Source organism: Lycium barbarum, chromosome 2 (assembly GCF_019175385.1).
Source record: "Lycium barbarum isolate Lr01 chromosome 2, ASM1917538v2, whole genome shotgun sequence".
In the NCBI taxonomy this organism is placed as follows: Eukaryota; Viridiplantae; Streptophyta; class Magnoliopsida; order Solanales; family Solanaceae; genus Lycium; species Lycium barbarum.
The window spans coordinates 1,920,870-1,992,958 of NC_083338.1; the positions used below are offsets into that span (position 1 = coordinate 1,920,870).

A 72,089-nucleotide genomic window follows, 5' to 3' on the forward strand; every position below is an offset into this window, starting at 1 on the left:
TTTTGGTACCGTGAACAGCCCTACTTTCAGTAGACCTATTCTTATCCAACAATGGGAATGTAATTTCAAAAGTACACTATTTTAGTTGTTTTTTCAATAAAATCACACTATTTTAGTAGTATTTTCAATGAAAGTAGTTGAAAGATGCAACGCATTATGTAATTTTAGAGTTGAAATGCAATAAAATGTGCTTTTTGAATTAAAATTGTGCTCACTACAATAAAAATAGTTGAGGTGTCAAGAGATTTAATGTTTCGAGTTTTATTTTTTCTTATAGGTTAATTATAATTTTGTTGTTTGAAAATTTTGAGTAATCTCCATTTTCTAATTTTTAGAGATGCGGGTATTAATTAAAGTGTGTCCATCTCGATTTCTTTTCCATGGGGGAAGTACACATGGAAGTCTTTTTAATAAGAGTGCGGTGAGACTTAAACTTAAGAAAAGCTTAAGATATAAGACATAACGCACTTTGATTTACTTAAGTATGATTGCACAACTGCAAGATCGGTGTTCTGATTCGATCCGTCATTACAAATATTTTTTTTAGTTATACAAACCCTTTCACAAACTAAGTGTTACTCTAGGAATTCAAGACAAAAAATAATAATTGTTTCCAGTTACACCTTTAGGTAAAAGAACTACTCCCCCTGCCGGATAAAAAAGAGCGTCCAGTTAGCCATTTGCACGCCCTTTAAAAAAATTCTAACTCCTAGAAAAAAAAAAGTAATTGGACTAAACTGCCTCTAATTAAATAAGTATTGGGATTTGATAGCATTGCACTTAATAGAGAGCGAATCTGAAAAGATAATATTAATTTACTTCTTGATTTGGTAAGTGAACACTCTTTTTGACTCAGGGAAAAAAGGTTAAGTGGACACTCTTTTTGATCTGGAGGGAGATAAATAGGGGCAAATTAATAAAATATACCTTATTTTTATATTTTTTCTTAATGGGTAAGAAATGAGCTAAAGCGACAATTATTTTAGGACGGAGAGAGTAACTGATCATAAGAGATGAATTTCTCAATTTACCACTAGTTGTATGACAACAAATTTCAAGAAGTGAACTAAAGCGAAAGTCATCCTTGTATCTTGGAGCACGAAATGTAATTTTATAACTGATGAGTGATGAGGTGTGACTCACATGATTTGTTACTTGCATTAATTATTCATAAATAATATTATTATTTGAAGAACTTATTAGATTCTTTTTTTTTTTTACTTTTTTCTGTATAAACATAACGAATTAATCTACAAAAACAAAACTACATACTGTTTCTACAAAGTATAAACTCTTTAATCCTTGTCTATTCCATTTGCTTTGTACTCCTTTAATTTTCTACTTATATTTAAATTTTCTTGTTTTATAAAGAATCACTATATTCATCACAAGTAGTGGCATATATTATTTCTTCAAGAAAGAAAACACAAATCCTCAACTATGTCTGCAGCTATTCATTTATATATAAAGGCACAATTAAAATATGAAGTTTATGAGTTTGAGACTATAGTCCAAAATTATGGATCTTAAATAAAGAATTTGTACAAATTAAGTCATTTTTCAAAGATAAATACGGACTTTAATTAAAGTTATTGAGTTCTGTCAAATGTGTCATTAATTATACTTCAGCTTTAAATAAAAAATTATTATTGTAGTACTAATCTTTTGTGATTAATGAAGTGATCAGATAGATTACAACTCCAACTACATTAAATTAGTATTTCAGTTTCTCAAATATTCTTTCTTCATTTTTCCTCCTCCTATTCACCTTACATAAAGGAAGTAATTGATTTCTTTTTTTTCAAATTCTCCTCTGAAATAAATTTTTGTTCAAAAAACAAAAAAGAGAAGAAAGAGAAAATAGAAAAGAATATTGCTCAGGCTCCACAAGAACATACCCTAAAAAAAACTCCTGTGTGTTCAGTGACACAAAGTGGAAATGAAAACGGACAAGGACATTACATATAATATGTATTTGGAATATTTATTCTTGACTATTAGCTACAAAAATAATAATAGTAAATATGTTAAAGAAAAAATATTAGTTAGTGTTTATTTGTTTTACAGGGAAAGCCAAAGAAAGGTGACGAAGGAAAAGTTTTGGAAGGAAGTGATTAGAAGGATACGAAATGAGAGAAAGAGAGGCAAGATAGCAGGGTGGTGGACCCTAATCCGACGTCGCATATGGACACGTTACGGGGTGTGGGGTCCAATGACAGCACCATCACCTTCCTCCCCAACCCCATCACCCCCCCCCCACACACACACACAACAAAAAAAAAAAAAAAAAAAAAAACCCCACCTTTCTTTCTTCGACTACTATTTTTTAAATAAAATAATAATAATTTGATGTTCGAATACTTGGTTGAATGATTCAGATTCACAACGCGTAGAGTATGGCAAGGCGTTCGGTATTCAGTTTCGTATTTTTAAAGTTGGGTTTCAATAATTCGATAATCAGTCATTGTAAAGAAATGAATCTTGGGTATAACTCAACCCAAAAGGTAGTTCATAAAGGGATGATTGCTCAAGTTTATATAATTAAAGAGACTACCCATCCCTTAAATGGCCAATGTGGTACTCTTAACAGTAATTGAAAATAGATACCAAATAGGGCAATTTGCACGATTGCCCTTATTTTGGGGTGGTCTTTAATTTTTTTTTTCCCCTCAAATCGCTGGTCTTTAAATTTTGCCCTTCACCACTTAAGTAATAAAAAAGTGGCGGAAAATACCCTTGAGATTTTGGGTTAGAACTCCAACAAAGTATTAAAAAAAATTCACAAGACAACATTTCATAGCAAATTATTATGCCTATTGGGGCGAAAGTTATGCCTTAAAACATAATTTCTATGTAAAGCATGCCTTGTCCGACATAGTTTTGTAGACATAATTTCTATGTCGTTACATAGAAACTATGCCTTATCCGGCATAGTTTTGTAAAAATTAAGTTATACTACAAAACTATGCCGGAAAAGGAACTACATAGAAACTATGCCTTAAGACATAACTTTTGCCCGAATAGGCATAGTTTGCTATGAAATCTTGCCTTGTAATTTTTTTAACCTCTATTGGGGTTCGAACCGGAATCTCTGGTTTCAAAGATCGGCGAATAAGAGTACTTTGACCCATAAATTTTCGTGAAATGAGAAGTAGGGGAAAAAATTAAAGACCACCGATTTGAGGGACAAAATTAAAGCCAGTCCATAGGAAGGGAAATTCGTGCAATTTTGGTACCTAATATAGAACTTTTAAAATTATGTCTGGTATAGTAAATCAAACTTCAGTACGGTAAATTCTAATTCGGCTCGGTAATTTGATTTTCAGTTATCTATGCTCACCCTAATAGAGCCCATTTAGAGTAAAAAACGCTCGACTAAAATTCATTTTTTTTTGCGCGGATTTTCCTTCTTTTGGGGTGGTTTTTAAATTTTTCCCTTCGCTAAAAAAAAAAGGCCGAAAATACCCCGAGGTTCTAGGTTGGAACCTCCGCTCAGTTAAACAAAAAAATCACAAGGCTAGGCTTTGGGAAAAGTCTGCCTTATGCGGCATAGGTTGCCTCAAGGCATAACTTTCCGGCATAAGTTGCCTTAATAAAAGTCTGCCTTATAAGGCAACCTATGCCGGATCCGGCATAACTTTAGTTAGGCCTTAAGACAACCTATGCCGTCTCCGGCAGAGGTTGCCTTGGCATAACTAAAAGTCTGCCTTATAAGGCAACCTCTGCCGGATCCGACAGAACTTTAGTTATGCCTTAAGGCAACCTATGCCGCATAAGACAAACTTTTCCAAAAGCCTTGCCTCGCCTTTTTATTTTTTATTTTTATGCCTGAGCCCAGAGCCTCAGGATATTTTAGGCGAAGGGCAGACCAACAATTTGAGGGGCAAAAATTAAAGACCACCCTGAATAAGGGGCATTCCTGCGAATTGCCTTAACAAATATCCACTTGCAATTGAAAGATAGCGACTATCATGGAGTTTCAAATTTCATAGGCAAAATTCCATCACTCAACCTTTGTAATTGGAGAATAGCTATTCTCACGGAGTTTCAAATTTTTAGTAAAATTTAAAGACACTCCACTTTTGAGCCTCTATAATTTCAAAATAGCCACCATTAAAATTCACATGCAAAATTCTAGGACCAGTGTGTATTTTCATGGACGATGACAAAGAAGTGGCCAGTGGTACTATTTATACGAAAGGTTAATTTCCTGTCGGGAATTTCTCCATTCTGGAGGTTGAACATTAGGAATCCTAATGTTCAACCTCCAGAATGGAGAAATTCCCGACAGGAAATAGGATCTCTGATTAAGATTGAAGAAATCACATATATTTCATTATATCCCTCGATGGTCCTCTCCTTCTTCCACCCTTCCCCCTTTGAGCAAAATTTTTAAAAGAAATTATTGTTTGTGTGAATTTTGTAAAATATTCATTACGGAAAACGTTTAAGTCTCCCTTAATTCGCTCTAAATTTATTAATATTATAGAATCGTAACTAGCTTAAGTTACGGGTAGTTATATATATAATGACTTGTGCAATTTATACATAATACATTAGTAATTTTCACAAATTTCTCCTTTTAGACTTCTTAAAGGGTATATACTTTGAGGGTCGTTTGGTTTGAAGTATACGAAAATTTATTTTTTGTACAAAATGTCGTATTACTTATACTACATTTGACTCCCGGTATAAAATCAATAACTAATATAACTTTCGTATAATTATTATATCATTTGTTTTTTTTTTTGGTATTAATGATTCGAATAAATTGAGTGAATAGTTTAATATTAGAAATTCCAAGTTACTTTGTATTATTAACTTGTTTAACTTATGCAAGAATTTATATATTATTTTATATAAAATAGATTGCGAGATAAGAATATTTGTGATGATAAGATCATTTAATAACGGTAAATTGACATCCGATTAAGGTAATCTCGACATAATAAACTCTGAATCATTATTCGCCACATAATAATTATCCCTGCATTGTTATTCACCACATAATTAAACAGTTTGTACATTATACTCCCCGTATGGTTAGATCGTAAACCAAACGACCCCTAAACTTACTCTTTGAAAGTTTTGTTCCCCTCTTTTGTTAATTAGTTATCTTTTCATTTTCGCAATCTCCACGTAATAATCCCTAAATCGTTATTCTTCACATAATAATTATTTCTTCCCGTATAGTTACATTGTAAACCAAACGACCCCTAAGTTTGCATTTTGAAAAGTTTTGATTCCCTTTTTTTGTATTAGTTTTTCAATTTTGCATTATTTGACTTGGGATAAAAAGTATAAAAGGAGAAAAATGATAAAAATGAGAAGTAAAAATATATAGTGATAGAGAGAGAGAAGAAACCCCTCCCAAAAAAAAAAGGATAAAAATGAAAGGAAAATGCTATAGATATGTGTTTGTGTATATACATGACACCTAGAGCACACATAGAAGAACCTCAGAAAATTTCATTTATAGCAAAAGAGAGCAAAAGAAAAGGGGCATCAAATAGCTCTCTCACCATGGGATGATTCTAGCTAGCTATCTCTTCCTCTCACTCTCACTCACTCACTCTTTTCATTAGCTCAAAAATAACAATCTTGAGTTTTTTTTTTGGGAGGAGGGTGTTTAGATAAGGTTTTCGAGAGAAAAAAGCTTCTTGAATTCAACCCTTTTGTTCATCTTTTTTTTTTCCCTTTGTTTTTAATTTGTGAAAGTGATTTCAAAAAATTTAGATAGAAGAAATTCAACAAAAATGGCAGCAGGACCTTCATCAGCTGTGTTTTTAGCAATGAGAGAAGAAGAACAGATGAAACAACAACATGAACTTCTTCTTCATCAGCAACAACAACAACAACAACATGCCTTACCACCATCATCAACAGCTCAATCTCAACAAGCACCAACAAAAAAGAGAAGAAATCAGCCTGGCACACCAAGCAAGTATCTTCTACCAATAGTTTATCAAAAAAAAAAAAAAAGTTAAAAAGTGTTTGAATTCTCTTGTTTTTCATCAAAATGCAAAGAAAAAAAAGTGATTTGATGTTAATTCAACTTTACAAGGAAGAAAAAGAGACCCTAGTCAATCTTCAAGGGAAATTCATTTTTATGCAAAGGAAAAAAAAAACCACTTTGTTCACCTTTTCATCTAATTCTCTGAATAAAAATCTTTGAAAGTAAAATCTAGCTATGTTGCTCCGACTGTTCAAAAGTATTGTCAATTGTATGTATCGAATCTTTCAAAAGCTATGCATTTTTTAAAAGATTTGATATAGGTGCGGTAACATTTTTGGAGGATTCGAGCAACATAGATTTTCTGAATATGTTGCTCCGACTCTTCAAAAGTACTGTTGAGTGTTTGTACAATCTTCCAAAAACCATGCATTTTTTAAGGATCCGACTGACGTGCGGCAGCATTTTTAGATTTGCGAGAAGCACAGATTAATTTCTATCATGGATATTAATTTTTTTGTTATTTTTTTTTTCAGATCCAGATGCTGAGATAATAGCACTATCTCCCAAGACCCTAATGGCGACAAACAGGTTTGTGTGTGAGGTATGCAACAAAGGTTTCCAAAGAGAACAAAACCTACAGCTACATAGGAGAGGACACAATTTGCCTTGGAAGTTAAAGCAGAAGAGTACAAAAGAGGTTAAGAGAAAGGTTTATTTATGCCCTGAGCCCACTTGTGTTCACCATGAACCTTCAAGAGCACTTGGAGATCTTACTGGTATCAAGAAACATTATTCAAGAAAACATGGTGAGAAGAAATACAAGTGTGAAAAGTGTTCCAAGAAGTATGCTGTCCAATCTGATTGGAAAGCTCATACTAAGACTTGCGGCACGCGCGAATACCGATGCGATTGTGGCACCCTTTTCTCCAGGTATGTGTTAAACCGTCTCGTTTAAAAGTTTAAGTGTTGATTGGATGGATAAAACCGAGTTTTCTTTGTTCTTTTTGGTTCTAACAATTATGTGTTTGTGGCACCCCTTTTTTTCTCAAGGTCTATGTATACGCTGTCTTTTTATCTAAGAGCTTAAATCGCGTTAGACAAAGTTCAACAAATCGTCACTGCTAAAAATATGCGTATTTTATCACGGAATTTCTTACAAAATCGTGGGAAATGTGATGGGAACGTCTGTGAAAAATTGTGAATTTCTACTGGTGAAGGAGGGTTTCTTGATTCTTGTTTTCTCTTTTATATTTGATTTATGGACACCCATTTTGGTACTAACAATCATGGTGGTTATATCTCTTGGTACTTATAATTGTGGTATACTCGATCGTAAATACATATGTGATTGTGGCACCTTTTTATCAAGGTGTGTATAATTATTTGATCTGAAATTTTAAACTGTTAAAGAGAGTTTTATGTACGAAGTTAATTTATTTCGTTCTTTTTTTATTTTTTTATTTTGGATTTATCGACAACACCCAATATGGTACTAACAATCATGACGATTATTAACTCAAGTGAAAATGTGTGGCATCTTCTTTGATTTTAGGGCATTTAGATTCCCCAGGTGTGATGAAAGTCTGAAGAAGCTAGAAATGATGGAAAAAGCTCTCTCCAGCTTTTCCAACAGTTACAGATTCTTTTTAGACTATCAAATTTTTCTTCCTCTACTTTACTTCTTTTATTTTTTAACCTTTTTGTCTGTTTTCTGGTAGGTTTTGTTTTTGTCTTTGGATCTTTTGTTTGCTAGTACTAGTACTATTAATTAGCAGGAAAAAATATGTAGTACCAATTTAATTAGTAGTTCTTAAAAATTTCTTGTCTGAATTGTTCAGTCTTTTTCCTAGGAACCATCGTCCTTTTGCCGTTACTGATATCGTTTCTTCTTATTCACGTGTTACAATGCCATGTAAAAATGTCTATCTTTTTTTGTTTTGTGGTGAGTTGGATAGATGCTTTAGTGTTCAGCTCTGAATTTCTTTTAGCCACCCCTTTTCATGATAATGCTTACAGTTTTAGACCAATTATTATCTAGAATTTTCTCTTTATTCACAGTCACTGCTATTTTTTGAATGAACGTTCACTAGCATATGTGGTATTTAACATCCATATATAGCTAAAAATGGATTCAAAGATTATTAAATCCATGCATGCCGGATCAGCTTTCGTCTCAGTAAAATGATTTATCCCCCAATTTTCCCTTTGTTTCATTCATTCATTTTTTATTTTTTTTAGAGAAGGCAGTATAAAGCCTTTTCATTACTGACTAGTGGAGTAATTACCACCAACTTTGTCAATATTAATATGTGGGGAAATTTCATGGTTTCCTCTTCTCCTGAAATCAACTTTATGTATTCTATGAATTGGGAGATCATAATGAATTTAATTATCGTACATCTCCATTTTTTAATTTGATTCTTAATTGTCATGATCATCAAGGGGATGACGGGACCACTGTGTATACAAAATTCAACTCATTTTCTAGTTCTATATGTTTATTCTTGACGTTTTTGGTAAGTTCAATGGTAATCATTTGTCTCAAAAAAGTTTCTACTACTTGACCAAAACATTCTGTTCACAAGACTCCATTTCTTTAATCTATGTCATTACTATTAGAATGATATTTCGTTGTAATTTTATGTTACAATCTTTTTAAAAGCCCACACGATTCTTTTTTGTTATTTTAACTTAACATTGTATTCTTCATTTTCTTCTTATTCTCCTACATTTATTTTCTTTATATGACCTGAAAGTGTGCAAAATACGGTATACTGATAGTTTATATAATTTAATATGCAGGCGTGATAGTTTCATCACTCACAGAGCATTTTGTGATGCATTGGCACAAGAAAGTGCAAGAAATCCACCAAGTTTGAGCAGCATTGGGAGTCATTTATATGGAAGTAGCAACAACAACATGAGTTTAGGCGGTCTCTCGAAAATAAATTCCCAAATTTCATCAGATCATCAAGATATGCTTCATTTCGGAGGCAACAACAATAACAACATGAAGAATATCGCTAGTGGCGGGGCCCACCACCATCATCACAATCAGTTCGATCACAACAACAACAATCACCTCATTGGCTCATCCACATTTCGCCCTTCCACCTCTTTTTTCCAGCTTCCAATTGATCAAACAAGTCATCAATCTGATTATGTGATGAATAATAAACCAGCAATTCATGGGCTAATGCAGCTTCCTGATCTTCACAACAACGCGAATTCCAGCTCAGCTAATATGTTTAACCTGAATTTCTTCCAGAATAACAACAATGTTGATAATGACAATAGCAATATCTCTGGAGGAGGTCCAGGTGGTTTATTACTTCCTAGTCCTCATCAATTCAGCAACAACAATAGTGGAGATGGTTCAAATAATTCATCCAATGTGTTCTCAGCTGGTACCCTTCTAAGTGATCACCATCATCATCATATGAGTTCATCAATTGCTTCTCTTTATGGCTCATCATCACTTCATCAGAACAATGCTACTAATTCACCGGCCCCGCCAATGTCCGCCACGGCACTACTCCAGAAAGCAGCTCAGATGGGTTCTACTACAAGTTGCAACAGTAGTAGCACTAGTGCCTCATTGCTCAAAGCCTTTGGATCAGTTGGCGGTGGTGGTTCGTCGTCTAGCGCCATGAAATCTGATATTCACCCACCGCCAGGTGTAAACTTTAGTGGCGTTTACGGCCATGACGACTCTATGGGCGGTGGGAATCACCTTCATGACCTAGTCGTCAATGCTTACGGTAATACTGATTATTTCATATAAAAGTTTAAATTTTTATATATAGATTATTTTATTTTTATTAAATATTCTCATCGTTCCATTAATTTTACGCGAAGGTATTACTATTTGAGAAATCAAACTGTCTTTTTTGTTTTTAACTATAATGTTCTCAATTTAAAAAAAAAATGTTTGGAATCATTAGATATGTTGATTTACATATTTGATTAACAAACAAAAGAAGATAGAAAATATATTCCGTCTAGGAATAAGAATGGACCGGTCGATGGAAAATAGAAGGTTATACCACAATTATGAATTATCTATCCCATATAAGGTGGGATAAATAATCTTGGTTACAATCCCACAAATCACAATTATAATTCCAGCATAACTTGATTTTGAACCAAACGACCCCTTAGGGATAGAGCATTACTTAAAAAAAAAAAAAAATATTCTATGATATTTTAAATACGTCCTTCATGGGCTAGCCTAATTCTTTTCTCATGGTCAAACACTTGAAAATTTGCTAATGTGCGACCCTGATTCTTTTTTTTTTAATAACCAAGCATGTAATTTTTCTTTTTTAATAATGGATAGCGATAAGACTCGAAACTAGAACCTATGCGCTCTTGATACAATGTTAATATGTGATCGACCATCTCATCTTAAATTAGCTGTTCAAGAGATATCACGCTTTCATTTATTTAATTATGTCTTCAATATGCAGGTGCACAAGAACAAGATCATCATCAAAACGACTATGGAGTAATAGGAGGGTACAACAACAAGGTGAATAGTTATGAGCAGCCACCACAGAAGAAGCAAATGATTAATAACTTTTCAATGGAAATGGGAAGTGAACAAGCTAATAGGTTGACAAGGGACTTTCTTGGTGTTGGAGAAATAGTAAGGAGCATGAGTGGTGGAGGATTTAGCAGCAGCAGCCAACAGATAAGCTCATTGGACAATAATTCTGAGAGTAGAAAAACTCAAAGCCATCGTCAGCCTTTTGGAGGCGCTACTGGCAATTATCAGTGACATTCAACGAGTAATATACAAAGTTAGGGAAGAAGAAAGGAAAGCAAAAAAAAAGTGAAGGTAAAATTACTACTCCCTGCCCTTTATTTTATGTGTCTTATTTTGACAAGTACTGGTCACAAAACTTTAAATATGAGGAAGATTTCTAAATTTTGTGATTTTAACCAAAAAATGCACATAAGATACAAAGTTTTTGAATGTTATGATTTCAACAAAGCACGCGGTGGGATGGATGGGATCCTTCCGATCTTAATTAGAGGTCTCGAGTTTAATCCTTGAGATTGGAGAAATTCTTAATCAGAAGTCATTCCACCCTTAAATAGGCTCTAATGGGGAGTGGATCTGAATAAGTAGGGTCAGTGAATTTTGAATATCGATGGTTAAACCAAAAAACTATTGTATAGTATTAAAGGTAAAATAAATAAAACCGTATAAAACTTATTAAATATAGAGAAGTGGTATCCTTCTGTAAATATATTAACAAGAAAAGTTATATTCCCTCCATTTCAATTTATGTAACATCGTTTGACAGGAAATGGAGTTTAAAAAAGAAAGGAATTTTTTAAAATTTATGGTCTAAGTTTTAGATGTTAGTGTAACTATAATCATCTTGTCAAGGATACAATAACAACAACAACATACCCAGTATAATCTCACAAGTATGGTCTGCGAAGGATAGGATTTACCCAAAAAAATGAGTCACATAAGTTTTTTTTGGAAACTAAATAGTAGTACTATATATTTAGTTATTTACCAAAGGATAGTACATAAATTAAAATGTATGGATTTTATATATTTTTGTTTTTTTAAAAGGAGTTGTTCTTTCCTTTGATAGTAATCTGCCTGTCTGAATGTTCATCCGTATGTCTGTTACTTTCCTTTTGGCTGCAATCTCTTGTTTTTTAGTTGAATAATTGTCCTTTGTCTTAGGATTCTGCAGATTTTACAGCACACCATATTCAACAATACTTTAACACTATTACTAATAATTAATTGACTGCGGACAAGGGAAATAAACATTTTTGTGACATGTTCACAAAGATGCCCTTTATAAAAAAGAAAAATCAAACATGTGATATTGTCTGTAAAAACAAGTTTGTAATTATGCGAAAGTTTGTTGATTTGTTGTCAACTCATTACTACTTGCATTATTAGCATATTACTAGTAAGACTAAAATATTTCTACACTAATTAAAAGTTAAAAACTCTCTATGTTCAAAAATGCTTCACTAGTTTGACTTTCTTATAGGTCAATATAATTCGCCTTAATGAAATCAATTCTGAAATACAAAAAATTGTAAACTTGTAGGTATTTGGTAAGGAGGAAAATATTTTCAAATTTTTCATATTAATTTTGGTTGGTAAAAATTTTTGAAAAATATTTTAATCGTGAAAACAAGTTCTGTAAATAACATTTTACACTATTTGTCTACCTCATCCTGCAACCACACCCACGCCTCACCCTTATAGCCCCCATCCCTATCACTCCTGCACCTCCATCCTATAATAGTTGCCTAGATTATACAAAAATATTTTTGGGACAACATTATTTACTTACTACCCAACACAAGAAAATTAAATCACTTATTTTCAAGAAAACATTTTCTTTGATCATACCAAACACAAACATTTTTTTTTTTTGAGTTTCTCATCCAGTTTCCAATACCTGCATTGAAGCCCGACTATTGTTATTCATGTCATAATTTATGATTATACTATGCTTCTCTATTGATTCAGTAAACGTTTTTCTGAAAATGCAAATATGACCATATGGGTAGTGGACTGAAGAGTAATAATTTATGCAATTTTTGATTAAGATAAGAAAGCTGCAAGTGAAGACTTCAGAATATCTGTGGGGAGTGAAGCTCACATGTAGATAATAATATTCCTTTGTTGCTTACATGTCTTGTCCCTCTCCAATATTTGCCCCCTCGTGGCTGTCTGTCTTCATGTGAATGCATGTACCTAAGTCACGGGTGCTACCCTATTGGGACTTTGGATACTCATAATACATTTCAAATACATTTGGATTATTCCTACTTTTGAGCTAGCACAATATATGTATATAATTTGCTTTATACATGGTTATTGAATGTGTAAGTTGGATTGAATTTGAACGGATAAAAAAGAGTTGAGTTAATTCACATAAACAACTAGATATTTAGTCCAAGATTTAGACAAGCAAAAGTTGGGAGGATCAAAAGAGCTGAATTGCTAAATAGACAGATCGTTAACCTTACCAAATTTGAACGAGTTGGACATGTCATATTTTCATGTGCTCATTTTGTCACTCTTAGTTGTATGTAAAATATATGAGTGCAATGCTTTCCGTATTTACTATAGCTAGACAAAAAAAAAACTACTATTTGTCTTATAGTTATGCTATTTAATAATGTGTATGCTTATACATGGTTGTTAAATGTGTAAGTTGGAGTGAATTTGAGCGGATAAAAAAGAGTTTGAGTTAATTCACATAAACATATAGATATTTAGTCTAAGATTTAGATAAGCCAAAGTTGAGAGGGTCAAAATGGCTGAATCCAAATAGGCGGATCATCAACCTTACCGAACTCTAAACAAGTTGGACATGACATTTTTTCCTGTGCTCATTTTGTCACTCCTAGCCTTATAATATCAGAGTGTAATGTTTTCAGTACTTACTAGCTAGACAAAACAAATTATTTGTCATATAATTATGCTATTTAATAATGTGCTTTTTCACCTATGCGTTTACCCCTTTGTTCTCTCTGACTGCTAATTTGTTCTTCTTTATGTCTCTTCAATAGACTTAGATTAATTTAACACACTATTATTTTATTTTATTTTGATAAATTTTCATGTATATTCTTGCAGGGATGTAATTGGGTCCAAGAAAAGTTTTTTACAATGGAGCAGATAGCTGTAGAATGAAGAAGTTCTCTTGAAGTTTTTAGCAGGAATTTAGAGTAATACCTTTATTTCTGGAAATAACTTTAGAAAACAAACTTATGAGAATCTTTTTTTTTTTTTGGGTGCAGTTAGGTTCTGCAGTCTTTACTTTCTTAAGTTGTTTATTTTGTTTTTGTTTTTAGTTTTGTGTTGTGTCCAAAAAGATAGGCCAAGATACAGGTATTAACTGCACAAAATTTTAGAACTGCCATTCCTTGAATTGAAAATTCACTGTGCAAGCTTTGGCCATGATGACAAATTTACATATATGGTTCTTTAATTAGGTTTTACCTATTAAAGTTCGTAGAAAATCACCACAAAGAAAGTTGCTCAAACATGTTTCTCTCTAAAACATAATTCAGAGAGAAACAAATTCAATTTTCACGAACTAAATGTCCTATCTATTTGTATGTCCTTTTTGGTGGAGGAGGGGGGAAGGAAGAAGAATTGTTTTTTTTTTTTTTTTGGTCTTGTCTGCAGAAACATTCGCAGTTTCCTGTATGTATTACAAAGGAGAAAACAAATTATAGGAGTATATCCTGCAGTAATTACTTCTGCTTACAACCACCACTAGAAAAAAATATACATATAAAAAGAAATTAGCGATAGACAATTTCTATCGCTAAACAACAAAAATTTACCACTAATTCTATTCAATGATGAATTAGCGACGGATTTTCAAAAAGTCTTGTTAAATACAGGTTATTTAGCGACAAGTTAGCGACAAATTTCTTAACTTATGTTTTTGCAGTGCACTGCAGAAAAGTTACGCTTTTAGGTTTTTCTACTTATGTTTTTTTTTTTTTTTGAATTAAAAAAAAAAAAACGGATCGAGTTAGCCTACATGAGCGATCCAACATCTTACAAATTAGCTAGTTCATCATTCAATACTAACATTGTTTGAAAAAAGAGTCATAAGTTTACAATATAGAATTTTAAAGCTATGTTCGACTGGAATATAAGTTTTGTTGGTTTGCGTCTTCAAGCTTAACATATTATTTTATGCCTTATTTTATCGTGTGTGAACAAACGAGCTTTCATTAATGAACGGGTCAAGACTCAAATTTTACTGCTTATTGAAAATTAAAATTTAAGATAAAACATGACATGCAATAACATTGAAACTTGGTTGAGTAAAATGTAATCAAGATCCCCTTCATACATGATACTATTTAATAATTTAAAGTCTCATTTGATATTGACCCTTTCCCTAAGAGTCACGTACGATAAATAAAGACTATAAACTCTTCCTCTAACATTCATGAATGCAGTAATAAATCTGTAAAATTCATGCACTTTATATTTGCACCCTCTTTAATTAATTGACTGAAGGACTCTCGGAATGAGATCCGAAAGTAACAGTACAGATATATTCAAGATTTTTTTTTTCTGAGATTTAATCTGCTTTATCATTAACAACTAATTGGAAGACCCACAATATTTGGCTGATTACGTCCAACCAAAAATAAGCAGCTGCATGGCTCATCCAAAAGCCATATATGTACATCAAGTGGACCTTACACTTTACACGTTATATATATCTTGATTGAAAATTACAGGAAATCAAATTATAATTGATATATCAAGTGGACCTCCTATTTAATTTGTAGGGCTTCCTAGATAGTGGTGGGATAAATAAAATCTCTCCATCCTGAATCTTCAAGTTCGGGTTCTAGAAATGGAAAATTCTAATAGATAGTCGTTTCCTCTTTAATGGGTCTTATACAATACAAATCCAGATTGATTGAGGTTGAAATTAATGTGTGATCATCTGATCTCAAATCTTACGTTGGTTAATGAGTTTTGGTAATGGGGCGTGGTGGTGAGATGCAATTTCAGGACATCTGCTTGCTTTGTTAACATATTAAAGCGCGTGACTGACTCATCTAAAAACTTAATTAGTTGTTAGAGAGAACATACTTTTTTATTTATTTAATAATTTTCTCAATGACCGAAACCCCAGGTGAAAACTAAAAATAGTAATTGAAAATTGTAATCTATTCACTACAGGAAATAAGGTTTACAGTGACAATTCTCTGTGGGGGCTACTTAAATGTAAGTATTTATGCAGCAGTTGTGAGAAGCGACCTACCTTAAATCAATTTTGTTAACTTTTGTGACGAACATAGTCTCCACAAATGCTAATTCACCTTTGATGAAGTTGTCACTGAAAATATTATTTCTTGCTGTGATTATCCAACTAGCTATGTCGTTATCTTGGAGTGTTTGGACATAATTACACATAACATAGGCAACAAAAATATGCTCGAGATATATATGTTCCACATTATGATTTCCATGGAAATATTTTTTGTAATGTCTAATCTCATTTATAAGATATACAACATTCGGGGGTCACTGATCATCACTATTCACTAGTAAGAAACAATTTGAATCTTGCCTCTCTGGAAGACAGAACAATTTAATTAGCAAATAGTAATGTAGATAGTTTTAATTACGAAGTACAAGTAAATATTAGGAATAATAAACATATAGACAAGCTACCAATATAGATATAGTTCTGCCTTTACATTATGAGGAGTAATAGAAGGAAATCATCACTTTCTACTGCACTCTATAGGGATCAGCAACATCTGATTTGTCTAAAGTTTGGCTCGATATGTCTGTCTCGATTTTAATGATTTATTCGTTTCATTTCACTCATGATACTTCTATTTTATTTCAGTCCTGTGCGTACCTAGTGAAAATACCTCCATTCTATATTATTATACGTACCTCCATTTCACTAATACTAATATCTCTTTCGTTTTACCTCAATTTGGTTTATTTCTTTTCATCAGGAAATTAATTTATTCATTCATTTCATTTCACTCATAATATCTCATTATATGTCAACTCATTCATTGGATATAAAAATGTGAAATTTGAATAAAATATATTACTAGTATTTGGAAAAAAGTTAAAGAAATTGTACTTGAAATTAGAGTTGTGTTTGGACATGAATACAACTTGCAAAAATATTAAATTTTTGTCAGTGATTTGACGTGAAAAATGTGAAACAAGTATTTGGAGTTTTCGAATTGATGTTGAATTTCGAGAAATTGTAAGAATTCTATGTCCAAACTTGATTCCGGAAAAAGTGAAAAATTATCCATGGCCAAACGGGCCCAAATGGTTGTGAAAATAGAGTTAAGGGACAAAATTGTGTTTGGTAATAGTTTAGGGACCTCCCTCGCATTTGTACCTAGATTTTTTACCACCTTCTTTCCCTTTTTTCATTTCATGAGAGTAGTGTGGCAAATTTCTTCCTTCCAATCTCTATCTGCTACTACCATGGACCTTCTCCTTAAGGTTTCAATGAAACTTTCCCCATTTACCAAAAGTTAATATTTTAGTCTCCGCTAAATATTTCACCATTTATGTTCGTTAGATTTACTAAGGCATGAAAATAAAATATATAACTATAAACGCCAAGAAAATCCTATCAAAATTCTATAATATGCCCCCCCCCCCCCCCCTCCCCCAAAAAAAACACTAGATGGTAAAAAGATGTATAAAAAAAATAAAAAATTACATTTCAAAAAACTACATCAGACACTAAAAGTACATAAAAAACAGTAGAAATACAAAAAACTTCATTACACACTAAGTAGGCGATTGGCCATGAAAACCAAATATTTTTCACTTTATTTGGTATTTTGGAGATGGAGTTGTGTTTGGTTATAGTTTTTGCAAAAAATATTTGGTGGTTGAATGTATTAAAAGTGAAACAAAGTGAAAATAATTTTTTTGGTGTTTTTCAAATTCCAAATACAACTTCACGTTGTATTTAATGAAGTTGTATTTGAAATTTTCATGGCCAAACGGGTCCTAAAAAAGTATTAAAAAATCATAAATTACGCCTCAAAAAGCTACACATCAGACTTTAAAAATGAAGTAAAAATATTAGAAACCATAAAGATTATACCTCCAAAATGTGAGTTTCCGCTAATTTTCTTTTTTCATAGCCCTCGTCAAATCTGACTGAGATGGTTTGGGCATGTGAAGAGGAGAGACATAGATGCCCCAGTGCGGAGGTGTGAGAGGTTAGCCATGGATGGTTTCAGAAGAGGTAGGGGTAGGACAAAGAAATATTGGGGAGAAGTGATTAGATAGGACATGACGCAGTTACAGCTTACCGAGGACATGACCTTAGATAGGAAGGTGTGGAGGACCCACATTAGGGTAGAAGGCTAGTATATAAGTCTCGTTATCTTTCCTTATTAGTAGGCGCATTAGCGCATTATAATTTCTTGTGCTTTGATTTATGTTATTATTTGTTACTTTCTGTACTTTGATTACTCTATTTTATCTGTGCCGCTTTCATGATTTGCATTTCCATATCGCTTTGAATTCCTTGATTATCCTATTTTACTGTGTCGCTTGCATTATTTCATTGCAATATCGTTTTAAATCTTTTAACCTTATCTGACCCCCTTTTTATGCTTCTATTGAGCCGAGGGTCTCTCGGAAACAGCCATCCTACCTTGGTAGGAGTAAGGTCTGCGTACATTATACCCTCCCCAGACCCCAAGATGTGGGATTTCACTGGGCTGTTGTTGTTGTTGTTGTTGTATAGCCCTCGTCAAATCTAAGCGACAAATCAGTTAATATTTGACGAGGACTAAAAATATTAACTTTTGACAAACTTAAAGGACCAAAACTAACTATCATCAAACATAAAAGGACTATTTTTGTCATTTTTCTCTAGATTTTTCACCACTACTTTTATAGAGCGACGAATTTCTCCTTCCTCTCTGCAACTGCTATGGATCTTCTCCTTCCAATTCCACTAAAACTCTCCACATTCTCACGCGCCTCCCTATGCGCGTTCAATTCACACTCCTTCTCACACCAACGAATTAGAACTCGTGTGAATTGCACTCCGAAACCCGTGCGAGTGGAATCGAACTCGAATTTCAACAATAAAGATAGTAATAATGATTGTGAAGGGAATGAAAGTTTGAATAATGTATGGGAAGAGAATGAGTTTGTTGAGGTATTTGGAATTGGAAGTAGAAAAGATGCTTTGCTTGAGTTCTGTTTGGCTTCACCAGCTTTGAGAAAATTACAAATTATCCCTTATGTTTGAGGGTAGATTCAAACTAGTCCCTTAATTATGCATTCAACAACTTTAATCCTTTAAATTTGACAAAAGTTAGTACTTTTACTCTCAGTCAAATATTTAACAATTTGTGTTCGTTAGATTTGACAAAAATTAGTATAAAAAAGATTTAACCATAAACACCAAAACAATTCTATGAAGTCCTAAAATATACAATACAAGAAAATATATTACACACTAAAAATATATAAATAATCACAGAAATTACACCTTAAAAATCTGTACCAGACTATATAAATAAATAAAAATAACAGAAACTATAAAAATTATAGCTCTAAATGTGAGTTTCTGCTAATTTTCTTTTTCATTGTTTTTCTTAAAATCTAACAGACATAGTTCGGTAATATTTTACTGAGACTGAAAATGATAACTTTTGACAAATTTAAAGGACCAAAACTGTTAAATGCATACTTAAGGGACTATTTTGTAACTATCCTCAAACATTAAGTGACTATATTTATCATTTTCTTAGATCTTTTACCATTTCATGAGAAAGTGTTGCTATGGACCTTCTCCTTCCCGTTCCATTAAAACTCTTCACATTCTCACGCGCCTCACTGTGCGCGTTCAATTCACACTCCTCCTCACACCAGCGAATTAGAACTCGCGTGAATTGCACTCCGAAACCCGTGCGAGCGGAATCGAACTCGAATTTCAACAATAAAGATAGTAATAATGATTGTGAAGGGAATGGAAGTTTGAATAATGTATGGGAAGAGAATGAGTTTGTTGAGGTATTTGGAATTGGAAGTAGAAAAGATACTTTGCTTGAGTTCTGTTTGGCTTCACCTTCACTTTCATCAGCTTTGAGATTTTGGTATGCTTTGAGAATTGATACGTATTTGACAGTTATTCTTCGATTTTATTATTACCTGTTGTTTCCCTTGCATCGGTTATTGTTTTATTTTTTGTTGTACCTGTTTAATTTATTCTTCGAGTTTATTATTACCTGTTGTTTAATTTACTTTGCTTTTATTATTACTTGTTGTTTCCTTTGCTTCGATTATATTATTACGTGGTGTTCCTTTGCTTCGATTTTATTATTAACTGTTGTTTTGCTTTGCTTCGATTATATTATTATCTGTTGTTTACTTTGCTGCGATTATTGCATTATTTGTTGTTGCTACTGTTCTATTCTCTATTATTATTTTGATTTTTTCATTTGATATGTATTTGACTGTTTATTATTACGTGTTGTTTCCTTTGCTTCGATTTTATTATTACGTGGTGTTTCCTTTGCTTAGATTATTGCATTACTTGTTGTTGCTACTGTTCTATTCTCTATTATTATTATTATTATTATTATTATTATTATTATTTTTTGATTTGATATGTATTTGACTGTGATTCTTCGATTTTATTATTACGTGTTGTTTCCTTTGCTTCGATTATATTATTACCTGGTGTTTCCTTTGCTTAGATTATTGCATTATTTGTTGTTGCTACTGTTCTATTCTCTATTATTATTATTATTATTATTATTTTTTGATTTGATATGTATTTGACTGTGATTCTTCGATTTTATTATTACGTGTTGTTTCCTTTGCTTCGATTATATTATTACCTGGTGTTTCCTTTGCTTAGATTATTGCATTATTTGTTGTTGCTACTGTTCTATTCTCTATTATTATTATTATTATTATTATTTTTTGATTTGATATGTATTTGACTGTGATTCTTCGATTTTATTATTACGTGTTGTTTCCTTTGCTTCGATTATATTATTACCTGGTGTTTCCTTTGCTTAGATTATTGCATTATTTGTTGTTGCTACTGTTCTATTCTCTATTATTATTATTATTATTATTATTTTTTGATTTGATATGTATTTGACTGTGATTCTTCGATTTTATTATTACGTGTTGTTTCCTTTGCTTCGATTATATTATTACCTGGTGTTTCCTTTGCTTAGATTATTGCATTATTTGTTGTTGCTACTGTTCTATTCTCTATTATTATTATTATTATTATTATTATTTTTTGATTTGATATGTATTTGACTGTGATTCTTCGATTTTATTATTACGTGTTGTTTCCTTTGCTTCGATTATATTATTACCTGGTGTTTCCTTTGCTTAGATTATTGCATTATTTGTTGTTGCTACTGTTCTATTCTCTATTATTATTATTATTATTATTTTGATTTGATATGTATTTGACTGTGATTCTTCGATTTTATTATTATGTGTTGTTTCCTTTGCTTTGATTATATTATTACCTGGTGTTTCCTTTGCTTAGATTATTGCATTACTTGTTGTTGCTACTGTTCTATTCTCTATTATTATTATTATTATTATTTTGATTTTTTGATTTGATATGTATTTGACTGTGATTCTTCGATTTTATTATTACGTGTTGTTTCCTTTGCTTTGATTATATTATTACCTGGTGTTTCCTTTGCTTAGATTATTGCATTACTTGTTGTTGCTACTGTTCTATTCTCTATTATTATTATTATTATTATTATTTTGATTTGATATGTATTTGACTGTGATTCTTCGATTTTATTATTACGTGTTGTTTCCTTTGCTTCGATTATATTATTACCTGGTGTTTCCTTTGCTTAGATTATTGCATTATTTGTTGTTGCTACTGTTCTATTCTCTATTATTGTTTCCTAGAATGTAATGCTTTGTCAAAGCTACTTGTGTGAAACGTAATCATGCTTCTTTAATTTCTGAAAATGTTGCCTATGTTCTTGTGATGGTATGTGCAGGAATATTCTCGTGAAAGACTCAGAGAAGGTGCTATTACAAGAGAAATTGCCTACAGAAGGTGAAATGTTTTATTTTGACGTTTTCCCTTTTTGTTCTCCCTCTTTCATCTTCTTGCTCAAAATAGTATGTATCTTCAATCTTCTTAGGAAGGAAGTTGGCTGGGGATTAGGAAAAGTGTAAGTTGCTACCGGTTTCTTCCTTCATAATTATATAGTTGTCCCACATGGGTTATGTAAGAGTTCTCAAAGAAGTTCATAAACATCTTGAGCAATTCCACCAAATGCCTTAAGGTGTTGGGTTGGATGCTTAGATTCTTCCCGACAAGAGATCCTTATGCAGCTTTAAACTTCTGGATACCTTTTAAGATGAGGCAAGCTCTTAGATTGTCCAACTTCCGGTCTGTCAATCTTATTCGTTGCTGCCTCTTCCCATTCCATCTGTTATGAACTTAAACTTTTCTCATAATGTCTTCTTTCACAGGTGTTTCTTCAAGAATTGTGGAAGTTCCATCAGCAATAAATTCATGTTCCAAAGCAGTTATACTTGTTTGTACATTCCTCAACTCTTATGCCTAAGATCTCCTTATATTACCAGTGATGATTGTCTAAAGATACTAGCTCATGTGAATCTAACGAAAACATTAGTCATGGTTTTCCGCTAAGGCTTCATTTAGTAATAATTAGAGTCGACTGAAATATTCGTCTGAAGTCTTTAACTTTTAATTGGGGCCTATAACTTTCTTGCGAGCCTGTGTTAGTATAAAAGGAAATGAAAATTTGGAAAGACCTTTTATCATATGCCACTTTGTTTTCTTTTTTCTTGCTTTCCCTGAAATATGTGATATTGCTTCTAAATCATAACATGAAGAAAATTCTATTGCTGGACCGTAACTTTTTTCATTACAGCTACTATGCATCAATCTCAATTGGTGTTTGCTATATGAATTCTCGCTGACCTTGTTTCTCCATTTAAGCTCAACGAATGTCATCATCATACCAAAGAAATATAGAAGTGAAAAATAAGTTAAATATATGTAAGTTATCGTAATAATAACAATAGTTATACTAAAAGGTCTGTATATTCTTACTGGCATATAAATCTATCTATAATATAATAAATACAAAATACTCCTAGAAATTTTTTAGGTTCGCATTCAACGTACTAACAAGACAAAACTATTCCCAACTAGTAGATATCACCTATATGGATCTTTTTCTTCCATTGTGCCCTATCTTTAGCTAAGTCCACATAATTCCAAGAAATTGTAGGAATTTCGAGACAACTTTCTTTTATGTGATTTTAGGTCTATTCCGTCTTCTTTTTAACACCTTCACTCACCATAGTTGATAGTACCACACCTACGGACCGGCACGTCTGTAGGGCGACATAGGACATGACTAAACCATCTCAAACGACCTTCTCTCGTTTTATCCTTAATGCATGCTACTTGCACGGCAAATGTGGTCATTGTTAATTCTCTCTTGTATTATATGACCCCACATCCATCTTAGTGTCTGCATCTCTGTGACACTCATCTTGTGGATGTGTTGGACTTTAGCGGCCCAACATTCGCTACCATATAACATCGTCGGTCTTATAACCGTTCTGTAGAACTTACCTTTTATTAGGCACCCTTCTACCACAAAGCACCCCGGCAGTACTTCTCCATCAACCATTCTGTTTTAATTCTAGTCTCAACCCTCACCACAATCCCGTATGTTTTTCATTAATTTGTAATATTTTGATAAAGGTGCAAAAAGTACTTATAAAAGAAGCCTCGGACTCAGGGGTTGGCCTGGTGGCAATTGGCTTGAGCCTTGGGGTGCTCCCTTTCAAGGTCTCAAGTTCGAAACCCACTGGGTGCAAACAATTTCTGAGGGCCATCGGACTGGGTAAAACCCTGAATTACCCGTGGTGCACTTGCGGGAAACTCCTTGCCGAGGGCCTGTGCACCCTCGGGATTAGTCGGGGCTCAAAGAGCCTCGGACACCCGGTGCTTAATCAAAAAAAAAAAAGTACTTATAAAAGAAGCATTTTCTTTTTGACCATCTCAATTCCAGTTGCTTTAATTGTATGTTTTTGTTTCCGAAAATGTTGTTTTCCTTGTTGCTTCTTTAGGTGGCTAGTGCAGCTTATGGCACCGATCATATCCCAGCACTTGATATTATAAGGAGATTAAAGTCCAGAAATGGACTAGCCATCGGCATCATCCTGAAACCTTTTAGCTTTGAAGGACGAAGGCGCTATGATGAGGTTTGTACTTTTCTTTTGGGAAATCATGCTGAATAAATCTTTTTATGGAAGGATATTAGTCGACAAAAGATAAACAAAAAAATTGATCCATGAAGGAAGATTTTTTTTTTTTTTTAGTTTCCTCATTGGTTGTAAAGATTCACAAGCCATTTGACAATGTTGTATGGACTAGGCAATTTGTTGTTCTACTTTAAAGTAATGAAGACAGGAGAGATGCACATGTTGTATATGTCATACCTGTCAAAACATTGATAAACCTGGAGGGATGGTGGTTGTTTAATGTGGTCATGCATAACAACTTGAAACCATAAACATGGTGTACCATATTGTTGGTCAGATATGATATGTGGTGGTGTAGCTAGGCAAGAGCATCTAAAGATATAGAGTTATTGGACCAACCAATTCACCTCTCTGGGCTCTGATAAGACTAAATTTAAGCATGTTCTAGATGAAGAGAAGATACTTCAATCAATTGTTAAGCTTATACAGGAAAGTAAGAACTACTCGGTTCTATTCCTGACTGATGTTTTCTATGATTACGCATCCAAGGGTGTGGCCTAGTGATCAATGAAGTGGGTTGGAACCATGAGGTCTCTGGTTCAAATCCAACAGAGACAAAAACACTCGGTGATTTTTTCCCATTTATTCTAGCCTTGGTGGAAGAGTTACCTGGTATCTGTTGCTGTAAGGAGGTGGCAGGTATCCCAGGAGATGTTTTGACAAGTCCGTAGCCAAAGCAAAGATGTGATTACTTATAAAAGGTTCATGTATAACAGGGTTATATCACCTAGTTTTCTAGGATGTCAGGGTTCTAAATCCTACTTCTAAGCAACCTGGGACTCCGTGCTGCCAAAAAATAAATAATTGAAGGAATAAAATAAAAAAAGTCCATAACTAACAAAAAAAAAAGAGTTAATAGGTTTATAACATAACTTGAAAGAGTTAATTAAGGAAACCCCAGGTTGAAGTCCTCTGGTGGTGAATGGAACTTGCTATAGTGACTTCATGAAGAGTAGCTGATTCTATTTTTTTCTTGTCCTGCCTCTGGGCGTAGTGCATCATGCAGTATGTTATCTAATGCGGAGAACTGATCAGTGCTTTCTCACTTTCGTATTAAAACAAAGATCAAGAATATCAGAGACGTGCCATCTTTGTCAATAATAGTTTTCAAGGTAGACCTACTGATTCACAATAACGATAAAGTAGGGTAGACCTAAAAATGGGTTTTAGGCCTATTTATTTCATTTTACTTCTATCTTTATCTTAATGGACAATGGAGGACATTTTAAAGAGTTCAAAAATTGGGGTTTATTTATGTTGAGGTTACATAGGGACTATTAAAGATTTTTGTTTTTGGAATTTGTTTTTCTTTAAATTTTTAAGAACCATTTTCACAATATTACTAACCCTGTCTCCGACCAATGCTTTTGATGGTTCATCCTACTTACAGGTCACAGATTTGATTGACAAACTTCAAAAGCATGCAACTGTTTGTATAGGTCAGTTGAACTTTGCATATTACTTATTTTACAGTTCATACCAATTTGATGATGCTAATAGCATAGGAGGTCCTTGCTTCTACACTTTTCTTTTACTACAAACTCATCCATTAGAAGTCTTAATGAGCACATACATCATTACTTCCATTACATGCTGTGAAAGCTTTGCATGGCTACAAGTGACACTGATATCAGTTTAATTGATTATTTGTGGGAATTATCAGCTTTGCTATTAATAGTTCAGCTATTCTGGAACTGACCTTTAATTCCTGAATGCATGATGTTGACGTTTTTGAAGATTGGGCGTCGTTCTTAGAGAATCATTTCTTTTTTTAGGTTTTCTACTTTTTGGTATACTTCTTGTATTATGGGTGTTTTTGTGCCCAAACAATTAATAAATTTTATTAAGAAAAAAAAAAGGGAGTTTGTTAGCAACTCTGCCTGAGTTCCAAAATCATGATGTTTGTTTATTTGGGCTTGCAGTTATTGACACTGATGTTCTCCTCAAAAAAGATCTTTTAACTCTCGATGAAGCTTTGAAAACTTCATATAATGCTGTTCTGATGGCTGTTAATGCCATTTCAATTCTTATGTCTGTAAGTTGTTTTTTCCTTCGATAAGTCTCATTTGTTTTTTCCTTCGATAAGTCTCATAAGTTCTTTTTCCTCTCCTTTTATTTTCTTTTTTCTTACTGCTTTCTGAATTTTGTTTTCTTAGTCTTTATACAATTTTTGATTGATGTATTTATCTAATACCTATCTGTTTGTAAACTTGCAACAATAACAGAAGGACCACATAAAGCTTCTAGATGTTACAGATTGTGGTACCAAAGAACTGAGTGGTCCAGAGCTAATAAATGTAAGAACTATGCAGTCTTATTTTACATAGTTAAGTTCTATTGCTGATAAAATAGATTTTATTTTGGATTGTATTACCTCTAGTATTGCATGATAGGTACAATAAGTTCTTATCCTTGGAAATCGTGATTATGTACAAATTAGTAAATTTCGCCGCTCTAGAGGCCACTACAATTTTCATATTTTTGGCAACTTGCAGATCGAAATATTTGAACTTTTGTATAGTTGAAAATTGTACCTTCTGATAATTCTTAAAAAGGAGTCACTTAAATTTAGGGACCAGAATAGGAGTATTGATGAAAGTTTTTGGAAGAATGGAAAGGAAGGAAGAAAAAACTGAAGAAAAGGAGAACAAGATGGAGGAGAAGGGACAGAAAGTAAAATCATTCACCTTATATCCAGACAGATTTAATTAAATCTTATTGGTGGGCAGAAAAAGAAATTAGTTCTGTTGAAGCAATTTACTGTATATTTTAAAAAAGGATCATTCAATCCAAAAGTTCTTTAAATTGGATCCCTAGCTCTTGGTGCATTACACCAAATGAATTTTGTAGATTCTGTTACGGAACTTTATACATTTTTATAGTTTTTTGTCTACTCAAACTGAAGGCTAAAGTGATTATTTCAGATTCTTGAAAGCTACAAAGAGGCAAAGACTGGTTTTGGTGCTGGCTACAATATCGAAACTTCAATTCTGCGAGCTGTCTACGACTGCCCATTCCTTGGCTCAGGAGTAAAGGTCAGGAGTAATTCAGTTACTGTGTTAAGAGTATATGCTTTCATTTCCCGTCTGCATACTTGACAGCTAATAATTCCAGCTTCCAACTTATGACTTCAGTCAAGTTTCTTATATCCTTTTAAATTTCTCATTTTTCACATGTTTATTGAAGGTATTTTTTGTAAGCTTATTATGATTTCTCTTTCTCGACCTTGCAGTCTTTTGACCTCCATTTTGAGGCCTTCATTTTTTTGTCTTATGTTCTTCCTCAGGGGTCAAATGGTGTGGTTATATGCATTATTGCAAGTTCAGGTGTTGTAAATTCCAGTGATGTGGGTAGCATCTTGCACACATTTCGGCAAACTACTGGATGTAATGGAGACATTGTGATTTCCATCATCCAGGAACCCAATATGGAGCCAGATTTAATAGTTACTACTTTAGTTACGTGTGGGTAAGTCATCTTAACAAATACTGAGCCAAATTCTATCTTCATCCTTTTGTTAGAGTAGTTATAGTTGTATTTTAAGATCTATCTTGTCTAGGACTCTCTACTCTAGAAATAGATCCTTATGTACTTTTGCTTCCGGCACTTGATGAATGAGCATTTTATGAACTGATATCCTTAGTTTAGGCTATGGGCAGTCACCCAGGATGCGTGGGTGGTGGGATGATGACAGCGATTGTGGACTGAGCTGTAATTGTTTTGTACAAATGGTTAAGACGAGTAACTTATCAACGAGACAAAATAGGAAAGCTGTTTTAAGATATCAATGGCAGTTTACTACACATGTTGTTGACATCATTAAAAATGGTACTATTCAGAGACATGACTAATTGACTATAGAAGAGATATCTGGAGTGACTTAGTGGGCTAGAGACCTTGGTAGTTTTCAAGCTTCACGGAGGTCCTCTTAGTTCCAGTTAGAGAGGATGTTATCGTCAGCTACTTATGCATTATATTTTGAAATATCAGAAGAATGTTGTAAACCCATCACTGTTAATCAAACTGATGGTGTGAGCTGTGGCCTGTGAGAGTAGATACTAAAGTTTCCTTGGGAATAAAGGGTATATCTGGTCTTTTGGCACATAGTAAATTTAACACGTGCGGTTAGAGAAGTAGAGAGTTCTCAGGCCAGACTAGTATATCATGTACAAGAGGAACCATAAGATTGCTTCCATTAATCTCTAAATTGCTCATTCTTATTGTCGAGGATCTTTGAGTCCTTTTTGGATCTGTCCACACTCCACGACTTTATTGGTTGATCATTAGTGTGGTTCTAAGTACGTGAAAATATGAAAAACTTCATGATACTCCATCTCAGCTGTATATTACCAGGTCTTCCCCTATTAGTACCAGAGGAAGTAGGATCTTTAAATCTATAGAAGTGTAGGAACTCTTTTATATTGTTGTTTGTTGGACCATCAGGGTTATAGAATTTTTCCTTTTTCGATTGGTAAAGTGACAAAACTACAGCACCAAGTTGGCACCGCAAGTGTTCACGAGTTATGTGGACTCATTTCTTCAGACAAGTAGGAGTCTGTAAAATCCCTGTACATTGTTAAAGTCATTTACAAAAGTCCTACTACTACAAGAATCTTACAAAAGCTATGTATCTTTAAAACATCTAATTCCTTTTTATATGAAAAATATATAAATGAGTAGTCCTCCTTTGTGCCTCTAACCCTTTTTGATGCTCTGATCCTTGCAATAGGCTGCTGGAGCTTTCGAGCTGTCTGGCGTTGGCCATCTTACCGCAAATTGATTTTAAGAACACGCCATATGTAACATATATATTTATATTGCGGCTCTGATTCTTCCTTGGTGGTTTGGTTGAAAAAAAGTTTCCTGTAAAAAGTATTTTCAAATTCTTTTTACCTGGTTCTAAAACAAACGCCACCTGATCCTCTGTCCCCTGCCTCACTTCTTCACATCCCCATTCCTGTCCAATAAATATATCTAGCTCTAAATAAAAACTAAGACTCTCGAACTAGAAAATGATAAGAAATAGTGATAATGTCATTTATGATGCAGTATCTTTTTTTTTTTAACTGAATGATACCAAGGATTCAGTATTGTTGCGTTATAGATAAGTTTAATATACAATCTTGTATTCAGCTACAAATGCTTGCTGATACTGTAATTCTTAGAACAAGATATCCTAACTTGACTCAAATATCAATTAAGCTTGCCTTGATTATTATAGAATGTGATCAACTGATTAAAGGAGAGCATGTATATGGATTTTTTCAGCTAGGTGCAAATTCCTTTATTGAGAGGAAGTCTTTCATTGTTTAATCTGCTTTATTGACTAATCAGTGAATGTCTAGTGCCTGCTATTGGTTCATATCAGATACTGGAATTGTATCCTCTTGCCTTTTATTTTCGTCTGTTTGCCTGTATACTGTAAAGTCTGCGTAGACGTCACCCTCCCAGACCCCACTCGTGGGACTGTGCTGGGAATGTTGTTGCTGCTGCCTGTATACTGTCTTTTTCTTTCCGTCTGGTTCCTTTATTGTTGCCACATTATTCACTGTGGATGTTATAGCAATGGTTTGCTAAAGTGTTCAACCTGTTATTTTACCGGATCTGTACAACTATCTAAAATCCTAATTCTTGAGTACTTATGATTCTTAGGTACACTACACAGGTACCATCCCGGAAAAGTAGTTTATTGTCTAGACTAGCGCAACATATTCCGTTCATTTTTAATATCCTTAAGAAGCCAGATCCACCACTTCAAACTGCCAAAGAAAGTGAAATCGATGAGACTTCAGAAATTTCTGATATGGCAGAATTTGTTTCTATGGATAATGCACCAGAGGATATGTCCGTCTATTCTGGGGAACTGCAGGCATTATTTCCTACCAATAGTGAAGACACATCCTTTTTGAGGTTTTCCTCTATTCTTTTAAAACCATCTAAGTTCACCTTTGCTGAAATCATTCGCGGACGACTTATTATGCTCTTACATACAGAAATTTTGTTGCTTTGCAGAGATTATAATGATGTCTCTGATGAAAGGAAGCTTGAACTGTCAAATTCTGACGTTGCTACTGAAGGTACATAATTATTTTTGTTTTAGGTTGACTCAGTTTTTCATTCAGTAGCATTTTGACATGAATGTAATTAAGGCTATTCATCAATTTCAATAATAAGATTAAAGTGGATAACAAATTTTTTTACATAAGCAAATCAGAAATATGAGTCTATAATGGAATAGTGAAATCCTGATCAGGTTGGATTTTGCAGCACCTCTTGTTTTCAAAAGAGAGCTTCTCACAAGATGGAATCTGGGGCCAGGAAACGACACTTCAGAAGGCTTAGCTACAAAAGGGACCGAGAACTTGGAAGACAAAAACATGGTTGACAATACCAGCACGTACAAACTTCCAGTTGGTGTAAAGCATAAAGAACAGTTACAAACTAGTCCAGGTTCCTCAAATTCAAGAAATTCAGGGAGGAAATCTGAAGAAAGTAGAAGTGCACAGCCTAGAGATATTTCAAGTCTATCCCAGGATGCAGTGGATGAAGAATACAGCGAAATTATTGCAGATGTTTACAAATCTAACTTCTCCTATGCCAGTCTTCCAAAAAGGAAAGGAGTTCTCTCTTCTCGGGCGGCCTCTATGCTGGTACATAGCCTAATTTTAGCGCTGGACCTAATCAAATTTAATTTTATCATAAAAACTTACTAATTTAGATAACTATAAGTTGTTTAGAAAGAGTTCAGTAGGTGATTGCACAAATTTTTTTCTACATTATAGTTTATAATCAATTGCCTAAGTTTCTTTAAATTTCTAACTTCGGCTTTATGGAGTGTTAAATTAGCCGGTGGATTTGTTGGATTTTTTCACTTATCTTACTGATCTATGTGCAACAGATACCTTATGAATAAGAAATGATGAATACTATTTCTAATAATGAAGAAATTTAAAGGTGGTATGTCAAAATCTGCTGTTGATTTTTTGCAATGCAAATTTATGCACTGGTAATGGGCCTCAATACAAGTAGAAACCAAGAAAGGAAATGTAAATGTTAACGATGTACTGGATCTTACTCATTTTTCTTTATGCAATCATAAATAAGTTGTGGTTCCATGATTTAACTTAGCAGATTTGAATTTGTTTTTGGTGCTTGTCCATAGTTGAAGCTGTAGAACATGGCCCAGAGCCATTTCCTCCTCCCTCCACCTCAATTTTATCCCTGTATAGAGAAAGCTACACATCTGAGTGTCTAAGTTGGTTATATGGCAAGGGAGAAATTACATAGGAGAGTTTTGATTTGATAGTAAAATATATTTTTAATCTACTGATAGGTTTTAAGTTATGCTATCATCATACTCAGGAAGCTGAACGGGATTCCAAAAAGAGGTGGATTCCTATAATTGAAATGAAATACAGGGGAGGTATATACAGAGGTCGCGTCGAAGGAGGACTTCCAGAAGGAAAGGTGCTTTGATGTAGCTATACAGACTCAGAAGACCCTGTTTTCTGAGTTCTTTATTTTAGTAATATTTTACTCTCAGTCCCAAAAAGAAGATTTCTTTTACCAAAGTTCTATTAAATATCTTCTTCAATATTTTTAACTTAAAATATTATGATATCTAGTACATTTAATGTACTTTTGCAATACGTAGAAAAAAAATTTCAAAAAAAGAAAAATCAAATCTGAATTCACACTGTAAATTAGATGGATTGATCCTCCGTGCCGCTCAATTTTGGGATGATGAGTATATGTTTTTCACTCTTGTGTTTGTCCGGATAAAGTGAATTTTGAATTCTATAGGGCTGCCTGTCTCTCGGAGATGGAAGCAAATACGATGGTATGTGGCGCTATGGAAAGAAGTCAGGGTTGGGTACATTTTACTTCAATAATGGTGATATTTATCGGGGTTCATGGAGAGACGATCTCATGCATGGAAAGGTACTAATAATCCTCAAGTGTTTTTGAGATTTTGATAGTTCTCTACATATTTACTATACAAAAACTAGTCTGGGTGCACTTCTGCTGCACAATATGAGCTTCTCGTTCTATATTTCCTAATGTTTCGGAAAGTTATAACATTTCAACATGTCATGGATGCAAGTGTGACACCTTTTCGAAATATACCAACCAGCACGCAAAGCGGCTTTCTTGGCAGTCATGTGGGACTATAGAAGAAAAAGAACCCTAGAGCTTTGTAAGAATGTGAAAACTCGTTTGTGCATTTAGACGAGCATGTTGGTTTTTGGTAAACTTTTTACCCACGAGATTTTAGTTTGGACGACTGGGTGCTATATATTAGGGATCATGTTTGAGATTCTCCCCTTTTTCCATATTAGTTGTATATGGGATTATTCCGATTTACATCAATAAATTTTTACTTCACCAAGAAAAAAAAAACAGGCTCTATCCAAATTATTCCCTTTTCAAGCATCAGTGAACTGATAACAATTGTTTCCAGGAATTCTGAGTTCTTTGGAGGAAATCTTTGAATTTGTCGTATCTCTCATGTAACTTTTGTATCTCGATATAAGTTTCTAGTGACCAATTCATCCATGCTGGTTTCATCATGACAATTGGTCAAGTTGATTCCTGAAAACTGAAAGGGGACAGCAATTTTGGACAGGAAGGTGTATAACTTTTCACCCTCATATGCCCAGCTCCCTATTTCTTTTGAGAATGGTAGCAGGTATTATAAACTTCAGCAGAAAGGCAGTGATGGGTGCCATATTTACAAACAAAAGACAGCTCTATTGTACCCCTGATTCTTCTTACAAGGATTGTAAAGGTTCCAAAATAGATACTGAATCATCTGTATAATTTTCATTACCCAAAAGTGAAATAATAAAATAAAAATCAACTTGATCTTCTCGGTAGAATTATATCTATTTTCAAAACATCTAGAGTTTCTTTCCTTTCCATATGGTACACCATGTGCATGTAGGACTTATTCTCCATCTACTGTTGTGGCTGGTACATTTGCCCAAACTGTTCTAACATGCCAACTGCTCACTAGTTGATCTTGGCATTATCCATTTAATGCCTATCATATTGAGGAAGATCTGACAGTGCTGGTCAGTGATGACATCTTCGTCTATCATTCCATTCTCTTGAAACGACAAGCCTAGAGGCTAGATGTCTAAATTGTTTGCATCTTGGCACCGCTATTCGTCTAGTATCTCTCACCTCAACTTCGCTCTTCTCATGCTGACTGACTAAGCTTGCAGTGTATGTATTCGGTCTTACATTACTTGTCCTAAAACCCTCACTCTCTAAAATGATTCTCCATAGTTCAATTTTGTGGTTTACAACCTTGCTGATTTCGTCAATTAACCCAAAATGGTCAGCATATAACGTACACCATGGAACCTCATCTTGTATTGTGTTGGCTAGCTCATCCATAACTAGGGTAAACAAGTAGCAGTTCAATGCCGATTCTTAGTGTAGACCACTATTACAGGAAACGCCTTTGTATCTCCTACTACTGGTCCATGCTAGTGATGGCTCCGTTGCATTTCGGACTATGATAGTTTATTTAGTGTATTTCAAATTAAAATTTGTAGATGCATGGATATCACTTGGCAAACAGGTTTTGGACACTGGTCTTTCTCAGGAGAAAGTTTGGATCGTCCTGGCTGTCCTAAATGAATAACAGTCTTTAACTATATATAGGGATGGTTTTACTTTCATACCGGGGATCGATGGTTCGTGAACTTTTGGAAGGGAAAGGCTAATGGAGAAGGCCGTTTCTATTCAAAGCTTGGTGATGTTTTCTTTGGACACTTTAAAGATGGATTGCGCCATGGCCAATTTCTTTGTATCAACATTGATGGAACGAGGTATGTATGTTCATTTCTGGACTTCTCTATATCGGGTATCATAATTACACCTGAAAATACAAATACTGAACTGGAATCTAAAGTTGGCTTAATGATGAAATAAAATTCGTTTCGTACTTGAAGTAGGTGACATTGCCAAAAATGAGGAAAACTACAGACTTAAACATGTGATCAGTAATACGTACGAAAAAATAAGACATGTTCGATTTTTCATATTTGAGTTGTGTGAAAGAATGGGCAAGCAATATATGACTAAACTAACAATCTTAAATCATCCCTCTCATGAAGCTCCTAGACTTGCATCTGACTTAAATATCTGCTGTACTTCAGTCCTTAATAAAACGTAGTTAAGGCTCCGTAGTTCTTCCAATTAACAACCTGGGATATAAGGTGAAGAGGTTCATGCTAATACCAGAGGAGTCTCTGTCAAATGTGTTGGGTCCATTCCCTTATTTTTAAGGAAGGAAGATTTTTTCTTCCTTTGACAAAATCACATTGGTAGCAATTGTGGAATTGGCCAACAAGTCAATTCTTTTGTTCACATAGTCGTGATGTAAGCGCTTACCTCATCTTAGTCGTGATGTAAGCGCTTACCTCATGATAGTCGTGATGTAAGCGCTTACCTCATCTTAGTCGTGATGTAAGCGCTTACCTCATGATAGTCGTGATGTAAGCGCTTACGTCATCATACGAAATTCATTCCTATAAATAGGCAGCTTATGGTTCATTTGTATGACACCAAGATAGAGAAAAACAAATCTAAGAGAAATACTCTTAGTGAAAGGCCTAAGTAAGAGAAGGTCTTTGAGAGAATTTTCTGTGGTAAAATTCTTGAGTGTAATTGGGATTGGGGTTGTGAGGTTGAGTGTTGTAAACACTTGTAATATTTCTTCTTTAATAAGATCTGCAGCAGCAACGTGGACGTAGCTCTCACATTGAGGGTGAACCACTATAAATCTGTGTGTGCTATTTATTCTTCGCTTACATCACGGCGTAAGTAGGTTCTGTCTAAGGAGGTTGGTATTTATGTGGTCCAGCTGTGATCCTCCAATCTTTCCTGGGAACCTGCTTACAAAGGTCGGATTTGGGATTCAAATCCTAACAACTGGTATCAGAGCAACAGGTTGTGTTGTGATTTAAAAACGATGGGAGGCGAAGATGGTACGACGCACGGCATCGGTAAATTCGATGGTACAGATTTTGCGTTCTGGAGAATGCAAATTGAAGATTATTTATATGGCAGAAAGCTTCATGAACCTCTGAGTCCGAAACCAGAGGAGATGAAGCAAGCAGATTGGGATCTCCTCGACAGACAAGTTCTGGGAGTCATTCGGCTAACGCTGTCGAAGAACGTTGCTCACAACGTGGCAAAGGAGAAGACCACAACAGATATGATGAAGGTATTGTCTGATATGTATGAGAAACCTTCGGCAAATAATAAGGTATTTCTCATGAAGAAACTATTTCATCTAAAGATGATGGAAAATGCTCATGTTGCTGCACACATAAATGAATTCAATACCATTGTAAATCAATTGTCATCGGTAAAAATTGATTTCGATGATGAAGTACAAGCTCTAATTTTGTTGGCATCCCTACCAAATAGCTGGGAGCCAATGAGAGCAGCGGTTAGTAATTCTGTCGGCAGTAACAAACTAAAGTTCAACGATGTTAGGGATCGTATCCTTGCTGAGGAGGTGCGCAGGACAGATTCTGGAGAGGCATCGATGAGTTCTGCTTTTAATGTTGAAAACAAAAGCAGCAATTTTGACAGAAACTACAACCGAAATAGGGGCAGATCGAAGTCTAGGAATGGCAGGGGTCAATCCAGACCAGGACGAACACATGAGTGTTGGAACTGTGGAAAACCAGGTCACTTCAAGAAGAACTGCAGGACGCCAAAGAAGGAGGACAACAAGGGGGCTGGAATCAACGCTGCTACGGAAGACATTGGCGATGCGTTGTTGCTATCGGTTGACAGCCCGATAGACTCTTGGGTGCTTGACTCAGGAGCGTCCTTTCATACCACCCCACATCATGATATAATGACAAACTACTTGGCTGGGAATCTCGGCAAAGTTTATTTAGCCGATGGAGAGCCGCTAGACGTTGTTGGCACGGGAGACATTAATTTGAAGATGTCAAATGGATCCTCGTGGAAGATTACAAAAGTTAGACATGTTCCAAAGCTAATGCGAAACCTGATCTCAGTAGGTCAGCTTGATGATGAGGGATATGATCTCAATTTTGGTAATGGGTCTTGGAAGGTGGCGAAAGGTGCTATGGTAGTTGGCCGAGGAAAGAAGATTGGCACTCTCTACATGACGACTAGCTGTCGTGATACTGTTGCTGTGGTTGACAACACAAAGAAGACAGATTTGTGGCATTGTCGGCTGGGACATATCAGCCAGAAGGGGATGAAGCTGTTGGTGACAAATGGCTTAATTCCGGAGCTGAAGACTGTGGACCTTCATACGTGTGAGAGCTGCATTCTCGGAAAACAAAAGCGAGTAAGCTTCTCAAATGCAGGCAGGGAGTTGAAGGTCGAGAAGCTGGAATTGGTGCACACAGACGTGTGGGGACCTACCACTGTCCCCTCTCTTGGAGGATCACACTACTACGTGACCTTCATTGATGATTCAACTAGGAAGGTGTGGGTTTAATTTATGAAAAATAAATCCGATGTGTTTAGTGTATTCAAAAGATGGAAAGCCATGGTCGAGAATGAAACAAACCTCAAGTTGAAGTGTTTGAGGTCCGACAACGGTGGAGAATACACCGATGGTGATTTCAAACGGTACTGTGCCGATAATGGGATCAAGATGATGAAGACTATTCCTGGAACGCCGCAACAAAATGGAATAGCCGAAAGAATGAACCGAACGTTGAACGAGCGTGCTCGAAGTATGAGAATACACTCTGGACTGCCCAAGACATTCTGGGCAAATGCAGTCAATACCGCGGCCTTCTTAATTAACCGAGGACCGTCAGTTCCCTTGGATTTCAGAATTCCAGAAGAAGTCTGGAGTGGCAAGAAGGTAAATCTTTCATTTCTGAAAGTGTTCGGCTGCTTATCATATGTTCATAATGACGATACGGCTAGAAGCAAGCTTGATCCAAAATCAAAGAAGTGTTACTTTATTGGCTATGGTGACACCGAGCTTGGTTACCGATTTTGGGATGAACAAAATCGGAAGATCATCCGAAGCAGGAATGTTGTCTTCAACGAAGAGGTACTGTACATAGACAAGTTGCAAAAAAATTCAGAATGTCAGGACAAGGAATCAGAAATAGTCGATTTGAGAGACTTCCCGACACCTGAGCCGCAGCCAGGTACAACTGAGGAAGAGGAACAAACAATCCGAGAAGGTGCTAATGAAAGTGCCGATTCTGAAACAAATAAGCAGACGCCAATCACAGAACTGCGTAGATCATCCAGGATCAGGAAGCCGATTCACAGGTACTCTCCATCCCTCAACTACATTCTACTCACTGATAGAGGGGAGCCGGAATGTTATGAAGAAGCAATGCAAGTCGATGAATCGACCAAGTGGGAGCAGGCAATGAAAGATGAGATGGATTCACTATCGGCAAATCATACATGGGAGTTCGCCGAGTTGCCAAAGGATAAGAAGACATTGCAAAACAAATGGGTTTATCGGATAAAGGAAGAACCCAATGGAAGCAAGCGTTATAAAGCAAGGCTGGTTGCAAAGGGATTTCAACAGAAAGAAGGCATCGACTATACGGAGATCTTCTCTCCCGTAGTCAAAGATGGTGACTATCAGAACTGTTCTTGGACTGGTAGCAAAGGAAAATCTACATCTGCAACAGATGGACGTGAAAACTGCATTTCTTCACGGTGATCTAGACGAGGAAATCTACATGCGACAGCCGGAGGGATTCAAAGTCAAAGGAAAGGAGAATCTGGTGTGCAAACTTCAAAAGAGTCTGTACGGACTAAAACAGGCTCCAAGACAGTGGTTGTCACGCCCCGAACCATGGCCTGGACGTAACACGGCACTCGGTGCCTGACTACATGTGACCGAGCGAACCACATGACTTGCTGAACTAACATGATTTCATATTATAAGCGGAATATGACGTGAATGCATGATGAACCTTTGTACAACATAATAGGTCATATTACATAATAAAGTACTTGTTTAAACATGAGTGTGCCCAAATGTCCATATGACTTCAAATGTCTATCATGACATAACTGATTTGTCTAGTCTATGAAACCTCTATTTTGAGTTTGGACTGGAAGTCATACGTACTGGGACAAGGCCCCCAACATACCTTTACATGCAAAACTACATAGAGAAGACCATGCTTAAAACCCCGAATGAAATGGGGCTCACCAATAAGCTAGCACGAGCAAATCCTAATGATCAGAAGCGTCGTCCTGTAAATCCGTACCTGCATCGTGAAATACAGGCCCCCGGGAAATAAAAGGGGACGTCAGCATATTGAATGTACTGGTATGTAAAGCAACCGGAAGAACAACATGGGACATAGAATAACATGATAGGAACTAAAAACTGAAAACTGGGACATGAACATGAGCATGAGCATGAGCATGAGTACATAACATGGAATTGAAACTGAAACTGAACATAAAACATGAGTACTGTAAGCATGAGATAATCTGAAATGATCTGTAATAATCTGTAATACCGACATAAACCACCACGGGGAGAAGCGTGGAGTCTGATCTCTGCCCGATCAGCTAAGCCATCTCGTACCTTGCCGGGGCACGAGACATGAACATAACATAAATGGATCCAAATCCCTCAATGGGGAACATATGAAGGAATCGTCCTACTGGGCGGAGCGATTCTTATCCTACGTTGGCATACGTAGTTTCAGGCTATCTGAGCCTTCTCGGTATTATTACAACTCCCGAACATGAAAATAACATAGTTGGCTAAGAAGCCCATGACTTTCGTGAATTAACTTGTACTTGTCTTGAAATCATGATTTTCACGAAAGGACTTGTAAACATATTTTCATGAAATAACTTGTAAAAATAACTCATGCAGTTTCATATGAACATAATGAGAACACATGAGAAAGAATTCATGATTCATGGATTAAGCTAGGATTTCTAATGTCCGAAATGGAGGTTTAGGAACACAATAACGAACATACATATGGAATTCATGTTCACACATACATACATAATTACGGGCTACCAATACATTGGGTTTAATGCCCTAGGAGTTGAACTTCATAGAATTTACTAAACGGATCACGGGGAAGAACATAGAAGTTCCCACATGTGGATGGAAGTTCTACATACCTTAACCTTCCGCTTTTGAGCGTATCACAATGTCCTTCACCCCCTTCAACTTCAATCTATAGCATACAAGTCATAGGGATTCTATATTAGCAACAATATCCATGTTTTGTTCATCTAAGCATTTTATCAAACACTTAGTGGGCATGAAGCTCTATAACCCTCATTAATGGTGTTTTCTTCACCAAATCCCCATTCTCTTACTTCTAGTCATTTCTACAATCCCATTTAGATGCAATTAACATCATTCTTCATAATCCATATGAATACAACAATCCCAAATCAACAACCCAACAATTCTAACATAGTTCATATAATTATCTTCAACAACCCAATCATTATTCTCCCAATAAATCATCAATTCACAATTATAAATGATTTGGGAGTAGAAATATTACCTTTTGGGTAGTCACCACGAAATCAACACTCCCAAGCCCGATCTTTAGCTTAAAATGACGACCACAACTCGTACTACACTTTATCCTTCACGAGCTTTAGGATTCGGGGCCTTAAAATTAGTTGATTTTCTCCTTCTTCTCTCTAAATTTCTCTCTCTCTTTTTCCTCTCTCTAAAATCTGAAATGAGGGGAAAAAAAATGAGGCTTCTAGGGTTTCATTTTCTTTAAATACCAAGGGAAAATGGGTTGACCCAACTTGAAAACGGGTCGGGACTGTTCTGTCTTAAAACGTCCATATCTCCCAATCCCGACGTCGCTTGTGAACCCACAACCTATGGTTGGAAAGATATTTCAATAATCTACAACTTTCATTCTTTGAGTTTTCCCAAATTCTCAACTTACGATGGGGTTATGGCCTCCTGAAGTCACTTGACCCGAATCTCAAATGCGGACCAAAACGCGCCCACGTTACGGTACCGTAACACAGGGTACGGACCGTAACGTCGCGTCGTACCCTGATGAAAATTTCCAAAAACTTTCTGGAAATTTTCCCTGTGTTACGGTCCGATGTTACGGTCCGTAACACAAGGTACGGTCCGTAACACGAAGGGACGGACCGTATCTTGGGACCGTATCTTGATGAAAATTTCCAGTGAGGTTCTGGAAATTTCGTCTGTGTTACGGTACACTGTTACGGTCCGTAACACGAGTTACGGTCCGTAACTCGTCACCGTAACGCAGGCGATTTTCCAGCGAACAGGCTTCAGTCAATGGGGCATAACTTTTTGCACATATATCCATTTAATCCCCATAATATACCGTTGGAAATCTTGTTAATAGGGCTACAACTTTCAACAAGGAAGTTCTTCCAGATACACAACGGATCAAGGAGTTATCGTTGCCCGAAATAGACCTGTCAACCCACTAGAACTTTAATGATATGAGTTTAAACTTGGTTCCAAGATGCGGGGTGTTACAATATCTCCCCCTTGGGATCATTCGTCCTCGAATGATGGATAATGGTTAAGATTATGGCTGGACATGGCTTGATTACATGAATGTGAAGGAAACATGACATGAAACATGAAGACTGAACTAACATGACTTGATCTCATGGAAACATGAATACATGAACTTGAACGTGAAACATGAGGCATGAATACATAAGGAACATGACATGGAAACTAAAGGTATTTACCTTGAAAACTATCTGCCTGGTCTTTGAACAAGTGAGGATATCTAGATTTCATGTCCTCTTCGGCTTCCCATGTGGCCTCTTCAACCTTCTGACTCCTCCACAAGACTTTTACTGAGGCTACTTCCTTAGTTCTCAACTTGCGAACTTGACGATCAAGAATGGCTATAGGGATCTCCTCATAAGTCAACCCGTCCTTAACTGTGATAGTATCAGTAGAAACAACCAACGATGGGTCTCCTACACACTTCCTCAACATGGACACGTGAAACACGGGATGTACAGCTGCCAAATCTTGTGGCAACTCAAGTTCATAAGCCACTAAACCGACCTTTCGTAAAATTCTGTAAGGTCCAATATACCTGGGACTTAGCTTCTCTTTCTTGCCAAATCTCATAACACCTTTCATGGGTGAGACTTTAAGGAACACCCAATCATCAACGGAAAATTCTAAATCTCTTCGTCTCACATCCGTATAAGACTTTTGGCGGCTCTGAGCTGTTTTCAAACGCTCCTGTATTAACTTGACTTTCTCCATAGCTTGATAAACCAAATCTGGTCCTAATAACTCTGCTTCACCTACTTCAAACCAACCAATTGGTGACCTGCACCTTCGCCCATACAGAGCCTCAAATGGTGTCATCCCAATACTAGCATGATAACTATTATTATAGGAAAACTCGATGAGTGGTAAGTGATCATCCCAACTACCTTTGAAATCCAAGACACATGCGCGCAACATATCCTCCAGAGTCTGGATAGTACGCTTTGCCTGGCCATCTGTTTGGGGATGGAAAGCTGTGCTGAGGTTCACTTTGGTACCCAATCCTTTCTGAAAGGATTTCCAGAAATTCGCTGTAAACTGAGCTCCACGATCTGAAATAATGGACACTGGTGTCCCATGCAATCTGACAATCTCACTAATATACAGCTTGGCATAGTCTTCTGCTGAATATGTGGTCTTGACTGGCAAAAAGTGTGCTGACTTAGTAAGCCGGTCAACGATCACCCAAATAGAGTCGTGCCTCTTAGCTGAACGAGGTAAACCTGATACAAAATCCATATTGATCATTTCCCATTTCCAAACAGGAATATCAATATTCTGAGCCAAGCCACCAGGCCTCTGGTGTTCAGCTTTCACCTGCTGACAGTTCAGGCACTTAGCTACAAAATCTACCACACTCTTCTTCATGTCGTTCCATCAGTACATCTCCTTGAGATCATGATACATCTTAGTGGAACCTGGGTGAATAGAATACCTGGAATTGTGGGCCTCCGACATGATTCGCTCTCTGAGTCCATCTACATCTGGGACACATAATCTGCCTTGGTACCTCAAGGCACCATCATCTCCCCCTTGTTCAAAAGCCGTTGTCTTATGTTTGTGAATCCCTTCCTTCAGCTGCAATAAATAGGGATCACTAAATTGTTTCTCCTTGACTTTAGCGACTAGAGAGGAAATAGTACTATTCTGAACAACCACCCCACCGTCTCCGGATTCTAAAAGTCGGACTCCTAGATTGGCCAAACGGTGAACTTCCTTCGTCATAATTCTCTTATCCACATCCACGTGGGCTAAACTCCCCATGGAATGCCGACTAAGAGCATCCGCTACAACATTCGCTTTTCCCGGATGATAAAGAATATCCACATCATAATCTTTAAGCAATTCGAGCCATCTCCTCTGTCTAAGATTTAGCTCCCTTTGCTTGAAGATATACTGCAGGCTTTTATGATCCGTGAAAATATCAACGTGCACCCCATACAAATAATGTCGCCATATCTTAAGCGCAAAAACTACAGCTGCCAATTCTAAGTCATGAGTCGGGTAATTTCTTTCGTGAACCTTGAGCTGACGAGATGCATAAGCTACAACTTTACCATGCTGCATTAAGACACATCCGAGACCAACTCCCGAAGCATCACAATAAACCACGAATCCTTCGGTTCCCTCTGGCAAGGTCAAAACTGGGGCAGAAGTCAATCTTTTCTTCAGCTCTTCAAAGCTTCGCTCACAAGCATCTGACCATTGGAACTTAATTTTCTTTCGAGTCAACTTGGTCAACGGAGCAGAGATAGAAGAAAATCCTTCCACAAAGCGCCGATAATAACCTGCCAGACCCAAGAAACTTCTTATATCAGAAACTGAAGCGGGTCTGGGCCAACTCTTTACGGCGTCAATCTTTTGAGAATCAACTCTAACACCTTCACCCGAGATCACGTGGCCTAAGAATGTCACTGATTTAAGCCAAAACTCACACTTTGAAAATTTTGCAAAAAGCTCTCGCTCCTTAAGAGTCTGCAACACTATTCTGAGATGTTCTGCATGTTCGGCCTCATTACGGGAATACACCAAAATATCGTCAATAAAGACAATGACGAATAAATCGAGATAAGGCTTGAAGACCCTGTTCATAAGATCCATAAAAGCAGCTGGTGCATTTGTCAACCCGAATGACATAACGAGAAATTCGAAATGGCCATAACGGGTCCTAAAAGCTGTCTTAGGAATATCCACTTCTTTAACCTTCAACTGATGATAACCTGACCTGAGATCAATCTTGGAATAACATTGGGCACCTTGCAGCTGATCAAATAAGTCATCGATTCTAGGAAGAGGGTACCTGTTCTTAATGGTGACCTTGTTCAGCTGTCGGTAATCTATACACATACGTAAAGAACCATCCTTCTTTCGGACAAATAGGACTGGTGCACCCCAAGGCGAAACACTAGGCCTAATAAACCCCTTATCAAGTAGATCTTTCAATTGGGCTTTTAACTCTTTTAACTCCGCTGGAGCCATTCTGTATGGTGGAATAGATATCGGCTGAGTATCGGGAAGTAAATCAATTCCAAACTCAATCTCCCTGTCAGGAGGGACTCCTGGAAGATCTTCGGGGAAGACTTCCGGAAATTCATTTACAACTGGAACAGATTGAAGAGTTGGAGTTTGAGCATCTGAATCCTTGACCCGAACTAGGTGGTAGATATAGCCCTTGGAAATCATTTTTCTGGCTTTTAGGTAAGAAATGAATCTACCCCTGGGTACTAATGAATTACCCTTCCATTCTATGACTGGCTCATTAGGAAACTCGAATCTTACCACCTTAGTTCTACAACAGACTGTGGCATAACATGAAGCTAACCAATCCATACCCATGATCACATCGAAGTCTACCATTTCTAATTCTGCTAAATCAGCTATGGTTCTGCGGTGGTAGACTAAAACTGGGCAACCCCTATACATATGTCTAACTGTGAGTGATTCTCCAACGGGGGTGGACACTTCAAAGGGTTCATACAATTTTTCAGGTTCAATACCAAATTTCTTAGCAACAAAAGGGGTTACATAAGATAGGGTGGATCCTGGGTCAATAAGGGCATATACATCGAAAGTGAAAACTGTTAGAGTACCTGTAACAACATCTGCCCGAGCCTCTGCATTCTGACGGCCTGTCAATGCATACATGCGGTTTCGCCCCCCGCTTGCGTTCCCAGCCCTAACTGCATTGCTCCCTTGCTGGGCCTGATTATTACGAGGGACTGCTGAATTTGTGGTTTGCGTCACATTACCTCCGGTACCTTGCCTAGCTGATGGACAATCTTTCTGAATATGGCCCCTCTGGCCACAACCATAACATACATTCCTGCCCATGAGACACTCACCTAAGTGTTTCTTATTACATTTGCCGCATATCGGATAATTATAGTTCGACTGACCCCCACTAGTTTGAGAGTACGAACTTGATGGCCTGAAATTCTGCCTCTTATCATTGCGGAACTTAGGGGGTGGGGCACTTGCTGTGGACGGAGCAGGTGCTGCTGACCTGTTCTTGAAGAAGTTCCTATTTCGGTTCCCGCTGAACTGTCCGGTAGATTTGACCCTCTTGTTGTACTCCTTGTCTTTCTCTTTTTGTAAGGCTTCTTCCTCCTTTAGCCTTGTCTCCTTGCCCTGCACAAAAGCAACCATCTTGGAAATAGTCATGGTCCCATTTTGTGCAACAATATTGGCTCCATCATACAAATGGGAATCAAGACCTCCCACGTATCTTCTCACTCTTGCCCTCATATCAGGTACCATGTGTGGGGCATGCTTTGCCAGACTAACGAATTCCAAATAGTATTCTTGAACTGGCCTGCCATTTTGCTTAAGTTTCAGGAACTGTTCGGCCTTAGCCTCTCTGAGCTCTATTGGCATAAAGTGGTCTAGAAATGCGCTAGCAAATTCATCCCATGTAGCATCAGGTGCACTCTCACCTCGGGACAATTCCCAAGATTCATACCACGTGTTAGCAATGCCCTGTAATTGATGAGCTCCAAAAGTAGCTGCTTCTGTTTCGGTAACTGTCATAATCCTGAAGATCTTTTGGAGAGCGTCAATGTAGTCCTGAGGATCTTCATCCTTTTTCGTTCCCGTGAATACTGGGGGATTCATTCTGAGAAAGTCCTTTGCCTTAGAAGACTCCCCATTACCTCCTGAACTTGGCCCAGTTTCCTGACGTTGGGTCTGAGCTGCTACTAGCTGGGTGAGCATATTGATAGCACTCCTAACATCCCTATCCGAAGCATTCGGAGGTGTAACAGTAGAGGTGGTTGGAGCTGTTGCCTGAGTCAGAACAGTATCTTCGTGAGCTACTTCGGCGGCAACCCTTTGGCTAGTGGCTGTGTTTTTCTTCTTGTAAGTTCTTTTGTAAGGCATTTTTTGAAAACACGTATACGCACGAGTTAGGAAATCATCCTAAAAATACTGCTCTAATTGCACGATCTAGAATATGAAAGAAATGAGACAATCCTGAATGTCCTGGTGGTCAACTGTTTATATGTGTGGGGCCCTCACACATATAAAAGAGACCCCGCTAGACACGGTTTCATAGACTCCCTAAAGACACTTGAACCTAGTCTCTGATACCAAGCTTTGTCACGCCCCGAACCATGGCCTGGACGTAACACGGCACTCGGTGCCTGACTACATGTGACCGAGCGAACCACATGACTTGCTGAACTAACATGATTTCATATTATAAGCGGAATATGACGTGAATGCATGATGAACCTTTGTACAACATAATAGGTCATATTACATAATAAAGTACTTGTTTAAACATGAGTGTGCCCAAATGTCCATATGACTTCAAATGTCTATCATGACATAACTGATTTGTCTAGTCTATGAAACCTCTATTTTGAGTTTGGACTGGAAGTCATACGTACTGGGACAAGGCCCCCAGCATACCTTTACATGCAAAACTACATAGAGAAGACCATGCTTAAAACCCCGAATGAAATGGGGCTCACCAATAAGCTAGCACGAGCAAATCCTAATGATCAGAAGCGTCGTCCTGTAAATCCGTACCTGCATCGTGAAATACAGGCCCCCGGGAAATAAAAGGGGACGTCAGCATATTGAATGTACTGGTATGTAAAGCAACCGGAAGAACAACATGGGACATAGAATAACATGATAGGAACTAAAAACTGAAAACTGGGACATGAACATGAGCATGAGCATGAGTACATAACATGGAATTGAAACTGAAACTGAACATAAAACATGAGTACTGTAAGCATGAGATAATCTGAAATGATCTGTAATAATCTGTAATACCGACATAAACCACCACGGGGAGAAGCGTGGAGTCTGATCTCTGCCCGATCAGCTAAGCCATCTCGTACCTTGCCGGGGCACGAGACATGAACATAACATAAATGGATCCAAATCCCTCAATGGGGAACATATGAAGGAATCGTCCTACTGGGCGGAGCGATTCTTATCCTACGTTGGCATACGTAGTTTCAGGCTATCTGAGCCTTCTCGGTATTATTACAACTCCCGAACATGAAAATAACATAGTTGGCTAAGAAGCCCATGACTTTCGTGAATTAACTTGTACTTGTCTTGAAATCATGATTTTCACGAAAGGACTTGTAAACATATTTTCATGAAATAACTTGTAAAAATAACTCATGCAGTTTCATATGAACATAATGAGAACACATGAGAAAGAATTCATGATTCATGGATTAAGCTAGGATTTCTAATGTCCGAAATGGAGGTTTAGGAACACAATAACGAACATACATATGGAATTCATGTTCACACATACATACATAATTACGGGCTACCAATACATTGGGTTTAATGCCCTAGGAGTTGAACTTCATAGAATTTACTAAACGGATCACGGGGAAGAACATAGAAGTTCCCACATGTGGATGGAAGTTCTACATACCTTAACCTTCCGCTTTTGAGCGTATCACAATGTCCTTCACCCCCTTCAACTTCAATCTATAGCATACAAGTCATAGGGATTCTATATTAGCAACAATATCCATGTTTTGTTCATCTAAGCATTTTATCAAACACTTAGTGGGCATGAAGCTCTATAACCCTCATTAATGGTGTTTTCTTCACCAAATCCCCATTCTCTTACTTCTAGTCATTTCTACAATCCCATTTAGATGCAATTAACATCATTCTTCATAATCCATATGAATACAACAATCCCAAATCAACAACCCAACAATTCTAACATAGTTCATATAATTATCTTCAACAACCCAATCATTATTCTCCCAATAAATCATCAATTCACAATTATAAATGATTTGGGAGTAGAAATATTACCTTTTGGGTAGTCACCACGAAATCAACACTCCCAAGCCCGATCTTTAGCTTAAAATGACGACCACAACTCGTACTACACTTTATCCTTCACGAGCTTTAGGATTCGGGGCCTTAAAATTAGTTGATTTTCTCCTTCTTCTCTCTAAATTTCTCTCTCTCTTTTTCCTCTCTCTAAAATCTGAAATGAGGGGAAAAAAAATGAGGCTTCTAGGGTTTCATTTTCTTTAAATACCAAGGGAAAATGGGTTGACCCAACTTGAAAACGGGTCGGGACTGTTCTGTCTTAAAACGTCCATATCTCCCAATCCCGACGTCGCTTGTGAACCCACAACCTATGGTTGGAAAGATATTTCAATAATCTACAACTTTCATTCTTTGAGTTTTCCCAAATTCTCAACTTACGATGGGGTTATGGCCTCCTGAAGTCAGTTGACCCGAATCTCAAATGCGGACCAAAACGCGCCCACGTTACGGTACCGTAACACAGGGTACGGACCGTAACGTCGCGTCGTACCCTGATGAAAATTTCCAGAAACTTTCTGGAAATTTTCCCTGTGTTACGGTCCGATGTTACGGTCCGTAACACAAGGTACGGTCCGTAACACGAAGGGACGGACCGTATCTTGGGACCGTATCTTGATGAAAATTTCCAGTGAGGTTCTGGAAATTTCGTCTGTGTTACGGTACACTGTTACGGTCCGTAACACGAGTTACGGTCCGTAACTCGTCACCGTAACGCAGGCGATTTTCCAGCGAACAGGCTTCAGTCAATGGGGCATAACTTTTTGCACATATATCCATTTAATCCCCATAATATACCGTTGGAAATCTTGTTAATAGGGCTACAACTTTCAACAAGGAAGTTCTTCCAGATACACAACGGATCAAGGAGTTATCGTTGCCCGAAATAGACCTGTCAACCCACTAGAACTTTAATGATATGAGTTTAAACTTGGTTCCAAGATGCGGGGTGTTACAGTGGTATTTAAAGTTTGACAGCTTTATGAAGAAAGCTGATTTTTCAAGGTGCGAGGCAGATCACTGCTGTTACTTCAAAAAATTTGAAGACTCGTACATGATACTGCTACTCTATGTTGACGACATGCTAATCGTAGGAATAAACCTACAGGAGATTGATCGGTTGAAAAAAGGGTTATCGGAAGAGTTTGCAATGAAGGATTTGGGAGCTGCAAAGCAAATCCTTGGGATGAGAATCGACCGAAGCAAGGAGGGCATCAAACTCTCACAAGAAGAATATGTGAGGAAAGTTATCAAAAGGTTCAACATGCATGATGCCAAGCCAGTCAGCACTCCCTTGGCTGGACACTTTCGGTTGTCAAAGGATCAGTCGCCGACAACCGAGGATGAGAAGAAGCAGATGGACAAGATACCTTATGCATCTGCAATCGGTAGTCTTATGTATGCAATGATATGTACAAGGCCAGACATTGCACATGCAGTGGGAGTTGTCAGCCGATTTATGAGAAATCCGGGAAAGCAACACTGGGAGGCTGTGAAGTGGATATTCAGATATCTGAAAGGCAGCTCGAGTTCAGCTCTGTATTTCCGAAAATCAAAAACAGGATTGCAAGGGTATGTTGATGCTGACAACGGTGGTGATATTGATAGCAGAAAGAGCACATCCGGGTATGTTTACACCTTCGGAGGTACTGCAATCTCTTGGGTTTCCAAGTTGCAAAAGATAGTAGCTCTCTCTAGTTGTGAGGCTGAGTACGTTGCTGTGATGGAGGCCACAAAGGAAATGATGTGGCTACAATCTTTTCTGCGGGAATTGGAACAGGACCACGAGGGTGTGCTATATTGTGATAGCCAAAGTGCTATTCATTTGGCAAAGAACCCGATCTACCATGCTCGAACGAAGCACATACAACTCCGGTACCATTTCATTAGATCAGCTTTGGAAGATGGAGCGCTAGTGCTTGAGAAGATCGCAGGGAGTCAGAATCTAGCAGACATGCTGACAAAGGCAGTGACGATAGACAAACTGAAGCTATGCTCAGCTTCAGTTGGCCTGCACGAAGTATGAAACTAGGAAAGAGCTGTTGCATCGATCAAAGTGTGAAGACAAATTAAAATTAGTCTTCAAGTGGGAGATTTGTTGGGTCCATTCCCTTATTTTTAAGGAAGGAAGATTTTTTCTTCCTTTGACAAAATCACATTGGTAGCAATTGTGGAATTGGCAAACAAGTCAATTCTTTTGTTCACATAGTCGTGATGTAAGCGCTTACGTCATTTTAGTCGTGATGTAAGCGCTTACCTCATGATAGTCGTGATGTAAGCACTTACGTCATCATAGGAAATTCATTCCTATAAATAGGCAGCTTATGGTTCATTTGTATGACACCAAGATAGAGAGAAAAAAAATCTAAGAGAAATACTCTTAGTGAAATGCCTAAGTAAGAGAAGGTCTTTGAGAGAATTTTCTGTGGTAAAATTCTTGAGTGTAATTGGGATTGGGGTTGTGAGGTTGAGTGTTGTAAACACTTGTAATATTTCTTCTTTAATAAGATCTGCAGCAGCAACGTGGACGTAGCTCTCACATTGAGGGTGAACCACTATAAATCTGTGTGTGCTATTTATTCTTCGCTTACATCACGGCGTAAGTAGGTTCTGTCTAAGGAGGTTGGTATTTAAGTGGTCCAGCTGTGATCCTCCAATCTTTCCTGGGAACCTGCTTACAAAGGTCGGATTTGGGATTCAAATCCTAACAAAATATGCTACGTTATTTTTTATTTGTTTATTTTGGAGGGAGTTTGATGCACGTTTCATTCTGCATCTAACTTTTACATGGACCACTTCTCTGGTATCTGCATATAAATTTCATTTACAATTGGCAATAGTGCAATGCTTACAGTACTCAATATTGATGTGCAATGGCTGTGGATTTAGGAGGAGCTAGTGAAGGGACTAACACGGACAACTCTCCTGATAGATACCTTTATGCACAGATGTATCATGCTTATATAATCTCTTCCATGTGCCCAAATTGCAAGTGCCCTGTAAGGTTGCTAACTCATTACATGTCTAGTTCGATGAACCACCCTTGGCACCAGAAAACGAAGTTGACTTTTTTTTTTTTTTTGACTGGTAGTGCTAGCTGAATTTTGATGCATGTTTCTTCTATTTGCCTTCAACTCCTCCACGAAGCTGTGCTCTCATTTGTCTCATCTTTCTCAATCTTCCCGATTTCTGGGCTCAAGTTACTTTTTTTTTTCTTGTTAAGTACACTTTTTATATTATTAACGTAATCCTTATGGTACTGCAGGAGTGTTGAGGTATGGGATGAAGGCCATCTACAAAGCCGAAAGAATTTGGATTCTGAAACTGAAACCGGATAGACTCGTCTAGCGTATCTGTAAAAATATGCTATCCTTCTGTCTTTCCTAGGTGTCCTTGAGGAAAAATGCCAGAAGAATATCAACGGAGGGCTGGTGCTACTAAGAAGAGTTTTCTTCAACCAGCTTCATTGCTCGTATCGCACCTATGCTTTACCAGTAGCAGTAGTGAAATCATAATGTTGTATAAACACCCTCTAAGCATTTGTTCTTGATCCGTACTAGTAGAACCCAAATTGAATCCTCCAATTCAAACAGATCTTGTATATTCTGTAAATAGTAATTTTAAGTATGTTCACATTTAGGGGCATTGTCTTTTTTTGTTTTTTTGTTTTTTTCTTCTCGCAGAATCTTGTATGTTTTGGAGTTTCATGTTCTTACTTATCCATATGTTATGAGCTTGACTTGAGTTCTGGATTAGAAGTTTGCTTACTTTCTCGACAAAGTATTTATAATGATATTAGAACTCCCATGTTAAACACCAGCCCAAAACGTGTAAGTACTAAGAACAATATGCAAATGTGGTCATATTGTTTGCTCTGATGTTGAATAATCAATATAATACAATGATAGCACTTGTTTAGCAAGAATTCCCAGTTCTCTTTTTAGCAATGATCTGCTTAGAGCTACTTCTAAAACTACGGATGCTGTAATAATTTAATAGGTGGTCATACATTTTCCTTTTTGAGTAAAATAATACTACAGTTCGTCAAAGAAACTGTAAGAGAACTACTTTAGTGATCTACTGTAGGAGAACTACTTTAGTGATCTAACTTTTCCCACTGTGATATGCATCTTTATGGCTATATCATCCTGAAGGTGGATGCAACGTGTGGCATTAGGAAGTGTTAATGACTTAACAGTTAGGAGCAACCACTACTACAAATATATCCTTAATCTTATAACAGTACTACTTTAATATCCGAGGCTTCTTCACTCTCTCTTTATCTGTATCCCCATATGGATTAACAAGTGTTTTTGTACTCTCTTCCTAACATTAGAAGAGTTCTAAATAAGGAAAAATGCAATGATACGTTTTACAGAATTTACCGTAATTAGTTTGAGCATTATCAGATTTCGCCATCTTTTTGTATTAACCTGAAACATAACTTTCATTAGTAAAATGCTGATATGAAAAAGGAAAAAAATTCTTTACCTTTCAATTACTTCTAATTTCTGAAACAACAACAGCAACTAAAATTACAAAATTTCGACCTATCTTCTGTGTCCATTCAACTGTTCTATATTATTCACTGGTGGCGGAGCATAGTGGCGGAGAGAATCAAGACTGCCAAAACAAATGAAAAGTATGTCAAAACATAAAAATATTAACAACTATAACGTTTGTAACCATTTTAAACTATAGAACAAAAGGACTACACCCCCTTTGACAACTACTATTAGAAATTTTGAACGAGCTAACACACGTGTATGCAGATACATGTTTTAGCATGACGAGGACCCAAGGGAGGTTAATGAAGGGGCCAGACTATGCGACGCTGAGGAGTAAATATGTTAAACAAGAAAAAGTAGGTTTATGTTTGCGTTACAACACTTAAAATCAGTTACTTTTAAAGTAACATGCCAAGTTTGAATTAATCATGATGCTACGTGTTTGAATATATAACAGGTAGGTGTCAATATATTAATTTCAAATAGGATTTCAATATATTAATTTCAAATAGGATTTTAGGGACACAAATCTTGAAAATCATGATAAATGGAAATCTTACCTGCAGTTTTGAGGAACTCGCCATGATAACTCCGATGATATCTTCTGTGCTGGTGGCAACGACAAGAAGTTTTTCCAGTCTTGAAGAAGGATTCTAAGATCATGAAGTTTGCTTTCCATCCCATAACAACAATTAGCATGCATTGTACATACTTCACTCAGATTTTTGCTTGGTTCACAAAATCCACCAAAGTATGCTGTGTCCAAGAATCTCATTTTGAGATCAATATCCCTTATGAAAGAATCGTTCTTGATATTATTAAGAACGTCTTGATCATGCAAACCTGGATACTTGTCTCTTGACGAATACCAGTACTTGTAAAATTCAATTGATCTGTTATTCGACCTCACGTGATTGAAACCACCATTAGGTTTATTCTCCACATCATCCGGTTTACCTGAGAAATGATCACATGCTATCTGAAAGTCTGCATCCTTGTAAAAGTGAGGAAATGGATCTCTAAACCACATGATATCAGCATCCTAGCAGATGGAAACAACTAAAATGTTAATTATGGAACATGTTTGCCAGCCAGATACACAATGTAATACATTTACGAAGCTACATAGCATCAGGAATCTTTCAATATATTGAAGTCCCGATAGGCAGAATTATTCAAGCAGCAAAAATGATTTTTCAACAAGACATTACCATTAATGCAAAAGGTGAGAATGTACAGCGTATGTCAAGTGGTATGTACAGCAGAATTCATGCCACTGTTCTACCAAATTTGGTTAACCAGAATGAGAGATGATCAAAAAGAATTTAAAAGGAAAGGTATAACAAGACAATATGAACTTAGCATAAATACTACATTAGCAGCTACACGTCCGCTTAGAAATTTTGTAGGCGTGCTTGATTCATATATGCCGATTCACACTTTAGCAACATTCAAATGTGCTAGACATCTTGCTTCAGGTGAAAATGAGACCCTAAAAAGAACTCTGTCCACAATCGAAAACACATAGGATACTGGCCTCAGTTAATAGTAATCAGAAAGAACGATTTATAAGGAAAACTGACAAAAGCCTCGAATCTTATCAGATCATGTTCCCAATAAGACTACATTTTCACCTTTCAAGTTTCATCAGACTCAAGTAAAGGTCAGAAACAAAAGCCAGAAATTAAAAGCCTAATCAAGTATCTGGAAGTCTTTATTTTCCCGCCTCGCTTCATTACCAAGAAACAAGTGGAACAACTCAATTTGAGAGAAAGATCATGTTAGACAGCCAAAATTTTAATTAAGAACAATGAATTGAAATATTTGCTAGTGTAATACAAATCTACAAAAAATAAAGAAAACTAATATGAGCACAGAAGTATACCGTGAAGACAAAGTTGAATCCCATTTCAAGCACTACCCTCAAAAAGTCAATCCTTCTCCACATCATCTTCAAGTAGCCAGGGAACATGAAATAAGCTTCCTTTGAAAAATCAGCCCCTTGAGTCACTAGTGCGTAGCAATGAGTATGTAAAGCCAAACACCTGGAGAATGCTTTCTCGTCAAGAGCAACAATGACTAAATGATTCAAAAGTCCACGAGTGTGATCTCCAATCCTAAAACTTTCAAGAAACAGATCAACAACTGAATTAGGAGCAGCCCATGCTTCATTCAAAGTTGTTAAGATCACTGTGTTATCCTCCATAGCAGCATTCTTCAACACTTTCTCAAGCCTGTACTCCTCACTATCCTACAGAAAAGGTGGATTTTAAGCAAAGATAAAGTGATTATCCTGAATAAATATCTTATTTCTTTATCCATTTTGATTTCTACTAATGCTTGTTCTGGTATATACTTCCTCCGTTCCGATTTATGTGGCACCATAAGGATTTCAAGAGTCAAATTTCTTAACTTTGACCGTGAATTCGGACACAGAATCTTTAAGCTTTTAGAAAGAAAACTTATATGAAAACTACATAAAAAGCATTATACGTCACAATATTAACAATTTAAAATATTTAAATAGCATATGAAAAAGTCCCAGCCAAAGAATAACTTGTTTTGACTCTCGAAATCCGAACAGTGACACGTAAATTGGAACAGAGCTAGAGAGTATGAGATTATCACAAGATAATAAATATAAATTGATGATTTAGTTAATTCTACAGCTTGAACATAAAATTTATAAAACTACTCCTACAAAAAAAAATCAAGAAAATATTCAATTTTCTCTTAAAATAACCAATCAACTAACTTTGTATCAATCTTAAAATAACACAAAAGAATTACTCTCTCCGGACCCAGTTTATGTGTCAATTTTTACTCTTCGAAATTCAAACTATGTAAACTTTGATCAATACTTTATTATATATATTTTTTTATCAACTGACATGAGACAGAATTGCAATAAATAATACTTTTCCTATAGTTTCTGAACATCTAATTTTAATTTTAAAAGTCTTAATGCATGTGCGCCCCCCTAAACTTGCCACTTTTTTTATTTTGACACCTCAACTAAGTGTTGTTCCTATTAAACCCCTGAACTCGTCCTCAAGTGTGTCTACTAAACGCAATCCGACGTACATAGTATTCCATCTTCATTGTAGCAATATGCTAATATATATTCTAATTTAATTATGCCATCTTTTAGCTAAGATTAGCAACAATTAATTGAGAGGAAAAAAAAAAAGAGTATCTCTTAATTAAGCCCGCAGTGAAAGAGCAGAACCAGCAGAAAGCGACACATCCATGACCTAAAGAATAACTTACCACATGTCTAAAATATTACTCTACCTTCATTTCTCCAATCTGCTTCTAACAAAAATCAAATTTAGGGGGTTTGATAAACACATTTGGGGACGAGTTCAGGAGTTCAATAGGAACAACACTTAGTTGAGGTGCCAAAATGAAAAAAAGAGGCAAGTTTAGGGAGCTGCATATGCATTAAGCCATTTTAAAATATTAAGTTGATATAATCCAATTTTACTTCAAAAATTAATCAAATTGACTCTAGCAAAACGAAAAGTGACACATAAATTAGTTATTTTTCTATCAATTTCACACGAGAGAAATTGCAACATATTTCCTGAACATCTAAATTTTCAATTATAGCCTAGAAACTTGAAATTTTCAAAAATATAACCACAAGGTAACGGAATAGAAAATTGAAAATAAGAAAAAGAGTTATCCTTACCGATGAATTAGCGTTCACATTATCATCAGGTAGATAAAACGAAGCGCGTGAAGTGAAACCGCTTGGGAGCCTGAAGCCGATGCTTTCACTCGCTCTATAAAGCACGAAACACGAAAACGATACGAATAGCGCTATCGTAGCGATCTTACGAACAATCAAAACAGATTTAGTAATACCAGTACCAGCACTAATACTAGCGTTAGTAGTTGTAGTACTAATCGCAGTTGTTGTTGTACAACACGGTAACAAATCAGTTAACATGACGTAATGTGCCGTGACTGTGACGTGGCAGTGAATCTGAATTTATATTTATATCGTCGTTGTTGTTGTTGTTTGCTATACAACACGGTAATAACAAATGCGGTGACGGTGACGTGGCAGTGAATCTGAATTTATATCGTTGTTGTTGTACAACACGGTAACAAATCAGTTTAACATTTTCGGTAACAGTGACGGTGACGTGGCGGTGAAGAAAATTGAGCGTTTTGGAAAGACTTTGAGAAATTGATATTCTTATGAAACTGAATTATATTTACATCGCCGTTGTTGTTGTTGTAATACTACAACACGGTAACAAATGCGGTGACGGTGACGTGGCGGTGAAGAAAAATGAAGGTTTTGGGAAAGACTTTGAGATTTTTACGAGATATCTGAATTTATATCGTCGTTGTTGTTGTTGTACAATACGGTAATAACACAGTTAACATTTCCGGTAACAAATGCGGTGGTGATGACGTGGCGCGACGGTAAAGGTGATGTGATGGTGAAGAAAATGGAGCGTTATGGAAAAATGGAGAAACGGTTGAAAGACGTATTTGGGGGAGTTGTGAATTGTGATAATTGAAGAGAGAGAGAGAGAGAGAGAGAGAGAGAGGAGAAAATGATAAAATGGTACCTTATGTTTGAGATAGGTTTAAATAGTCTCTTAAGTATGTACTGACTAGTTTTGGTCCCTTAAAGTTTGAGTCTTAGTCAAATACTAGTGTAAAGGTTCGCGCTGAAATATACTCCTTTCGTTCATTTTTATTTGTCCTATGTTAAAAATAGTTATTCACTTTTACTTGTTCAGTTTGAAAAATTAAGAGATAATATACTATTTCATACCTATTTTACCTTTATTATTAATTGTTGAGTTGGAAACTTTAAGGAATTGTTAGTAATTGCACAAGTTTTAAAACATTTTGATCGAGATGACTTAGTAATAATTAGGGGTGATATAATAAAATTGACATTTTATTTATGACTTCTTAAGGGTTGTGCCAAATCAATACAGTAAAATTAAAAAATGGACAGAGAGAGTATTTTCTCTTATAATTATGGAAGATACAATTTTGTTTTACTGTAGATAAGTAAATATAGATATACACATTGATGTCTGCATTTAGTTTAATACATTTGCTTCTACCAAGGGAAGATAGTTTAACAATATAAATGCATAAAATTTAGGACTAACATCCTAATAAACATGAAAATGGTATACTGAAAAGAAAAAAATATGGAGAAAAATGAAATAAAAAGGGGAATAAGCCAGAGGCGGAGCCAGTATTTCAAGTCTGGGGGTTCGAATCATAAGACAGGACAACGACCTCAAGCTAATGTATAACAGTCTGGGGGTTCGAATCATAAGACAGGACAACGACCTCAAGCTAATGTATAACAACCGTTAAACTAACGAACAAGTTGGTACAATTTATATTTTGTACCCCATCCCAATGGAAAAAGCTGCTTTTTGTACCGACAAATCCCAATGGAAATAAAAAAACTGCACTGCTTTATACCAAAGAAAACAAAAAAGAAAGCAGGGAGTTAGGGGGATTCGAACCTGCATCAGGTGTGGGATAGCACTTCGCTAGGCACTACCTAGCCACTGAACCATTTGCTTGCTTATGTAGGGGGGTTCGCAAGTAAATATTATCTATATTTACTAATTTTTCTAATACAAATACAGGATCTACGAAAAACCTACTGGGTTCGGCCGAACCCCCTATATCACTGTGGCTCTGCCCCTGGAATAAGCATATAGCGTGTTGCTGTTAGTCCCATACCCCTCTCTCTCATAGTATCGAGCTGATACCAAAACAACGAAAATTAGAATTTCCCTTAGCCAATCTTAACTTTCTATAGATCGAAATATTATAAAAACGAATACAGAATGTGATAAGTTCATATCATCATATCGAGTTATATAGAAACTAATTTCAAACTTTTAAATAAAAATAATAAGTCAATATCACATAGTAATTATTATTTTCTTTAACCCAGGGTTTGAAGATATTATTATCAAATAATGTACACAAGCATTTTCATAGTGTCTAATGCCTATTTGAACAAAAAAAACAAATATATATATATATATATATATATATATATATATATATATATATATATATATATTACTGATCACTTGATCAATTTTAATATACTTTCTTGACTTGCAAAATGTTGGACGCTTCTTGGCTGCTTCAACATCATCTGGTGATAATATCTCTTTATTTTTAGTTGTCTTCGTCTCGTCCCCAAATTTCTTGAATTGTAGAGTCTTTTTTGTAGTAATATCTCTTCATGTCTCATTTACCTTTTTTCTTCTGTTACTGTAAATATTGTACTAATAAATTACTTTATGCAGATGAAAAAAAAATTGTTACATTCACAAAGGGTAAAAAAGTGGCAGGAAAAGTATTATCACTACATTCCAAGCCAAAAAAAAACCGACACAGGAAAAAAAAAAATATATACGCAAAAGAATAAATTAGTTCATCTTAATGATCTTTGTGTTCAATAATAAAAATGAAACTGTATGCTACCAGTTAAAGAAAAAGCCTTAACACAATTATGAACAAATAAAACAAATTGTTTAATCAAATAGGAGTAACATAAATCACAAAATAATGAACTACTCGTATAATATATAGGAGAATATATACCAAATCATTTTTTCCATCTTCTTTTCTTGGATAAACTATCTAGACAATTACCAATATGATACTAAATAGAATAGTTTTCAAATTTTTAGTACATAGAACAGTTCTCATACAAGATTAATAAAAGTATATTAAACCATTCAACCAAAAACTTTTTTTATTCTCGTAACTGATGAAAAAAAAATCACTACCATATAGAGCGATGCTGCAGGATTATAATATGGAGGCGAGGAAAAAAAGAAAGAAGCAAATGTCAGTGACGGAGCGAGACAACAAAAGTAAAGGCACAAACAGAAGGTTAAGAAACTTGACTATAGCATAACCAAAAATAAGGAAGAATAAGCAGATATATATAGTGGCAAATAATAAGCAGAGAAATGAATGGTCACCCTATTATTATCAGTGATTAATATCAAAGGAAAAACGATTTTAGGCTTAATGTATCCATAAATATTGCTGCAACATGGGCAGACGGTTACTTTGGACTTATTGTAATTAAAGTTGTACGTGGCCTGCACTTTTGCAAAGAAATATTTAATGTATGAGGTTTTTGTTAATTTAATTATATAGTAAATTACGTAAAGAAATGTGGGAAAATTGCCAAAAAAAGGAGAAAAAAGATAAATAGAAATGGTGGCCATAGAGAGGTGCCACATCACCTTGTCTATGCCTAGCTTTATATTATATATAGATTTGATACTCCTTCCGTCCTAATTTATCTGGTATAATTTGACTAGACACAAAATTTAAAAAAGAAATGAAGGCTTTTGAAACTTGTAGACCAAAATAAGACATAGATATGCGTGTGTGGCTGTAAATTATTTCATTAAGGATAAAAAGGAAAGTTTTAATTTAAATTATTTTTAAATATAGAAATATATTATTCTTTCTGGGATAGATTAAAAAGAAAAATGTATCACGTAAATTGAGAGAGAGGGAGTAGTAATTTCTATTCGATTTGACGGAGACCGTGGAAAAAGAGATCTAACCATGAATACTAATAAAGTCTCGTTAAATCCTAAAATATGCAATACTAAGAACTGCACTAGAAACTGAAAATATATAAAAGTAGTAGAAATTACATCTCAAAAAGCTATATCAGACTCTAGAAATAAATAGAAAAATAACAGTAATTACAAAAAAATATACTTCTCTAAATGTGAGTTCCCGCGATTTTTTTTTCTTCATAGTTTTTGTGAAGTTTAATAGAAAGAGTTCGGTAAATATGTGACGAAAACAAAAAAGTTATCTTTTGAAAAACTTAAAGGACCAAAATTGTTCAGTATATACTTAAAGAAGGATTATTTTAAACCTACCTCAAACATAAGGGACTATTTTTGTCATTTTTTCAGAGAGAGTGGCTGGTTGAGTATTTATATAGCTTTCCATTTCCATTTTTTGGCTAACCACTTTTCAACCGCGTCCTTTCCCGAAAAAGACGTAGACCAAATTGCTAACACGATGGTAATTTTTTATGATTTAAGTTTGGGTTTAATGTTTAATCCTTCCTTTTTATTTTAATAATAGTTTGTTAGGTTTATTTATTTTAAAAAATATTTTTCATTAAAAGTGTTTTCGAAAAAGCAATTCTAGAGAGTAGAAATTTATCCTTGCCTGATTAATTTCAAAAATACCTTTGTCAATATTAAAGCAAGCATTGTACTTGGTCAAATTTTTAAAAAATATTTCTAGGGATAAACTATTTTTTCAGCGTTTGGAAAATAACTTTTGACAACACCTCTAATTGCAAAATAAGCATTTAAAAACATATTTTGACTTTTCAGAAGCTTGGCAACATGTTATAAATATCTTAGTTTGATTAGTTACAAAAAAAATAAAAAAATGGAAGAGACTTTTGAATAAGGCTTGTTTTTATTTTTTATTTTTAGAGAAAGGAGGTCCATGTTATATTTGAAACCACAAGGAAAGTATATGTCACACATCAAAGCCTGATAGGAGGTCTATGAAGTTATGCGTATAGGATATTAATTAAAAAAAATCAAATTAACATGTAATTAAATTTTAATGTGTGACAAATATATGTGTATATAATAATTAATAAAAATGTAAAAAAGAAAAAATTATTATAATTACATGGAGTAATTATCACCAATACTTTGCCACCTCCCTCCCCCTCAGTAATTACCCTCTCTCAGTTACACCCAATTTCATGCTGACCAAGTAATTATTTTGTCAGACAAATTGGTCAAATTCTGTAGCTAAAATTTAGTTACACGATAAGAGGAATTGCTAAGATGATAAACACCCTCCACTTCCAACTCGAAAATTGTAAGTTTGAGTCACTAAGGGAACAAAAAGGGAGAGCTCACGGGAAAGGGTAAATGAAAACACTTTAATTATACATGAATTCAATTACAAGGTTGTTGCTTAACTATAGAAAGAGGAGTATCAATATGAATTGCTGTGTTCCACAAGACGCAAGAATCATACTTGGTGATCGATGGTATGTAGCATGTTACTTAAACTTGTGCTGCCTCCCTCTGCTGTCTCTTCAATTGAGTCATATGGTTTGCAGCTTGTTGCTTATCATAGTAATGACACATCTCCTGCTTTTCTGATTTCTTTGACTCTCATGATGCTGATATGATTGCACTAAGTGATAGGCCTTAGCAATCCAAATTTGAAATCTAGAAGGCACTGATGGAGTATAAAGATTTTTTTTAAAAAAACAATAAAAACGTTAATTTTTATGCCTTGGCTCGAGCAAAAAAATGATTTCATTTTAAACAAAGATCGGAGAGCAACATTAAGAAGATAAAGTGACAAAATAGTTAGAGGACATAAAATTAAACTATGATTTTTTTTAAAGATGAATTATTATCATATTAAAAATATAAAACAAAAATTAGATTGTTTAACCCTCATATTATGCTGCTACAATTTAGTGTTGGATCTTAGTACATTTTATTATATACCCCATTTTCCTCGAGCATTATATTCATTCTAATCTTAACTCATTAATAATAACATAAATTATTTCAAAAAAGAAAGTAAAAAATATATAAAATAACAATCCAAATAATACCCTTTTTTTCTTCTTAAGCATGAAATTTAAAAGTGATGCTGACAAACTGTAGGGTTTCTCTATTATATTTTTATAAATAAAAGTTACATGCTTATGTAATTTGTAACCTTTGCAAATTTTATACATTACACAAAAAATCAAGTTATTGGATTTAGTCATGATCTTTATACATTACTCAAAAATTAAAATATACAATAACTTATTCAATTGTTCTCTAAATTTTAATTGTATAAGAGTTGTATAAGTTATTAAAATATACGTTATAAAAAATACATGCATGTTTTTTTTTTCCTTTTTGAAATAGTTTATGTTATTATAATGAGCTAAGATTAGAATGAATATAACGCTCGAGGAAAATGGGGTATATAATAAAATGTACTAAGATCCAACATTAAGTTGTAGCAGCATAATATGAGGGTTAAACAATCTAATTTTTGTTTTATATTTTTAATATGATAATAGTTCATTTTAAAAAAATCATAGTTTAATTTTATGTCCTCTAATTATTTTGTCACTTTATCTTCTTAATGTTGCTCTCCGATCTTTGTTTAAAATGAAGTCATTTTCTTGCTCGGGCTAAGGCATAAAAATTAACATTTTTATTGTTTTTTTAAAACCTTTGTACTCCATCAGTGCCTTCTAGATCTCAATTAATTCCTCCTTTTCCTCTATTCTTATGTAGAAGTCTCTAATTTTTGCTCCATTTTAATTAAGTTATTAGCATAACTTAAACACCCTTCTACCTTTTTATTAGAGAGTTTGTCTTTTAAAAAATTTAAAGTATTATAGTGATACTATTAATATAATCTATCGTTGTGAACAAAATAATAATTGCAAAAATATTACATTGTATTTGGCATATAGTATGTTTTTATAGAAAGTCACATTGTTAAAAATAAAGATAAGATAATACAAGGAGTGGGGACAGTGGGAGTATAAGGAGTGGGGCAAGGAAGGGTTGGGAAACGTGGGAGTGGGGGCGAGTTTACATAACGCATGAAAAAGTTGCGCTATGTAATTTAAAAAAAAAAAAAAACTCAAAATTTAGGTGACGGATTTTAACGTGAGACGTTAAGTCACTTTTATATAACGCAGTAAATTACTGCGTTAAGAGAATTTTGGAAACCACATTTTTTTTTCGAGGTATTTTGGTTCATTCCATATTTTTTTGGGTCATTTAGGTTACGGACTCAACGAAAGAGAGGGGGTGGCGCGGCGTGGGGGTGGGGTGCATGGATAATGCTTCTGAAAAAGTAAAGTCCCTTTTCTGAGTAAGCCCAAAAAGAAGCTTTCGTTATTCAATTTGGGTTAATTTTCTTTTCTGAAAAAGCTGAAATCAAATAAGCCGCCTTTTTCAAATATTGAAACCAAATTAATATTAACTCGAGTTTTCACTTGTTATATGTTGTTGTTCTTGATAAGGCCTACGTAAACTCTACCCTCCTCAGACCTCACTTGTTGGATTACACTGGTTTGTTGTTATTATTGTTGTTGTTATGTTAAACTTGTATTGATACCGTATATTTAAGGGTAATATAGTAATATACTTCTAATAGTATTTACTCCTTCCGTCTCAATTTATGTGGCATCTTTCGGATTTCGAGATTCAAACAAGTTTTTCTTTGGTCGTAATTTTTCATACATCTTTTAAATATTTTAAATTGTTAATCATTGTGATTTTTGGTACTTTTTACATAGCGCATGAAAAAGTTGCGCTATGTAATTTGTTTAAAAAAAAAAAAAAAAAAAACTCAAAACTCGGGTGACGGATTTTAACGTGGGACGTTAAGTCACTTTTATATAACGCAGTAAATTACTGCGTTGAGAAAAAAGAATGCACTTATTACTAAGTAGTAATTAGAAATTGGAGTAATACTTTTTAGTCTTAGAATTTATATTATGTTTAATTTCTTTTGAACGTGATCTGAATTAATTTATATTTGTTCTCTTGAATTGTTTCTTCTATGATATGGATTTGCGCAAGAATGGGTGGTAGAAGATTCTATTTCATATTGCAAAAGTTTCATGTTCAAATTGTACCAAAAATCGCTTAGGAAATGTTATTCCGGAAAACGAAAAAACTTAAAGGGCTGGCCCACGGCCCGCTTAGGCTTGGTTGGGCTGCCATTTTGCAGGCCCTTCAATTAAAAGGGCCAGCCCGTTCTAGCCCATTTAATTCTTTGACCCTTTAGGGCTGGGCTGGACCAGCCCATTTTGACACCTCTAAGTTATGATAGAGTGTAATCTTAAGGGTTGGAATTTCATTTTGTCATTTTTTTTGTAGGATTAAGATTTGATTCTCAAAATATCTTTTGTATAATAGAATTATACATGAGAGTACATAATATTTTTTGTGCTACTAGGAGATTATATATGATTCTGATATACACTCGCTAGTACTATTTGAGTGCTTCTTTTACTATGTTATTTATCATATTATCTTGTTGCTATTACTGCTCATTATTACTGTTTATTATTCATGATGCTTTTTCATCTCTCATTGAGCCGGGGGACTATCAAAAACAGCCTCTCTACCCGTCAAAAGGTAGATAAGGTCTGCATACACTCTACCTTCCCAGAGCCCACCTGGTGGGATTATACCGGACTTGTTGTTGTTGTTGTTGTATACACATGTATGATTCACAATCTTGTTGTCAACATATCATATTTTAAATTTAGCAATGAATTTGAATTTTACTGTGTCGTGTGATGTGTGAAAAAACTCCTTAATTTGGATTTCTCATTTATCTTCATTCAAAAAAAGAAAATGTATTTTTGTCAATGGTGCAAATATTAATTTTGTTGTTTGGCTTCTCTAACTTGCCTTTTTGGTTGTTATTTAATTAATATTACTAAAATGAAAATTACATATTCTTATATTAGCTTCAATGGGGAGTTTTATTAACTGCACAAGTGTTTGAAATATTAAATAAAAGAGAGATTAAATCACTTGAACTTTTGATACAGATCGACTAATTGTGATACTGCTTTAAGTTTGTTTTGTACGAAAAATATTTTTGCGAAAATAATTAAATTTCTTACTTATTTTTTAATATTAAAAGTGACATAATTCGGATTTCGAGAGTCAAACAGTTTAATTTTGATTGTGAATTCGGGCATGAAATCTTCAGTTTTTTTTTAAAATAAAATTTATATATTTGGAAACTACGTAAAAAGTACCAAAAATCACAATGATTAACAATTCAAAATATTTAAAAGATGTATGAAACATTACGATTAAAGAAAGACTTGTTTAAATCTCGAAGGTGCCACATAAATTGAGACGGAGGGAGTAAATACTATTAGAAGTATATTATCCTTAAATATGGAGTATCGATACAAGTTTAACATAACAACAACAATAACAACAACAAACCCAGTGTAATCCAACAAGTGAGGTCTGATAAGGGTAGAGTTTACGCAGGCCTTACCAAGAACAACATCATGTAACCAGTGAAATCCAACAAAATGAGGTCTGATAAGGGTAGAGTTTACGCAGCCTTACCAAGAACAACATCATATAACCAGTGAAATCCAACAAAATGAGGTCTGGGGAGGGCAGACCTTACCCCTACCTTAAAAAGATAAAGAGGTTGTTTCCCTTACAAGTTTAACATAAGACATAGATAATTAGACAGTGGAGAAGGATTAATAATTCTGAAAAATTGTGAATATTCATGAGCAAAAGGTTTAAAAGTGCACATTTCAAAAGTTGAAGGTTAAATATACCTAGTCAATAATATAAGGACTAAATTAAAATTTATCAATAATTAAAGGACCAAAAATGCAATTAATCCTTATGTTCTTATTTTATAAGAGAGAGAAGCTGGTTGAGTATTAATACAGCTAGAAGCTGGTTGAGTATTAATATAGCTAAGTTCAAATTGAATAAAGATTTGGCTAACCACTTTCCAACCGCGCTATTTCCCGAAAAAGACGTAGACCAAGTTGCTAACAATACGGGACCTTTTTTTTATGGATAAATATTCCAATGAACTTACGCCATATTTGCTATATCAAACGAAACACTAGAAATTAATCCAAAAAAAATTATTATCCAAATAACTCGTCACTCTCATTTCAATGTAATTGTCCCCCTTTTGTTTTGTAAATCCCAATATAAGATACTGATGATGCACTGTGAAAAGGTTCTATAGAAAACCTATTTCTCAGTACCTAATGTTGTAGGTAGCTAGCATTAACAATTGGAATTTGTAGCTAGTTACATTAACAATTGTGAGATTCAACGCATTTAACCCATTAATATGAATTCAATTATTATTATTATTATTATTATTTACTTTTTTAAGATTTTAATATGTTGTTGTTTATTTAAAATCAATTAACTAATGTACAAATGGTAAGAGTATGGAACTAAATCACAACTTTGTTATGAAAAATCACAGTTGACTGAAAAGTGATTTTTAAGTAAAATTTAGGCGGGATATCCAGTTTTTGAGCCGGCAATCAAAGTTTAGCCAACATTTTAAATGTAATTAGAAAGTAGCCGCTTTTTAATGCGTAAATGATATCTATACTCTAGCCCAATGTGTTGGAGTTTAAAACTTTTATAAGTAGAACTGCAGCAAAATGTGGTGGAGTCTAAAACTTTTAAAAGTAGAACTCCAGCATAATGTACCGGCTTTTGAAAAGTTCCTGCAATCTGAAATTTCAGGCTTGGAGTTTGAACTTTAACTCCAGGGATTTTTTCATGGAGTTTGAAATATGTACCAAGAGTGAGATAATGATAAAGTTTTAAAATAGGTACCATGAGTGTGTTGTTTTCCCATGATTTCTTTCTTCCAGTGGCTTCTTTCATTTGATAAGGCGACGAAAGGCTATTTCTATCTTGAAAACAATGGAAAACTCGAGAGGCTCGCCTTTGCTAAAGCACTTGCCGATAACCAAAGTCTCTCTTTGATTATGTTGTGAGACTAAAAAAATTCAATCTGAAAATTAGAAAATGAATAGTAATTTGCGGAGGTTGAAAGTTGCAATTCGCGGAGGTTTTAACCTCCGCTAGTTGCTAGAGGAAGCCAAAACCTCTGCGAGGCAAATTACCAATTTTTTTTAGTAAGTTTGTTCCCTTTCATCAAGTAAGTAAAGTGGGTAATATACCAACCACTTTCCATAGACTCTATTAGAACAAAGTAAAGAAGGAGGTGGAAAGGAGAAAGGAAAGGACTCAAATTATGATATATCGTCATGATTTAAAAGTTTCAAATAAAGAAAAAGAAATATACTAGTTTGTAAATTGAGTGTCGATTACGAGCAAAGGCCAAAAGGCCCTAATTTTCCGGGAACCGCAAATTTCAAGGGTCGATCATATGAATTCCGATCAAGTTTTGAACCAAAAAAAGCCCTAATGATACTAAAAGAAGATACAAAAATGATTTACAAAGTATACATTTTGAAAGAAAAGGTACATTTTGTAAAATGAAAGCAGTAGCTGCAACAACTTTTTGTAATAACTTGAACATTGTTTTGTTCTTTGAATTGATTATATGCCTTTTGTTGTTGATATCTATTAATCTCTTTTCCTGGATGATTAATTAGTTTTTTTTTTTTTTTAGGTAACTAACTTTCTTTCATTAATCACGATTGAACTTTACAAAACAAGCTAACAACCACTGCTAGCTGACTCCATCAAACCTGAAACCTACGCATATAAACAAACATCCTATACATATCTAACTACCATGGGAGTGCTCTCGCATTGCATGTAAAAGCAATGTTTCCTGCAATCCTATCAATGTCCCCAATCTTCTGTTCAAATACTCGCGCGTTCCTTTCCTTCCATATGGCATGGACTGTTTCAGCATGTATCATTCTGAATATCTGGGCTCTTTGTGTCTTCCCTTTTGCCTGTTTGATAACCCACTGGAAATGCGTAGTCCAAGTTGCTCCTATTTCTGTTTGAGTCTGAATCCAAGTCAACATTTTAACCCATAATTGCTTAGTAAATTGACATTGCACAAACATATGATCTCTACTTTCATCCTCTATCTGGCACAATACACATTTAGGGTCTACATTGATTCCCCATTTCAGTAGCCTGTTTTTAGTCAGCAACTTAGCTTGTACCTGCAATCACATGATAAAAACAGCCTTTGGTCTAGCAGCATTGCTAAGCATTAGACATTTCCCAGGCACCCGAGGTTCATCCCCAAGCAGTCTTAAATAAATTTGCTTAATCATGCTTTGTTGCTTCATCACTATTTGCTGATTCTGAGTCCAAAATTCCCTTGCTTGCAAAATTTTCCTAGTCATCCAACATGCTTGTTTAGGAATAAGCATAAGTTGGATAGGTTGGTTCTTTACATAGAAAGAGTGGATCCATTTGACCCACATTTTGTCTTTTTTTATGAGTAAGATCCCAGAAGGTTTTGGCAATAGCAGCATGATTCCAGATGACCAGATTAGTAACATTTAGCGCCCCCAGCTGATTTAGGTGTACAGACCCATTAATTAATTTCTCATCTCTATGTTTGTCTTTGTGCACACTGCACACTTGATATGTGCACTCGGGGTGGATGGATTTGACTCGAAAAATTGTACAATGATATAATGGATGTTATTCGTCAAGTTGAGTTGTATTAGTTTGCTATTCTTTGATATAGTGTTTTCTCTTTCTTAGTAGTTAGCATGTTGGTAATTTTCAAACTCGCACAATAAAATTTGCAATTACCATTATCTAATTAAGTGGTAGTGTGTCTGAAAATATTGAATGTTGGCAAGAGAACAATCCATGTCTATGTTACTCCTCTTATTAGTAAATGAATATCATAGTGTTAGAAAGGTGACATTGCGCAAAAACATAATGATTAGATTGAGCAAGACTTCTTTATTGCTAACTCTGTCTTAAATTGCCTTTTTTTTTTCTTTTCCAAATGGGATACTGCAGGCCAGGTTCTGTTCTGTACTATAACAAGCAGTTGCTATCAAGAAGACAAGAGCTCATGTGATTATTGTGAAATATTATAAACATCTGAGTAGAACCTTTTCTGGTCATAACTAGAAAAATACTTTAAATTGAATTATATTACCTCCCTAACATCTCATTTCGCCTGTAGATTTAGCTAATGTTAATTCTGAAACAAAGTTGCTTTAAATTTCGGATGGTTTTTTCCAAAGATTGAGGAGGATCACTGGAAGGTATTTGTGCCTTTTGTAATATTATGTTTTCTCATTTTCAATTTCAATTTCAATGCTTGAAGATTTTATTGTTTTCTTATGAAAGTAAATGCTTGTCTGGCTTTGGGATGTTCATTAAACATGTCTTAGATGGATTTTCTTTTGTGATTGTGCGCATAATTCTATTGTTTTGATGTATCACATGTGCAATTCTAATTTATTTTGCCACCAAGAAGTATATGTATGCTCATTTTGGATCAGGTCCAGAAAAACTAAAAGATATTGTTATCAAATTTACAAATGCCAGAGGAAAACACCTGCATCTTTTTTTTGATTAATTTCTTAGATATTGTCCGCGCAGGATACTAGTAGACCTTTTATTGTCAAACAACACATTAGATGTAATGAGATTAACTTGTCTAATAGACAAAATTATAGATTTACCTGTATCGCATTGCAACAGATGAGAAAATGAAAAAACAAAAGAAATAGGATAAAGGAGTAAATATCTCAAAAGCTCACTCAACTACGAGGAATTGTGTAGCAAAGTCATTAAACTTTATTTTGTATCAATAAAGTCACTCAACTTAAGGCTTTTCTCTTATAAAATCACTCAATCAAATATGTAATAAAAAACGTCACTTTGCGCCCATTAACATTTTGGGTTTGGAAAATAATACCCCCTTCACATTTTGAATAGAATAATAAACTCTCTTGATCTTAAATCAATGGCTAGAAATGAGTTGAATTATTGCATATATTTTTAAAATATCTTGATTGCTATTAATATAAAAGTTTATGATTTAACTAATTTATCTTTCATGGTATATTTTTTTATTTAATTAATTTTGACACTATTACAGTACTAATTTTTAATTAAAGTCCCATGTCCTGTATTTCAGCTTTGGCTAATAGAGTTACAGTATTTTTTCTGAAACTATAAGTTAAGTATTTTGTAGCCTCTGAAGGAATTATGTAGCCTCTAAAAGTATTTTGAATTGATTTAATCTTTTCACTAAAATAGGCAGGTAAATAAAATGTTTAAATTGGTTAGATGGCTTCTGATGTCTTTTATGTCTAATTAAATTTAGAAAATGTTTAAATTGGTTATCAATCACGTGACGCTGTCTCGTTGTGTTGCAAATAGAATGACCACTATTATATGGAGAAGTTTTGCTTCAAGAATCACATAAACCCATTATTTGTAATTGCCAAAATTAATTAAATAAAACAATATACCATAAAAGACAAATTAGTTAAATCATAATTTTTTATATTAATAGAAAAATCAAAACATTTTAAAAGTATATCGAATAATTCAATTCATTCCTAATTGATTTAAGATCAAGGGCGTATATTATCCCATTCAAAATGTCAAGGGGTATTATTTCCTAAATCCAAGCAAAGTGGAGTTTTTAATGACAAATTTGGTTGAGTGATTTTACAAAAGAAAAACCCCAAGTTGAGTGACTTTCTTGATACAAAACTAAGTTCAATGACTTCACTACATAATTCATCAAAGTTGAGTGACCTTTTGAGATATTTACTCAGGATCAAGTGATTTGACATTTTATTGTGAATTTTAATAGAGAGCGACAAAAATAGTAAAAAGACAATGCAAAATCATTACTGTCGTGGAAGTTGAACAATAATAAAGACTGAATGTTAACAGGCTCGTAAATATTGTAATAATTAGGAAATTTATGCAACTGCAATAACTACTACATTTACCCGATGCAATAACAAAAACTAATAAGTTAATGAAATATAATAATTTTTTTGCTCAAGGACAAAATGATCACTCGAATTTTAAAGATTCAAATGGGAGGCAGTGTTAAATTTTTGAATTAGATTGTGCTACTTGTTTTTTTTGCAACAGTCCAAGGGGTTGGTTTACTTTTGGACATGCTTCGTCCGCTTTGCTGTTCTTCTCGTTAGTTGGGCGAATTCAAAAGACGGTTCCGCTCTGATAAGGGAGTCAAAATCAAAAGTGAGAACTGATTTAAAAAGCTTCGTAAGTCAGTGGGTGAAATGAGAGCACCTTGATTTTTTTTTTTTCATGATGATTATTTTTATGTACCAAAAGTACTTCATATTTACATCGGTTTACACTTATTGCATTTGGTGGGAATTGACAAAAATAGCATTGATTGGAGGTGGATATTTTCTGGAGTTACAATTATTTTTAGTATTACTACTGGTCCATATCTCTTGTTCTTGCTAATGAGTTATGGGACTATCATCGAGGGTGTCATCGGCAGATATGTGGGAGGTCCTCAGCAACGTGGTATTTTTTATGACTTCGTTTCTACTTAGATTCAAATATGAAGGTATCTCTATAACGAGGAGGATTTATCCTTGGTGGTCTACATTTCTTACACGTTTCTCATATTTATCTTGTTATAGGACTTATTTGCACGGCGATCGGATACAATCGTTATAGTTTAACAATTTGCCAGGAGGTAAATTTATGGCGCAATATTGATTTTGTCATATAAAAGAAATTGTTCCATGTGAATCTACGTCTATTTGTGCTTCCCGGTTCAATAATCCCTCTTCTACCTGCTTTATTTGCGGGTTATATCCTGGTGTATTGTTCGGGTGATCTGCCGCAACAAGACTTAGTTCCTAATTAGTTTGACTGGAGACGTGTTCCTCTTTTTTTTGAGGCTCGTGCTGAGTAGGATTATCTCATGTTTTTCTAACCCAAGCCCAAGAGTCTAACGTGGTCACATGTTGAAATTGATGATGCTTTGATCATTGAGATTGAAAATATATATGATGCTGATGAAGATTAACATGATGATGTGAAGATATAATTGAAATTCTCCTTGTTTTTAAAAATTTGAATTCGGCCGTTCTTAATTTACTTAGGTCGTGGAGAGCAGATTTGTGTTCTCAATATGCATGTTTTCAGTCGCTTCTCCACATATCAATATGAGTAGCTCTTTTAATGTTAAATTTTTTTGAAGGAATATTATTGTAAATTAACTTTTAACTTAAAATGTTCCTACTTTTTAATATAATATGATTAAATATTGACAGAACTTTTAAAAACTAGATAGCGAAATCCGTGCTAGCACGGGCCCAACAATTTCTATGGTATAAAACATCAAAAGGGATAGACATGGACAGTTTCATGAAATCTTTCATGAGGCATACGAAAGCTACTTACACATGCTGAGTTTATAGCACTATTACAGGCCTGTCCTTCCAATACCTAAGGAAATGAATCTTGCTTCACTGGAAATGAACCTAAAATATATTCCACATCAATTTGGAGCACGGACGCTGCACTAAGTGTTTAAAGCTAGACATGACTTGCAGAAACCACTTTTCCAGCTCACATATGAGAATTGATAATTTAATGCACTGTAGTTATTTGTTAATCATCATCTGAACCCTATCAACATGAAGCTTCTGGAACCACTTTTTTGCTAAATGTTTCAAGTATTCATCAACTTATGAGATTATATCCATTTACATATATTCAGATGTGACATTCTCAAGTAATATGATCAAAGTCGGTTACTGTTAGACTCTTATTTAGGAAACACAAACCAAGAAAGGCCACACTATATTGACTG

General features: G+C 35.2%; 3 protein-coding genes across 6 annotated transcripts; 2 read left to right on the forward strand and 1 right to left on the reverse strand.

Moving 5' to 3' along the window:
* The first annotated feature begins 5,337 nt into the window (after positions 1 to 5,337).
* Positions 5,338 to 13,891, forward strand: LOC132625819 (protein indeterminate-domain 5, chloroplastic-like). Its single transcript, XM_060340394.1, has 5 exons — positions 5,338 to 5,940; positions 6,490 to 6,886; positions 8,759 to 9,717; positions 10,426 to 10,796; positions 13,590 to 13,891. The coding sequence occupies exons 1-4, from the start codon at positions 5,757 to 5,759 to the stop codon at positions 10,734 to 10,736; spliced, it is 1,851 nt and encodes a 616-aa protein (XP_060196377.1). The 5' UTR covers positions 5,338 to 5,756; the 3' UTR covers positions 10,737 to 10,796; positions 13,590 to 13,891.
* Positions 13,892 to 19,267: 5,376 nt separating this feature from the next.
* Positions 19,268 to 50,863, forward strand: LOC132625820 (protein ACCUMULATION AND REPLICATION OF CHLOROPLASTS 3, chloroplastic). 3 transcript variants are annotated; one of them, XM_060340395.1, is made up of 16 exons: positions 19,269 to 19,606; positions 21,506 to 21,564; positions 21,987 to 22,051; positions 23,625 to 23,759; positions 25,210 to 25,258; positions 25,742 to 25,854; positions 26,045 to 26,116; positions 26,744 to 26,854; positions 27,106 to 27,287; positions 29,472 to 29,729; positions 29,832 to 29,896; positions 30,087 to 30,469; positions 31,182 to 31,286; positions 31,623 to 31,760; positions 33,492 to 33,658; positions 50,465 to 50,863. In XM_060340395.1, the coding sequence occupies exons 1-16, from the start codon at positions 19,293 to 19,295 to the stop codon at positions 50,535 to 50,537; spliced, it is 2,289 nt and encodes a 762-aa protein (XP_060196378.1). In that variant the 5' UTR covers positions 19,269 to 19,292; the 3' UTR covers positions 50,538 to 50,863. The 3 variants fall into 3 exon arrangements, 2 of the variants coding, with proteins under 2 accessions (XP_060196379.1, XP_060196378.1); XM_060340396.1 differs by lacking the exon at positions 33,492 to 33,658 and having other exon boundaries at positions 19,268 to 19,606; XR_009577002.1 differs by lacking the exons at positions 33,492 to 33,658; positions 50,465 to 50,863 and having other exon boundaries at positions 19,268 to 19,606; positions 31,153 to 31,286.
* A 743-nt stretch (positions 50,864 to 51,606) lies between these two features.
* On the reverse strand, positions 51,607 to 56,275 carry LOC132625821 (uncharacterized protein At4g15970-like). 2 transcript variants are annotated; one of them, XR_009577003.1, is made up of 5 exons: positions 55,402 to 56,275; positions 53,593 to 53,958; positions 52,268 to 52,749; positions 51,691 to 51,822; positions 51,607 to 51,632 (listed from the first exon to the last, which is right to left on the reverse strand). XR_009577003.1 is itself a non-coding variant. In XM_060340397.1 (4 exons), exons 1-4 carry the CDS (start codon positions 55,660 to 55,662, stop codon positions 51,750 to 51,752), a joined length of 1,182 nt encoding a protein of 393 aa, XP_060196380.1. In that variant the 5' UTR covers positions 55,663 to 56,275; the 3' UTR covers positions 51,667 to 51,749. The 2 variants fall into 2 exon arrangements, 1 of the variants encoding a protein (XP_060196380.1); XM_060340397.1 differs by lacking the exon at positions 51,607 to 51,632 and having other exon boundaries at positions 51,667 to 51,822.
* Between the last annotated feature and the right edge of the window lie 15,814 nt (positions 56,276 to 72,089).

Coding starts and splice junctions, on each gene's coding strand:
- LOC132625820 (XM_060340395.1), top strand. CDS start 19,293: ATGGACCTTCTCCTTCCCGTTCCATTAAAACTCTTCACATTCTCACGC. Junction 25,855..26,044: donor CCATTTCAATTCTTATGTCT/GTAAGTTGTTTT, acceptor CAACAATAACAG/AAGGACCACATAAAGCTTCT. Junction 29,730..29,831: donor GAAGACACATCCTTTTTGAG/GTTTTCCTCTAT, acceptor GTTGCTTTGCAG/AGATTATAATGATGTCTCTG.
- LOC132625821 (XM_060340397.1), bottom strand. CDS start 55,662: ATGTTAACTGATTTGTTACCGTGTTGTACAACAACAACTGCGATTAGT. Junction 52,750..53,592: donor GATTCAACTTTGTCTTCACG/GTATACTTCTGT, acceptor TCCATCTGCTAG/GATGCTGATATCATGTGGTT. Junction 51,823..52,267: donor CGAGTTCCTCAAAACTGCAG/GTAAGATTTCCA, acceptor TTGTTTTGGCAG/TCTTGATTCTCTCCGCCACT.
- LOC132625819 (XM_060340394.1), top strand. CDS start 5,757: ATGGCAGCAGGACCTTCATCAGCTGTGTTTTTAGCAATGAGAGAAGAA. Junction 5,941..6,489: donor AAATCAGCCTGGCACACCAA/GCAAGTATCTTC, acceptor TTTTTTTTTCAG/ATCCAGATGCTGAGATAATA. Junction 6,887..8,758: donor TGTGGCACCCTTTTCTCCAG/GTATGTGTTAAA, acceptor TTTAATATGCAG/GCGTGATAGTTTCATCACTC.